This window comes from Hyaena hyaena, unplaced genomic scaffold (assembly GCF_003009895.1).
Source record: "Hyaena hyaena isolate Hyena2069 unplaced genomic scaffold, ASM300989v1 scaffold_396, whole genome shotgun sequence".
In the NCBI taxonomy this organism is placed as follows: Eukaryota; Metazoa; Chordata; class Mammalia; order Carnivora; family Hyaenidae; genus Hyaena; species Hyaena hyaena.
This window is the reverse complement of record NW_024081027.1, coordinates 1,547,285-1,608,232: the sequence shown is the minus strand read 5'-3', so window position 1 is coordinate 1,608,232 and position 60,948 is coordinate 1,547,285. Positions and strand designations below refer to the sequence as shown.

The window sequence follows — 60,948 nt, the reverse complement described above, 5'->3', positions numbered from 1 at the left end:
AAAAGCTTCTGCACGGCAAAGGAAACAATCCATAAAACTAATAGGCAACTGACGGAATGGGAAAAGATAGTTGCAAATGACATATCAGATAAATGGCTAGTATCCAAAATCAATAAGGAACTCACCAAACTCCACACCCAAAAAACAAACAATCCAGTGAAGAAATGGGCAGAAGATATGAACAGACACTTCTCCAAAGAGGACATGCAGATGGCCAACAGACACATGAAACGATGCTCAGCGTCCCTCCTCATCAGGGAAATACAAATCAAAACCACACTGAGATACCACCCCACGCCAGTCAGAGTGGCTAAAATGAGCAAATCAGAGGACTCTAGATGTGGCGAAGATGTGGAGAAACGGGCACCCTCCTACACTGTTGGTGGGAATGTAAACTGGTGCAGCCCCTCTGGAAAACAGTGTGGAGGTTCCTCAAAAAATTAACAATAGATCTCCCCTATGACCCAGCAATAGCACTGCTAGGAATTTACCCAAGGGATACAGGAGTGCTGATGCATAGGGGCACATGTACCCCAGTGTTCATAGCAGCACTCTCAACAATAGTCAAAACATGGGTGAATGGATCAAGAAGATGTGGTTTATCTATATGATGGAATATTACATGGCAATGAGAAAGAATGAAATCTGGCCATGTGTAGCAATATGGATGTAACTTGAAGGTGTTATGCTGAGCGAAATAAGTTAGGCAGAGAAGGATAAATACCATATGTTTGCACGTATAGGAGGATTAGGAGGAACTTAATGGAGGATCATGGGGGAGAAGAAGGGGTTAAATGGGGAGAGGGAGGGAGGCAAACCATGAGAGACTCTTGAATGTTGAGAACAAAATGAGGACTGATGGGTATGGGTGGGAGGGGAAGGGGGATGATGGGCATGGAGGAAGGCACTTGTGGGGATGAGCCCTGGGTGTTATATGGAAACCAACTTGACAAAATATTTAAAAAGGGGAAAAAATACTTTCCCTAGCGTACATACTTTCTGTAATATTGCTTCTGAGAGTGATCAAAAAAACAAACAAAAAAAAAGAACCCAATCCCCAAAAGCCATTATAACTAGAACCCTTGCCTCAGGTTCTGCTTCTGTATAGAACTTAAGCAAAGAAATTGAATTTAAAGAATTAAAGTCATGTGTCAAACAGCATAAGATTAGACAAAAAAAGCAAAGTATGTGTCAACCCCAAGTTAAAATGAACTTGGGCAATCTGTTGCCTGGTTAGTTTAGAGAATTCAGTGATGAAAAAATCAAGCATTATGGCTCATCCAGGATTCCTATCACTTTGCTTCCTTCTAGAAACCCAAGTCCAAAGCATATAGCATAATCACAGCAAAGAAGGCATCTCATTGATGAGTTTTCTCAAGGCTCCCTTCATGTCCCTGTTCCGCAGGCTATATATAAAGGGGTTCATCATTTGAGGAACCACAACATACATTACTGAAGCCACTGCAGTCTTCTTGGAAGAGTCAGTAACTACAGAACTAATGTACACTCCAACAACTGTTCCATAGAACAGAGAAACAACTGACAAATGAGACCCACAGGTGGAAAACGCTTTGAGCTTTCCCCCTGCTGATGGCATTCTCAAAACTGAGGAAAAAATTTGAGTATATGAGAAAATGATTCCAGAGAGAGGAATACCACCAAACAGGCTAGCTACAAAATATATCAGGATGTTATTGATGAGGGTGTCAGAACATGCAAGCTTGATGACCTGGGCAAGTTCACAGAAGAAGTGAGGGATTTCCAAGTCCTTGCAGAAGGATAACCGTAGCACCATCAGACTGTGGAGCAAGGCAACCACAACGCTAAAGAACAGTGAGAGTAGAATCAGCAGAACACAGAGTTGGGGGTTCATGATGACCGTGTACCTCAAGGGGTGACAAATGGCCACATAGCGGTCATAGGCCATTGCTGCAAGGAGAAAATTCTCAAAACCACCAAAAGCTAGGACAAATCCAACCTGGGTGAGGCAGCCTCTATAAGTGATTCTCTGATTCTGTGCCTGGATGTTCACCAGCATCTTTGGGATGGTGGTTGTGCTTAAACAGATGTCAGTAAAGGACAGGTTGGAGAGGAAGAAGTACATGGGGGTGTGGAGGTGGGAGTCCGAGCTGACGGCCAGGATGATGAGCAGGTTTCCCAGGATGGTAACCAGGTACATGGACAAAAACAGGCAGAATAGAAGGGACTGAAGTTCTGGATCCTCAGTCAATCCCAGGAGAAGAAATTCTGAAACATCTGTGTTATTTCTGGGATCCATGTTGAAGAACCTAATGGAAAAGATGGGCTAAAAGTAAAATAAAGTGAATGGTCCCCTGGGTGAGCAACAGTAGCATCACCTGGGAACTAGTAAGAAATGCAAATTCTTGGTATTACTCCAGATACACTGCTGATAAACTCTGAAGTAAGGACCAGCAGTCTAAGTTTTAACAAACCCTCCAGATAAATTTGATATATGAAGTTTGAGAGCCAGTGCTTAAACAAAAATAAATAAAACTTTATGTATATGGTGAACCAAGGGAATATTCAAATCTTTCCCTGTGCTAATTTCTCCTTTCATCATCATCTCTTACTTTCTTCCACTCAAAGTTTTGCTTAGATTTTTATTGATCACCAACTCTTTTTCACATATTGTGCCTAGTGCTGAGGCTGAGACAGAGAATAAACCATGGCATTTTCTTCAGAAATATTCCTCATCTCAAACAAACAGAAAGATGAGAATAAAGTTATCCAATCTCTATTATATAGTTTGGTGTTCAAACCTTGGTGTGCCTGAGAATCAACTGAAGGGCTTGTCAAATTACAGATGAGTTACATCGTACCACCATTTTATTTATCTATAGGGAAACTTAGGTGGGGAAGTACACAGTGCCTGGAAAAGATAATGTGTAAATTCAAATAGTTTGGCAGCTCAGTTGACTGTCTAGACCAATCATTGGTAATGCCTCTGGATAATTCAGAATTAGCATTCCTAAACCAACACTTAGATTTCAGAAAACTTTCTTTAAAATCTTAATGTATTCATCTTGAACAATGCCCCAAATCTTTTCCTTTGTTTACAGCATATGTCCACCCCTACCCATGAAGTATGGTATAGCAGGTGCATGACATCCATCCCAGTATATGCTCTGTACCTGAGTAAAGATTAGAAAATGTTGCCTACAGAGGTGCCTGGGTGGCTCAGTTGGTTAAGCGTCCGACTTCGGCTCAGGTCATGATCTTGCACTGGCATAGTACTTGAGTTCAGGCCCTCCCTTGGGCTCTGTGCTGACAGCTCAGAGCCTGGAGTCTGCTTCAGATTCTGTGTCCTTTTCTCCTTCTGCCCCTCCCCCTACTCACTCTCTCTCTCTCTCTCTCTCTCAGAAATAAACATTAAAAAAGTTTTTTAAAAAGAAAATGTTGCCTATAAACTTGAAGCTGATAGTCCCCATGAAAACACTTCTCACCTGCACTAGGAATTAATTCTAAGAGAAGCTGGGTAAATGTCAGTGACATTCTCTATCTTATTCTAAGGAAACTTTTTCCCTAGGTGATAGGTGGCAGGTATATCATTAAAAACAAACAACAACAACAAAAACTCCACCCAGCTAAATGAGAGAAAAAGCATAGGCTTCTAAAAAATAGGTGAAAATAGCAACAATTATTGGTCCTTGGTACTTATAAGATAATTAGGTATCCTTCACAAGATTGCTTCTGTAAAGCAGTGGTCCTCTCTCTTACATGAATGAGACAGAAATGGCCATGACAACCTTTATCATTTGATGTTTTCCTTAGACATAAACACTGAATTTAATCCAGAGCAGTACTTGATGGGGTGGGGAGGAAATTATTCACTTATATGAAAAGCCTAGTATCCTCATTTGTATAATGGGCACGATCATAAAACCTCATGGGGATGTTGCAGTGATGGAAATGAAGAGAGAAGAAGCATCTGGGACAGTACTCGGTGTATGGGACTCTCATGGTGACATTTTCCTATTGGGCACGTGTGTTTTTTCCTGCCACAAACAATGGCACTTTGTATATTTCACTCCTCACACGGAAGCGGTGGGGTGGGGCCCATTGAGGAAAGACAATAGAAAGAATACCCCTAGCATCATAACTCCAAATTTCAAGGAAAAGGTTATGAGCTGAGAATCTTTATCATGTAGAAAAAGAATGAATGAATCATCAATGATATCAATATTTATTTAAAATGAACATAGGATGAAATATATAGCAATTAAAATAACATGATGAAATGTATTAGATACACAAATCAGTATAAAATATGAAAACCTATAAGAGAAATATTTTCAAATGACAAAGTGTACATCATTAGAAAATTTTAAATTTATTTTATACTATCGGAAGGAATAATCCATCATAAAAATAAACTTAATGGGTTTTTATTTTTATGATGGATTATTCAAGTGAAAAAGAATCCCACAGAGATAAATAAAGGATGGTACCCACCAATCAGAATTCACACACAACACTATCTGCAGTCTAAGTGTTTTTATTGCAGTAAATATTACAGGTATATGTGAAGCCCCCACATCATGTATTTGAACAATCTTGATTCTTTTCTTTCCCCAGGGGAGTCACTACATGAACTTCATATATATTATTCCCTGGCATTTTTTACTATAATTTGTATTATTGTTAATAACATATAAACAACTACATTATTTTCAATTTTGAAAGCTTTATATAAACAAAACCATATAGTACATGTTATTTACATTTGTCATTCTTATATAATTTCTCTTCTTTATTACTAGTATATTTAATCTCATTGTATTTTAATTACCAGAGAGTAATCCACCGTATTATTATGTCATGTCATTATTATGTCACATAAAGCCATGTGCCACCACATTCAAGATGTTGTCGTCTCTGGGAAGGGGGAACAAAAACAATACAAAAGAATGCCTTCTCTGTGCATATTATTTCATTAAAAAGACCTCAACTTTGTATAGCAAAATGTCAACATTTGTTGATTCTGGAATGCATTGGAGGGTGTTTTTAAATGTATCATACCACCTCTGTTGTTCTGTAAAATATTTGGCAACTTTACAAAGATAAAGAAGTACACTAAGAAGGCAGCCAGCTAGATCTCTCTGTCTCCACTTCCTCCCCACTGTTCTCAAGCGAGCTAAAAAGATAATACACTCTTCTGTGCAATAGTATATCAAGAACCAGGAATGCAAATAAAATGAAAAGCTAACCAAAACCCTTCATTAGGACTATCACAAAAATTCAAGTAAATTCCAGAAAGTTTCATAACAGTTATCTTATGTGAGAAAGGGCAGATTTCTGCTCAGGAGAATAACGGATGCTGCCATTTTCTGGGGAGATTAGGAGACCAGCAGATTGAGAACAGCGTGACTATCGGTGCAAACTTACACGGGGACTTGTCAACGAGAAGGCTGGAGTGCCATCGGACACTAACACCCGGTTCCCATCACTTCATACATGCACACTCCTTATTGCTTCCCCTGGATGAATCTTTAGTAAAATACCTGCCCTCCTTACAGAAGCATTAACTAAGGGACTTTAAGTTACCTGGCTGGCTTCAGTCTTCAGTGTGGAATGATGTTTGACATGTCACCTGAATATGAAGACCAGAAGATCTGTCTTCTGGAAAGGCAGAGGGACCAAGTGAAGCAATGGGCTTGTGGTCAAGAAAGATCATTCCTGGATGGAGGCTCAGGTGTGTTGCTTCTTGACTAGGTACGGGCTGTTGAGTGAGGTTTGTCACAGGCTTGACTCTACAGTCTCCCTGGGGAATCAATATCCAAAGCTCCTCATTAGACAATATTTTTAGTATCGTTCTTATCCCCAAGCTGTGCAGATCCTTAAAGAACAACACAATAGAAGAGAGTAATTCATGATGTCTAATCCCTGACCATGTGGGACCAGGTATACACCCTGCAGTTCTCTCCACCTGCTCAATGTTCACCCCCATTTCACATATCTTGCACGTGTAGACACACATATTTCTCTAATTAGACTCCAACCTTCAGGTTTTACAAATAGTCAAAGGCATCTCTATCTAATTAGTGATATCAGAAAGCCAGATTCTAAGTGTGAAAACACAGTTTATATATGTAGGTGTAAAATATATATTTATAAATACAGCTAAGCTATGTAAATATGCAGTTGGTGATGATTTTATCTAAGAGTCATGGAGTGTTCCTGAACATTCATTTTCATTCTATGTATTTCATACTGCAGATTTTAATATGTAATCTCTAACAATTCTGACTGTGATCAATATAGACAGAACTTTAGAATTTCATAAACACCATTTCCAATTTCATCACAAAGGTTTCAGTGTACATTTTTCTTCACGTTAGTGGATTATGGGTTGAAACTTCTTTTTTTATCATTCTACTTCCCCCCCCCCATTCTACTCTTTTTAAAAAAAAGTTCTTTTTTTGGGGGGGTACCTGTGTGCTTCAGTTGGTTGCGTGTCCTACTCTTGACTTTGACTCAGGGGATGATCTCACAGTTTGTAAGACTGAGCCCTGCATGAGGCTCTGTGCTGACAGCGCAGATCCGGCTTGGGATTCTCTTTCTCCATCTCTCTTTGCCTCTACCCCACTCACATTCTCTCTCTCTCCCTCTTCCTCTCTTTCCTGCCCTCAAAATAAATAAACATTCTTTTAAGTTTTTATTTAGGAGAGGAGTTAAGATGACAGAGAAGTAGGGGGACCCTGGACTTTCCTAGTCCATCAAACGCAGCTGTATTGAGTCAGATCATTTGAGACACCCAGGAAGTTGATCTGCAGACTGGAAGAAGGGTCTCCACAGTTGGAGGGAGACAGTGTCACAGGTGCAAAGTGAATGGATGTGAATTGGGAGAGAGAAAATCAGCAGTGCCAGGGAGGGAAGTGAAACCTTTTCATGGAGAAACAAAGTGGAAAGAAAGAGAGAAGGGTTAAGAGAGTGCGGCGTTGGAGTCACACAAGAGGAAAACCTCTCTGGACCACTGGGGAGTGAGAAGTACTGAATGTTGAAGGTTGTTTTTTGTTTGTTTGTTTGCAAACAGTGTTTGGAGTTGCAACTCTGTTTTGGAAGTGCTTGATTTCTCCTGATGAGAGCTGTGGCACGCCCTTCTGGGGAAGAGAGAGCTGGTCCCAGAGTGCATAATGTAGGGCTCTCTGGGGCACTGTGAGAAAGAACATTCCCCTTCCTGGACTACTTTTGGAAGAGGGTATAATACCTCCCCAAGAACAAGAGCCACTGCAGGTGCCAGCAAAAGGGTTTTCATCAGCAGGGAACAGAGGCACACCTAGAGGAGATAACAACCTTTGTTGTTCTAGTGGTGCTACACACACAGTACAGGCGTGGGACTGTTTTTCAGCATGTTCTTCATATTTAAGAGTCTTTTATGTTTTGTCCCCCTCCCTGTTTTTATATTATTTTTGCTTCCCTTCCTGTATGTTCATCTGTTTTGTATCTTAAAAGTCCTCATATGAGTGAAGTCATACGATATTTGTGTTTCTCTAATTTAGCTTAGCATATTATACTCTAGTTCCATCTACACAGTTGCAAATGGCAAGATTTCATTCTTTTTGATTGCCAAGTAATACACCATTGTATATATACACCACATCTTCTTTATCCATTCATCCATCGATGGATATTTGGGCTCTTTCCATACTTTGTCTATTGTGGATAGTGCTGCTATAAACATTGGAGTGCATGTGTCCCTTTGAAATAGCATAGCTGTATCCCTTGAATAAATACCTAGTAGTGCAATTGCTGCGTCACATGGTAGTTCTATTTTTAAGTTTTTGAGGAACCTCCATACTGTTTTCCAGAGTAGCTGCAACAGTTTGCATTCCCTCCAGCATGCAGAAGAGATCCTCTTTCCCTGCATCCTCACCAACATCTGTTGTTGCCTGTGCTGTTGATGTTAGCCATTCTGACAGGTGTGAGGTGGTATCTTATTGTAGTTTTGATTTGTATTTCCCTGATGATGAATGATCATCATCATCATTGAGCATTTTTTCATGTGTCTGTTAGCCACCTGGATGTCGTCTTTGGAGAAGTGTCTATTCATGTCTTCTGCCCATTTCTTCACCGGATTATTTGCTTTTTGGGTGTTGAGTTTGATAAGTTCTTTATAAATTTTGGAAACTAACCCTTTATCTGACCTGTCATTTGCAAATATCTTTTCCCATTCCATCAGTTGCCTTTTAGTTTTGCTGATTATTTCCTTCGCTGTGCAGAAAATTTTTATTTTGAGGCGGTCCTAATAGTTCATTTTTGCTTTTGTTGCCTTTACCTCTGGAGACATGTTGAATAAGAAGTTGCTGCGGCCAAGGTCAAAGAGGCTTTTGCCTGCTTTCTCCTCAAGGATTTTGATGGCTTCCTGTATTTATTTATTTATTTATTTATTTATTTATTTATTTATTTATTTCAGAGACAGAGAGAGAGACAGCGAGCGCATGAGCAGAGGAAGGTCAGTGAGAGAGGGAGATACAGAATCTGAAACAGGCTCCAGGCTCTGAGCTAGCTGTCAGCGCAGAGCCCGATGGGGGGGTTGAACCCACGAACCGTGAGATCATGACTTGAACTGAAGTCGGATGCTTAACCAACTGAGCCACCCAGGCACCCCGATGACTTCCTGTCTTACATTTAGATCTTTCATCCATTTTGAGTTTATTTTTGAGTGTGGTGCAAGAAAGTGGTCCAGGTTCATTTTACTGCTTGTCGCTGTCCAGTTTTCCTGGCACAATTTGCTGAAGAGATTATCTTTTTTATTTATTTATTTTTTTATGTTTTATTTATTTCTAGGGGAGAGAGAGAGAGAGAGACAGCGTGAGCAGGGGAGGGTCAGAGAGAGAGGGAGTCACAGACTCTGAAACAGGCTCCAGGCTCTGAGCTGGCAGTCAGCACAGAGCCCGACCGGGGCTCGAACCCACGAACCGCGAGATCATGACCTATGCGAAAGTCGGACGCTTAACCGACTAAGCCACTCAGGCGCCCCTGAAGAGACTATCTTTATTCCATTGGATATTCTTTCCTGTTTTGTCAAAGATTAGTTGGCCATACATTTGTGAGTCCATTAGTGGGTTCTCTATTCTGTTCCATTGATTTGAGTGTATGTTTTTGTGCCAGTACCATTGTGTCTTGATGACTGCAGCTTTGTAATACGTCTTGAAGTCCAGGAGTGTAATGTCTCCTGCTTTGGTTTTCTTTTTCAAGATTGCCTTGGCTATTTGGGGTCTTTTATTGTTCCATACAAATTTTAGGATTGTTTGTTCTAGCTCTGTGAAGAATGTTGGTGTTATTTTGATAAGGATTGCATTGAATATGTAGATTGCTTTGGATAGTATCAACATTTTAACAATGTTTGTTCTTCCAATTCAGGAGCATGGAATATTTTTCTATTTTTGTGTGTCTTTTTCAATTTCTTTCATAAGCTTTCTATAGTTTTCAGTGCATAGATTTTTCACCACTTTGGTTATGTTTATTCCTAGGTATTTTATGGTTTTTCGTGCAGTTGTAAATGGGATCGATTCCTTGATTTCTCTTTCTGTTGCTTCATTGTTGGTGTATATAAATGCAACCTATTTCTGTGCACTGAGTTTATATCCTGCAACTTGGCTGAATTTTCTGGTGGATCTTTTGGGTTTTCCATATAGGGTATCATGTCATCTGCAAAGGGTGAAAGTTTGACTTCCTCCTGGACAGTTTGGATGCCTTTTATTCCTTTGTGTTGTCTGATTGCTGAGGCTAACTTCCAATACTGTGCTGAATAACAGTGGCAAGAGTGGACATCCCTGTCATGTTCCTGACCTTAGGGGAAAAGCTCTCAGTTTTTCCCCACTGAGGATGATATTAGTGGTGGATCTTTCATATGATCTTGAGGTATGATCTTTTTATCCCTACTTTCTTAGGGGTTTTTATCAAGAAATGATGCTGTATTTTGTGAAATGCTTTCTCTGCATCTATAGAGAGGATCATGTGATTCTTGTCCTTACTTTTATTGATGTGATGTATCACATTGATTGTTTTGCAGATATTGAAGCAGCCCTGCATCTCAGGTATAAATCCCACTTGGTCGTGGTGAATAATTTTCTTAATGTATTGTTGGATCGAGTTGGCTAGTATCTTGTTGAGGATTTTTGCATCCATGTTCATCAGGGAAATTGGTCTATAGTTCTCCTTTTTAGTGGGGCCTTTGGTTTTGGAATCAAGGTAATGCTGGCTTCATAGACAGAGTTTGGAAGTTTTCCTTCCATTTCTATTTTTTGGAACGGCTTCAAGCGAATAAGTGTTAACTCTCCTTTAAATATTTGATAGAATTCCCCTGGAAAGCCATCTGGCCCTAGACTCTTGTTTTTTGGGAGATTTTTAATTACTGATTCAATTTCTTTATTGATTAAGGGTCTGTTCAAAATTTCTATTTCTTCCTGTTTCAGTTTTGGTAGTTTATGTTTCTAGGAATTTTTCCATTTCCTCCAGATTGCCCATTTTATTGTCATATAATTGCTCATAATATTCTCTTATATTTGTTTGTATTTCTCCAGTGTTGGTTGTGATCTCTCCTTCTTCATTCTTGATTTTATTTATTTGGGTCCTTTCCTTTTTCTTTTTGATCAAACTCGCTAGGGGTTTATCAATTTTGTTAATTCTTTCAAAGAAACAGCCTGGTTTCATTGATCTGTTCTACTGTTCTACTGATACATAGATTTCCAATTCAGCACATTGAATATTTCTTGCCACTCATTTCTGGCCTGCCAAGTTTCTTTTTTTTTTTTTTTTTTTTAAATGTTTTATTTATTTCAACGAGAGAGAGAGAGAGACAGCGTGAGCAGGGGAGGGTCAGAGAGAGAGGGAGTCACAGACTGAAACAGGCTCCAGGCTCTGAGCTGGCAGGCAGCACAGAGCCCGACGCGGGGCCCGAACCCACGAACTGCGAGATCATGACCTAAGCGAAAGTCGGACGCTTAACCGACTAAGCCACCCAGGCGCCCCTGGCCTGCCAAGTTTCTATGGACAGGTCTGCTGCAAACCTGATCTGTCTTCTCTTGTAGGCTAAGGACTGTTTTTCTCTTGGTGCTTTCATGATTCTTTTCTTGTCTGTGTATTTTGTGACTTTGACTATGATATCCCTTGTTGATGGTTGGTTTTGGTCAAATCTAACGGGAGTTCTCTGTGCTTCCTGAATTTTGGAGTCTGTGTTAGGTTAGGAAAGTTTTCCGCTATGTTTTACTTACATAACCCTTCTACCCTTTTTTCTCTCTCCATTTTCTGGGACCCCTATGATTCTGATGTTATTCCTTTTTAATGAGTCACGGAGTTCCTAATTCTTATATCATGCTCTTTTACCTTAGTCTTCCTTTTTTTCCCTGCTTCATAAGTTTGTCCTCTATTTCGTGGATTCACTGTTCTGCCTCATCCATCCTTGCTGCCATGGCATCCATTCAAGATTGCAGCTCAGTTACAGCATTTTATTTCATCCCAATGAGCTTTTACTTCTTTTATTTCCATAGAAAGGGGTTCTAATCTATTTTCAACCCCAGCTAGTGTTCTTATTATCATGATTCTACATTTTGGTTCAGATATCTTGTTTGAAATCCCTAGCTGTTATTTCTTCTTGTTCTTTCTCTTGAGGTGAATTCCTTCATTTCATCATTTTGGAGGAAGAAAAGGAATGAATAATATTAAAAAAAATTAAATTAAAAAATTAAAAACACCACAAAGAAATTAAATAAAGGATGCTAGATCCTTGGTGTGTTTTGATCTGGTTGTTGAAAGAGGCTTGACAGAGTAGAGAAAAAATGAAAAGAAAAAAAAAGAAGGAAAAGAAGAAAAAAGGGGAAAAGTTTGAAAATTTGAAAAAATAAATATAGTAATATAGAATAAAGTGAAATGATGAACGTCAAACAGAATTTTTAAAACTTACAAAAATTAAAAAATATAGTAGAAAAAAATAAAGAAAATTTTTAAATAAAAATGGAAAAGAAAAACAGATTTTTTCTCTTTATTCAAGAATAAGAAAAGAAAAAGAAAAAGAATTGAATTGAATTGAATTGAAAAGGACCAGCGAACAGAATGCAGTATGATTGAAATTACATGTGGTTTCCCATAGAAATCAAGCTATGAAGCACTTTATAGACTGCAGGCAGGACCAGTGTCGAGTGCTGTTGGCCCAGTTGGGTGGGGTTTAGTGTAATGGCTCCATTCTCCACTAGATGGTGCTGCTTAGTTTACTGGGGTAGATTGCTATGGCTCGTGTAGGCATGTATGCGCATGCGCGGGAGGAGTGAAAATGGCTCGCCCAGCTACCCAGTCTCCAGTATTGGGACTCTGTGCTCTCCACGACTGGCAGCCAAGCACCCCTCCTTTGTCTCCAGCTTCTGTCCACTTCCTGCTTTTACTCTGTCTGTGACCAAGCCATCAGGCTTCCAGGCGGCACCTCCCTCCTGAGTTTTATCTCAAATGGGGCTGTGTTTCCCAACCCCTCACTTCTGAGGGACTGTGGCTTTGACCCGCTCAGACCTTCTATAGGAGGGTCTCACTGAGCAAGACCAGGTGCCGGTGGCGCTCAGGAACGTTTGTGGGATCCTGATGCTGCTGATGCTCAGAGGCTGCTGCTGGGTGCCAGCCCACCCCAGGAAAATTTCACGTGATCATGTAGCAGCAGAGTTTCAGGGATTATGGAAAATCACAACACACATCTGGCACCAGGCTTCCCCTTAACAACCTGTCCCAGTACCGTGAGTGTGGCTGTTCTCCAGGGTCCACTGGGATCTTTGCCTGTGGGGTGTCCACACAGCATCCACCAAATGTCCTCCCATCCCGGGAACTGCCACTCTCTGTGTGGCCTGCAAAACCCTCAGACCTCGCTCTCTGCTCCTGGGGATTTGCCCTTCCCCCAGAGCACTGCCAGGTATCAAGCTGCAGAGTTTCAGACTCTGCGATCCCCCTGTTTATAGAGTCCTAATGGAATTTAAACCCTCTCTTTTCTCCTTTCTCCCTTTTTTGTTCAGTCTCTGTGGCTGTTTCCACTTTTCCACTTTTTCTACAGCTGCTTTTGGGTGGGAGGAGATGCTTTCCCATACTCTCCCCCCGCCCCCGTCTCCATCCTCTCTCTGCAAACAAAAACAGCTCCCTGCCCTCTGCGGCTTCTCTCTCCCCCAGTTCACCTCTCTGCACCTCATACCTGCCAAGTTTTGTGGTTCAGGTAGTGCACATTGATGTGTTAATCCTCAAATCAGTTTTCTAGGTGTGCAGGATGGTTTACTGTTGATCTGGCTGCATTTCAGGGGTGAGAGATGTAAAAAAACTTCCATCCTGCTCCCCCATCTAGGCCCCTCCTTCTGTATTTTCTAAAATTGAAGTAGAATGTACCTAATATAAAATTAAGCATTAACTATTTTTAACTTCAAGTGTAATTAACACACAATGTTACATGGTTTTCAGGTGCATAACAGAGTGATTTGACAGGTCTGTAGATTATGCTGTGCTCACCTCAAGTGTAGCCATCATTGGTCACATGCAATGCTATTTTCATATCATTCTCTATGCTGTACCTCCCATCCCCATGACTTATCCTCTCCATAACTGGAAGCCTGTACCCCCACCCCTCCCTTCACTCATTTTGCCCCTCCCCACTTCCCCTCTGGCAACCATCAGTTTGTTCTCTATTTATGGATCTGTTTCTGCTTTTTATTTGTTTATTATTATTTTTTTTTTAGATTCCACATATAAGTGAAACCACAAACCATTAACCATTTTTAAGCGTTCGGTTCCATGGCATTAATTATAGTCACAGTGTTTTGAAACTGTCATCACTATTTGTTTTCAAATCTTTTCCAATACCCCAAAGAGGAACTCTGTAACCATCAAGCAAACACTCCCAATCTTAACTCCCTCCAACCTCTGGTAGTCTCTAACCTACTCCCTGTCTCTGTGAATCATACAATACATGTCCTTTTGCATCTGGCTTATTTCACTTGGCATAATGTTTTCCAGGTTCATCCATATGGTAGCATGTGCCAGAACTCCATTCCTTTTTTTATGACCTAGTAATATTCCATTATATGTACATACACCACTGGGCTGGCCTTGTGCATTGACACATGCTAAGTAGCATCACTGGCTTCTACTTGCCAGATTCCAGGAGCATTCTCCTCAATTGGGACAATGAAAACTGTTCCAAAAACATTGCCAGATATCTGATGGGGGGGATAAAATCATCCTGATTGAAAATCACTTTGCTGCTTTCTGTCTTTTTTTTTTTTATGTTTTATTTATTTCTAGGAGAGAGAGAGACAGTGTGAGCAGGGGAGGGTCAGAGAGAGAGGGAGTCACAGACTGAAACAGGCTCCAGGCTCTGAGCTGGCAGTCAGCCCAGAGCCCGACGCGGGGCTCGAACCCACAAACCGCGAGATCATGACCTAAGCGAAAGTCGAATGCTTAACCGACTAAGCCACCCAGGCGCCCCTGCTGCTTTCTGTCTTAATTCACTAGGGAGATATATATTCAGGAATGACCTTCATATTTAAACAACAGAAACATCATTTCTGAGGCCTAGCTGAGAATCTCACACCACTGAGGTCATGATGTCTACCCAAGGCTGACACTCAGGTAAACTCCTATTCCAGGTATAGAATTCTTATCAACTGGGGCTCTAAGGGACAGAAGTTCCCCCTTGTAAACGGGCAACAGTCATCCATGTACTGATCATGTCCCAGAGTTACTGTCAGAGGGTGCCCACCATTACTCATCCCCTTCCACATACCTTAGTGTACCACTAGTCACATAGTACATTTCCTCCCAGACAGAGCAGACAAACTCCTTCTGTGTATTTATACACAATTCTCCACAGTATAGTCTGACTCATAATTGTGTGTCTAATGGAATACCATTTTCTTCTATGGAAAAGAAAATTATACCTATATCTATCTCCTATCTATCTATCTATCTATCTATCTATCTATCTATACCTAGAAGGAGATCAGGTTAGAGAGATCAAAGCCCTAGCCAAGAAGGATCACCAATGCCTTTCTGAATGCCAATAAGAAACACCAAGTGAGTCAACCATAGTAAATTCCCATAAAACCAAAAATTTTATTTGACTTTTTAATCTCATGAGAGGTAGAGTTCCCATCCAGCTCATGCTTTTGTCTCACTTTTTATTTTTAGCTATTTTTCAGTTCACATAAAAGTTGCAAAAAAAAAAAAAAAAAGCATCAAGACCATTTCTGTGTACACTTCCCAGAGCTCCCCTTGATGATGACATAATCTTTCATAATCTTAGTAAATTACCCAAACAAGGAAGCAGACCTTAAAGGAATACCATTAACTAAAACTATATGCCTTACTGGGATTTAACCAGAGCTCCCTTTTGGAAACACAAAAGAGACAAGACTTATTGCATTCACACTAAATCAGACTGGAAGCCTTTGTCTGATCAAAGTCTTAGTCCATGAAAAGAGGACATAGCCATAGTTGAAAGCATGAATAATTTATCTATTTCCAGTCTCCATGTGTGCCAGCCTGCATTCATAAAAAAAGAAGTCACTCCAGGACACCCCTTTTTACATAAATCTACATGCATACACACATGCATATCTTTTCTGTCTTAATTCCACAAGGCTGCAGCTCTCAGGCCTGGCTGTGCCTTCCAACCTCCCATAGTGCTTTCGAAAAATTCCAGTGCATGAGAATCCTACCAGACCAATTAAGTTAAAATCTCTGGAGGTCAGGTTTTAAAAATTCTCCAATGATTTCAAACTGCAGCCAAAGTTGAGAATCAGTGCTCTCACAGACTCTGCAATAAAGGCAACTCAAATTGACAAGATTACAAGCTAACAATAAGCTGCAGTGGGAGACAGACTCCCCACTGAGTTTCACATCTAGGCTAATTTTAATTTGTGTGGCTCAGAGCTGAAGGGGCCTGTCCTCTTCTGCCCTCCAAGATTGTTGTGAGCAGCTGGCCAAAAAAGAAAGAGGACAGCGAGAGACCACAACCAAAGGCCACTTGTGAGCTAATGTCAAGGAGAGAAACTGGATATCACATCATTTAAAAAATAGCAGAAGGCATTTAAAAAATAATTTTCTACCTGTCTAGTCTTAGGAGTGGTCATATTACAGTCAGACCCAAAAGAAGAAAGTCAAACATAAATGCTCAGCAAGGGAGTTGAACCTCCTTGTTTACAAATGTGATTACCAGGGGCACCTGGGTGGCTTAATTGGTTAAACACCAGACTTCAGCTCAGGTCATGGTCTCACAGTTTGTAAGTTCAAGCCCTGCATCTATCTCTGTGCTGACAGCCTAGAGCCTGGAACCTGCTTCAGATTCTGTGTCTCCTTCTCCCTCTCTGCCCCTCCCCCACTCATGCTCTGTCTTTCTCTGTTTCTTGAAAGTGAATAAACGTTAAAAATAAAATAAAACAAATGTGATTACAAGACAGCAAATCTGAGAGCAGATTTCTATAACATCCAGATAGAATACATAGTGAGGACTGAATACAGCACACTCCGGACAAGCAAAAAAAGGACTTAGCCCCTTGAAGTTAAGACTATGAACCAAATAAAATAACTTATTTATCAACACTAACAGCTGTTTCATCAAAATTCACTTCGACTCTGTTGTGACCATCATGCAAAACTACTGTGTCACAAACTACCTTTTCCTAACCAGTCCCTTGCCTAACAAGACTCTAACTTGAAATCACTCACCCAGCCTAAGTCCCTACAAAGATCTTTCCTTGATTTACCCCTCTGAGCACTATTGAGATCCTCTCAAGGTGGTGTTCTCCTTTGCTGTGGTAGATCTAATAAGCACAGCAACGTGTTTTACAGCATTTTTGGGTGGCTTCTTGAAGAGTCAACCATCGACAGCAGCTTCAAGATTCATGGTTACATCACACTCTAAAAGTCCACATGGGGGAAGAGTGATGTCAGTAAGATGCAGCATGAAGGTCACTGGTGATCTTCTGCTCCCAGAAACGTCCTTCAAAATGATGAAGCACACAGGAAAATACCTGCAGGAGGTCTAAGATTCAGGTGAGGGATTACAGCACAGAAATAAGAGAAGATGCATTGATGAAGGTAGGGAAATCAGTTTCACATTGCCTTGACGACCCTCTCCCAAGACCAGGCAGCACAGGTGGATAGAGATGCCCTCCTGGGGTGCAGAGAGAGAGAAGTGAGCACCCTCTTTCACCATGTACACCAGCACTGGGGTAACTCTCATGGGGCCAGGCTCCTGACCCACGAAGGCACTGGACTGGCCCCTGTGGCCCCAGTCTCCAGATGGGCACCCACAAGCTTGTCCCAGCACCAGGTCAGCCACAGACTCCCAGCTTGCCCCAGCACCTGGCTGACCCTCATGGCCTTAGGCTCCAGATGAGCTCCCATGGACCCAAACTCTGGTCTTCCCTGTGCCAGGCTGGCCCCTGGACTCCCAGACCAGGTACCACAAACCCAAACAGCAAAACCACTTCAGTGGCCTCTGGTGCCTGTTTGGTGCCCATGAACCCAGGATCCATGCCCACTCATACAGATGCAGGTCCTAGGCCCATGCCAGTGAATCCAGGTTGGTCCCTATGTATCCAAGCACTGGACCTGTCCATCTGGCAACCCAGGTATTAGACTGCCTGCTCGAGAACTCCAGTAGCAGGCATGTGAAAAAGCCAGTTTTGTTGGTCAAACAAAAATGGTGGAATGTTGTCAATGTCATATGACTCAGCCTAGCATTACATTTTCTACTTTCGTCTATGTTTGGGTGACTTCCATAACTAAAGATTTTTAAAAACTGGCACTTAATGTATCAATCGGTTCCATAGGTGTTTATTGAGTAGACACATGACCTGATAATCTGGCAGTGACCTCCTAAAACTGAACTCAAAAAAATGGAAAGGTAGAGATTCCCACAGATGCCACCCTGGGACCAACACTCAGAGCAAGGGTCTGGCTGCAGATCCATGCAGCCAGCCCTGTCTTTGCATGTGTCCATCAGGTGAGATTCCACTTGCTCCATTAGCAGTACTGGAAGGCAGCCATGGTGTCTTTACAGAAAGCTGCCTTCTTGGGAGTAAGTGGGGCTGGAGGCAGCCTTGGTTTCTCAGTGTGATGTCACTGGGTGAATGTATGGAGATGTTTCTTGGTTCTTGAGCTGGTGAGGAACACTGGCTTCAAAGAAGAGTGGATAATTCCTCTAGGAGAAGCCCTTGACCTTGGAGAGACAGAGTTTAGGAGGCTAAGAGAGTTTGTTCCCCAAGGAGAGAGTGCAGAGCACAGTGGTAAACCTACAATTTGCACTTAGCTGTCTTTTGAAGACCTGACATAGTCAATACAGGCTTCCTACTTCCATGTCCCAGCCCCCCATAGGAAACTGAAGTATTCAGGGAATAGAGGTGAAATTGGACAATTTGTCTAACAAGGAGCCTTGGGAATTGACTTCTCATTGGCCCAGAAATTGTAAATATTCCCTCTGTTCTTACAATTCATTCCCACCCTAGCTTTCCTTCTTTGGGCCAGGTGGTTACCTACCTGTGTCTCTGGGAGGCATCCTCTTTGTCTCCAAGATCTTGTCTTCTTTGGGCAACAGAACAAGGATCTCTATTGACCATCAAGAGGGAGAAAACTGAGCCAAGTTTGACTCATGCCTCAGTGATTATGTCAAGAAGAGAAAAGATAGTCCAGTAAGTGGTCTTGGAGGGTAAGAGGAAAGAGTGACAGAGAGAGAGAGAGAGAGAGAGCGCGCGTGAGAGAGCGTGAGAGAGCGCACAGGAACAAGCAAGAGATTGAGAGCTCTTGGAGAGAATGCACGCAGCAGAAAGAGAGGATAGACACTGTGTCTTCAGAGAATGAGTGATTCTACCAGGCTCTAGTTAGCACCTAGGTCAGAGGCCTGAATCCAGTGGCCTCACCCATGCATCTGCTCAGTCCAGCTGTGAGGCTATGCTAGCAAGCCCTTTCCAAAGCCCATGGTTTGTAGCATTATCTTTTTTTAAATGAATCTATAAATTGTATTAAAAAATTACTCAGAGACATGTATACACTCCAGTGAGATATTAGTACTGTATTAAATTTTTACAGTTTGGTCATCAGTTAGAGAAATTACCTTCATGAATAGATGAATTTTATAAAGCTGATATTTTTATAATTCTAGAGGCAGGTGTAATTTACTCATCAAGCATCCAAGTATTTCAAATATTAAGGGTCTTTAAAGCTCAGATTTGGTGCTAATTTTATAATGAAAAATAAATCACCAACGAAGAGAAGCAGCTCTAACAAATACTTAGTTTTTGTTGTTAAACTAATATTTAATTTTGATTCACTTACAGATTTTAAGTTTATTAGTTTGAGATCAGTTTTATTTAAAAATGTCATTTTGAACTTTTAAAAACACCTTTTTGTCAATTAAAAATTTCACTTTTCTGGTTAAGCATCCTTCATATATAAAAGTTGTCAAACTGCCCCAAAATACTTTGGAACTGTTGCTACATAGGTGGACAGTGTGACCTTTAAAGGATCATCTGCATTTGACATAACTTATGTGATCAAATATTAATTTTGAAAGATTATCAAAAGTTAGGTACTGCATTAAGAAAAGAATCTATCCCAAAATGTGAATCACGAACTTGACAGTGATTCAAAGTAATCATTTCACTTATTTTAATATCCAGGTTTGAATATAAAAATGTTTGCTAAATGTGATTAATGTTCTCCCTATATTTAAGAAATATGATATTTCAAACTTTTGATTACAGTATGTATATAATACATCACACTTTTTTTTTTCAAAATTTAGGTTAAGCCAGTAATTCAAAGAGGCATTTAACCACTATTAAAAATTAAATTGAAACTTTACTATTATATGAACATTTATCATGTTGTTTGGGTTAATTAAAAAAAATAGCCATTGAAACTCTTGAGGTTTTCAAATTCCACTTGATCTTAGCCAAAAGGCCGAGAAGTGATAGAGGTTTTCAAATTCAATAGCTCAATGATAACTGTTTCTTTAGGCAAACAATTCTTTGAGGTGGAGACCTTATGTGTAAGGAGTCTCCCTTCTTCTACAACAAGCATAAAGCATAATGTTAGTATGTGGACCTGCTTTCCCAAGCCCACTTGAGTATCTCAAAGAAGAAAGTGTTTCTACCAGGCTCTGTTGGCATAAGTTTGAGTTATTTCCCTGACAGAGTTTCTGAAGTCATTGGAAATTCCTAATCTTTCCCAACTGAGAAACCGTGGACACCAAGCTCAGGAGTTCCATGTGGGATACAAGTTGTGCTTCCTTGAGTGGAACTTCGTCAAGATGATTAGGAAGCACCTGAGTCTTCTGATTCTGGAGACTTAAACTTTTCCCAGGGGTTGTGGAAAAACAGCAAGTGGCAGCAGTGAGTGAGAATTTGGTGGAGGATGGTAAGGGGGTCAAGGAATTCCAAGAAGAGAGAATGCAGAAGGGCAGCATGGCTCAGTAGAAGGGCTGTGAGTTTTGGACTCAGGCAGATATGCACTGCAACCAAGCTCACTTAATAACTGTGGGAGTTACACCCAATTCTCTATTTGGGGCCTCAATCATCTCATCTGTAAAAGGGGGATCATAATCCCTTCCTCACAGTGTGTTGTTAGGACGACATGTCATATATGTAGTATGTCTAGCATAGTGCTTGGCACATACTAGGGATTCATTAAGTAGTATGAAATCTGAGGAAGCATGGAGACAGGAAATGACAAGGAAGGAGGAGTAGTGAGGGGGATTTGCATTGGTCACCCCACCCCAAACTGGTAGAAAACATAATTTTAGGAGGGCAGTAGTAAATACAGCAAGACATATAGATTTGCAAGAGAATCTTGGAAAATCTGCCATTATACAAAAGACTTTATGAACCACTGTTATCCACTGAACAAAAGCCAAATGTTTACCTTCACATGAAAAGAATCTGGATCACTGCCTGATTCAGCTGCATTTCTTGAGTACTCTTGCAATTAATTCTCACGGTAATTTTCTATAATGTCCATTTCCCATAATTTGCTAAATGCCTCTTGAGTCTGTTTCCTTTATTAAACTGAATTTATCCATTCATTTCAGATTCTTGAAATACAGAGATCAAGAGTATAGTCTCTGGATTCAGAGTGCTTGGCTTAGCTCTATGACCTTCTGTCTGTGAAACACTATTTGATTTTATTAATCTCATTGTATCTCCATTTCCTTATATGTGAAACAGAACCAGCCTCAGTGGGTTGGTGCGAGTAGCAAATTGGTAAACAACTTAGAGCAGTGTCTGGTGTTATTGGAGACACTCAATATAAAAGAAAATCATTATTTATTCATGCACATATTAAGCAAGTGTTTATGCCTCCTATATCTCAGATAAGATGCTGGCTGCAAAAGTGAACAGACATACAGTCTCTGCTCTTAAGCCTTTGAAGGCAAGGTCTGTGTCTTTTTTTTTTTTTAATAGTTTATTGTCAAGTTGGTTTCCATATAACACCCAGTGCTCATCCCCACAAGTGCTCTCCTCCATGCCCATCTCCCCCCTTCCCCCCCACACCCATCAGCCCTCAGTTTGTTCTCAGCATTCAAGAGTCTCTCATGGTTTGCCTCCCTCCCTCTTCCCCCGTGTTTCCCTCCTTCTTTTCCCCCACGGTCCTCCGTTAAGTTCCTCCTAATGCTCCTATACGTGCAAACATATGGTAGCCGTCCTTATCTGCCTGACTTATTTTGCTCAGCATGACACCCTCAAGGTCCATCCATGTTGCTACACAAGGCCAGATTTCATTCTTTCTCATTGCCATGTAGTATTCCATTGTATAGATGAACCGCATCTTCTTGATCCATTCGTCCATTGATGGACACTTAGGCTCTTTCCATGTTTTGGCTATTGTTGAGAGTGCTGCTATGAACATTGGGGTCCCTGTGCCCCTAGGCATCAGCACTCCTGTATCCTTTGGGTAAATTCCTAGCAGTGCTATTGCTAGGTCATAGGGGAGATCTATTGTTAATTTTTGGGGGAACCTCCACACTGTTTTCCAGAGGGGCTGTACCAGTTTACATTCCCACCAACAGTGTAGGAGGGTGCCCGTTTCTCCACATCCTCGCCAGCATCTAGAGTCCTCTGATTTGCTCATTTTAGCCACTCTGAAGGTCTGTGTCTTTTCATGTCTTTTCCCTACCACTCAGCCCAATCAATAACTGTTGATGGAATTGGTGGAATAAACGAGTGAGTGAAGGAGAAAGTGAATAAAAGTGATATGGTCATAAGTATACTCCATGAGGATTAATCTAGCAGTGATTTCAGGGTGGTTTGGAGGAAGGAGAATGGATGCATAAAGACTAAGTAAAAACCAGATCTTGGCAACCCAGAAGTGATGGGAGCCTTGATTTACTCTCAAGTAATGGCGGGAGGAGGAGTTAGATGGAAAATGACTAGAAGAATGGAATGTTCAACTTCTGGAAGATGTGGTAGCTCGTTGATGAATTGGCTTTGTCAGTGGAAGAAATGAGGGAGGAAGAGTCAAAGTTTCAATCATAGTGGTCTAGAGGGACAGTGACTTCATTCACAGAAAGAGAGGCTCTAGAAGAAAATAGACTTTATTTTTTATCTAATGAACTTCCCATGCAGGACGAAAAAGAAAGGGATATCACTGCTCATTATAACCATTTTATCCTGTGTCAGACATTGTAGATAATTTTATGTGCATGACTCATTTAATCCTCGACCATTATCATCATTCCCTTCTGACAAAGAAAGTGAGGTTTTAGGGGTTAGGCAATTCACTCAAGTTCACTTAACTAGTATGTGGTAAGCCCAGGAACCAATCAGGTGTTTCTCTTTTCAAAGTCCTTCCTTTATGTCTCAGGTGACGCTGCCTAATGTTGGCTGAGCCCATACTGTGATGCTGAGGGCTGCTTTGGTCACTTTCCATGGGCTACCTCACTTCAGCTTCTAAGAAAACTCAGAGGTGGGTATTATTTCTCCCAAGTATATAAAGATATAGAAAAAGAAGTTTAGAGAAGTTAACAGTTACTTGGTTTAGAAGCTAGGGTTTTAATTCTGGTCCATCTGGATCCAATTATCTACATGCTTCCCATCATTCCACACTATATTTGTGCAAATTTTCCGGATGGAAATACTGAGTTTGGAGGCAGCAATTCAGGTTTGGGTGTTGGAAGCCTGGAGTCGTAAGTCTGAGAATCACCGTGGAAACTAGCAGACCTCTACAAAGAAAGTTTTTAAAAGTGGATCCTAACTTGGAGTTGAGGACATTTCATGAATACCCTGAAATGATATGCAAAGTAATATCAAGGTATGTTGTCAGGGGTGGGGGTAGAAGAAGGCCTATAGTTTAACAGAATCTCCAAAGGATTATGGGACCAAAATTGTTAAGGAAAAGAGAACCAAAGTGAGAACACTTAAGATCGGCAAATTTCAAGTATACAATATGGTATTAGTAACTATAGCCCCCATTTGCACATTAGATCCCTAAATCTTACTTATCTTCTCCCTGTAAGCTTATGCCATTTGACCAGTAACTCCCCACTTCCCTAAGCCCCTGGTAACTAACCACCATTCTACTGGCTGTTTCTATAAGTTTGACTTTTTAAAAAAATTCCCCGTGTAAGTGAGATCATAGAATATTTGTCTTTCTCTGCCTAGAGTATTTCCACCTAGCATAAAGTCCTCTGGGTTCATCCACATTGTCACAAATGACAAGATTTCCTTTGTTCTCGTGGCTGAATATTTTATATATATTCTACAGCTTCTCTATCCATTCCCCACTGATGGACACTTAGGTTGTTTCCACATCTTGGCTATTTTGAATATCACTGCAATGAACCTGGGAGAGGAGATATCCATTTGAGATACTGAGTTGGTTTCCTTCAGACACATACCCAGAAGAGGGATTGCTTGATCCCATGATAGTCCTATCTTAATTTTTTAAATGTTTTATTTATTTTTGAGAGAGAGAGAGAGCACGCGCGCGCGCACACAAGTGGGGGAGGGGCAAAGAGAGAGGGGGACAGAGAATCCCAAGTGGGATCTGCACTGACAGCAGCCAGCCCAAAGCAGGGCTCAAACTCGTGAGCCGTGAGATCATGACCTGAGCTGAAGTCAACCGCTGAGTCACCCTGGTGCCCCTGTATCTTACTGTATCTTAATGTTTTGAGGAACCTCTACTCTCCTCTCCATAGTGGCCACACCAATGTACCCCTCCACAAAGAGGGTGCAAGGATTCCCTTTTCTCCACATCATCACCAACAGTTGTTATATATTGTCTTTTTGGTAAAAGCCATCTAAAAGGTGCAAGGTGATATCTCGTGATTTTATTTGCATTTCCCTGATGTTGAACACCTTTTCATGTACCTGTTGATGTGTGTATCTCTTCTTTAGGGGTAGGTCTATTCAGTTTCTTTGCCCATTTTAATCGGATTATTTGTAGTTTTGCTATTGAGTGATGTAAGTTCCTTGTATACTTTGGATATATCCTCCATCAGATATGTGGTTTGCAAATATTTTCCCCCAGTCCGTAGGGTGGCTTTTCTTTTTGTAGTTTCCTTTTGCTGTAGTCCCACCTGTTGATTCTTGATTCTGTGTTTTGTGCTTTCAGTGTCATATAAAAAAAAATTGCCAAAGCCAATATCAAGGAGCTTTCCCCCTATGTTCTCTTCTAGGATTTTTATGGATTCAGATCTTATATTTATGTCTTTAATAAATGTTGAGTTATTTTTTGTGAGTGGTGTAAGATAGGAGTCTTTCATTCTTTTGCATGTGAATATTCAGTTCCCGCAACACCATTTATCGAAGACACCATCCTTTCTCCATTGTGTGTTCTAGGCACCCTTGTAAAAGATTGGTTCACTGTGCATGGATTCATTTCTGGGCTCTCTATTCTATTCCACTGATCTCTGTGTCTGTTTTTATGCCAGTACCATACTGTTTTGATTACTAGAGATTTGTAATATAGTTGAAGTCAGGAAATTTGATCCTTCCAGCTTTGTTCTTTCTCAAAGTTGCTTTTTGGGGGGGGGTCTTTTGTGGTTCCATACAAATTTTAGGATTGTGTCCTTTATTTCTGTGAAAAATACCACTGGAATTTTGATAATGATTGCATTGAATCTGTAGCCCACTTTGAGTAAAATGCACAATTTCACAATATTAATTATTCCAATTGGTGAACACAGGATATCTTTCCATGTATTTGTGTCTTCTTCAATTTCTTTCATCAATACTTTATAGTTTTTGGTATACAGATCTTTCACCTTTTTGGTTAAATTTATTCCTAAGCATTTTATTTGTTTTGGATGCTATTGTAAATGAGATTGTTTTAATTATTTCTTTTTCAGATAGTTAATTGTTAGTGTATAGAAATGCAGCTAATTTTTGTGTATTGATTTCATATCCTACAACTTTACTCATTTATTAGTTCCAGTGTGTGTGTGTATGTGTGTGTGTGTGTGTGTGTACTTTTTAAGGAATTTCTATATATAAGATCATGTGCATGTATTTTTTTTCTGATTTCATTGAATTATCTTTCTGTGTTTTCTTGTATCTCACTAAGCTTCCTTAAAACATCTATTTTGAATTCTTCATCAGGTAGATCATAGATCTGCATTTCTTTGGGGTCACTTACCAGAAAATTATTGTGTACCTTTGGTTGTGTCATGTTTTGTTGACTTTTAATGTTCCCTGAAATCATGCATTGACGTTTTCACATTTGAAGATGCAGTTACCTTCTCCAATCTTTAAAGACCAGCTTTGGGAGAAAAAAAATCCCTCTGTTAACCCTTCCAGGGACTCTTAGGCTCTTCAGTGGATTCTTAGACCTTTTCAATGAATACACCTGCTTCATTTTGTTTCCTACAGTGAGGGGAGGGGGCATTCTTAAGATTGTTTGCTTCCTCTTGATCCTCCAAAGCCAGGCCAGGGGCTGACAGACTTCATTTTATCTTCCCTAGAGCGGTGCCCTGAAATGCCCCAGTGTGTGTGCTTTCTCTCAGTTCCTCAGAGTTGGACTGGTTTTCCACACTTGCTCACTAACCATCTGTAAATGCCCACACTTGTCGCCCTTGGAGGCACGCACAGGGAGCCAGCCATGGCTAGGTGGTGTTCCTGCGTGAGGCACACACAGCACTGGGGGTACCTGCTGGAGAGTTGGGAGAGGTGAGAGGCATTCCCAGCAGTGTGTGGGCTAGCTTCCTGATGGACTCTGTGGAATAGGTAGCAGGATCTGTGTCTCTTTGATGCATTCTGAGCCTTCCCTGCTCTGCTCCCAGCCTCTCCTTGCCCTCGGTCATGAAGCTCACCTCAGTGTTCTGCATGGGGTGAGAAAAATGTGGGTCTCTGTGGCAGCATCTTGCACAGCTGGGGGGGGTGTCAGATACTCATTCACACACTCTCACTTTCCCCCATGGGTAAAATCAAGGGCTGAGGGTATCTCCTTGGCACTGAGCTGTGCTGCCTTGAGAGACGTGTGATATGGCTGAAGTAAAGCTGTTCCTCTTACCCCCCCTTCCAAGTGCCAGATCTCAGGTTGGTTTTGCTCCAGTTGTATGCCAGAACTTCTCTGCTGGGCCCCAGATTCATACACACATACTCTCGTTGATGGGTAATTGTCAAACTTGGTGTTCTTTGTGGGGAAGATATAAAGCCGTTCTGCCATCACCCAGTAAATGGTCATTAAAGGGATGCAGGATCATGAACGGAGCAAGCACAATCATGTAATCTGCCCAAGTGTGCAAGTCTTCTTTCATGACTTTCAATAGTTTTAAAATTTCAAGCTTTCTTTTCTACATTATGCATTTTAAGAATATGAATTTACCTCTACATACTGGTTTAGCTACATCTCCTTTGATTAGGTAGGGTTTTTTTAGTATAGTTGACACACAATGTTACATTAGTTTCAGGTACACAGCATAGGGATTCAACTTCTCTAGACATTATGTTATTTTCACCACAAGTGTAGCTACCATCTGTTACCATACAATGCTATTACATCATCGACTGTCTTCCCTATGCTGTGTGCCTTTTATTCTTGTGATTTAATTCATTCTGCAACTGGAAGCCTGTATCTCCCACTCCCTTTCACCCATTTTATTGATCCCCACACCTCTCCCTCTGGCAACCATCAGTTTGTTTTCTGTATTTAGAGTTCTGATTTTGCTTTTTGTTTGTTCATTTGTTTTTTAGGATTTCACACATGAGTGAAATCATATGGCATTTGTCTTTGACTTATTTCACTTAGCATGATACACTCTAGGTCCAACTATATTGTTGTGAATGGCAAAATCTCCTCCTCTTAAAAGGCTGTGTGATATTCCATTGTGTGTATCTATGTTTATATAGATATAGATAGGTAGGTTTTAAAAAAACTATAAATATTACTGGTTTCAATGATGATGTCTTCTTTGATGTATACATTATTTTTAAATGTGCTTTTAATATTTCCAAATATGTAGGAAGAGGCTGGTTATCTTTTATTATTGATTTCTAACTTGATTACATTATTATAATTGAACAGGCTCTGTATGATATGTCTTCTCTGCTATTAAGATTTACTTTATGGCCTAATTTTTAACAGATATACATCCTTGAAAAACTGTGGATTCTCTAATAACTTAGTGTAATTCTCAGGTCAAGCTGGTTAATTGTGTTGTTTAAATTTTCTATACCCTTAACAAAAGTTTACCCCCCTACTCTATCAATTACTAAAAAAGATATGACAGAATCTTTTAATTTGAGATGGTTTATCATTTTTTCCTTATATTTCCGTTAGGTTTTTTTCTTTATATATTGTAAGCCTGTGCTATTAAATGTATATTAGGAGCTATTTGGCTTTTTTCCCCTTCTCTGGTGAATTGTTCCTTTTATTATTATATAATGACTTTCCTTATTCCTTTTAATGCATTTGCTTCAAGTGTATCTTATCAGTAAGCTATCCATCTTCATTTTGGTTAGTATTTCTTCATATACTAGTATTATTCCTTTATGGCGAGCCTTTCTGTGTCGTTACAGTTTAGGTATATCTCTTGTACCCGTGAGATAATACAATTTTATTCCTTTGTCCAATCTGAGATTCTCTGTTTTTAAAGATTAGTTAATGCCATTTAAACATTTGTCCATTGGCTGATAAATGGATAAAGAAGATGTGGTATATATATATACAATGGAATATTACTCGGTGATCAAAAAGAATGAAATCTTGCCATTTGCAACGTGACTGGAAATTGAATGTATTATGCTAAGTGAAATAAGTCAGTCAGAGGAAGACAAATATCATATGATTTCACTCATATGTAGAGTTTAAAAAAATAAAACAAATGAACATAGGGGAAGAGAAGGAAAAATAAAATAAGATAAAAAGAGAGAGGGAGGCAAACTATAAGAGATTCCTGAATATAGAAAACAAACTGAGAGTTGCTGGAGGGGAGACAGGTTGGGGGATGGGCTAAATGGGGGATGGGCATTAAGGAGGGCACTTGTTGGGATGTGCACTGGGTATTATACATAAGTGATGAATCCCTAAATTCTACTCCTGAAACCAATACTACACTACATGTTAACTAACTTGGATTTAAAAAAAAAAAGCACTTAGGATTTTATACACACACACACACACACACACACACACACAACCATTTACACACTTGTAATTACTCATATATTTTGTGATTTTTTTTACTTCTTTATATTTCCTTTCCTGACTTAAAGTAGTCTGATCAAAATCTCTTTAGTTCTGTTGTGTTCCTACTGAAACTTACAAATTATAAATTCTATATCCATTATTTTAGTGGTTATACCTAAACTTAAATCATGTATAAAGTCCAAAATACTCAATATTTCTCTTCTCCTGCAACTCAATACAAGAATCTTTCAACTCTTATTTTAATTCCTCCTCTTTTAATATGTATAATTGTTACCTAATATATTAATTCATCTTTTTTGTGCACTTTCTTCTTCTTTCTTTCTTCTCCTCCTCCTCTGTCTTCCTCTTATTATTATTTTAAATATTTTTAAAGTTTATTTTTGAGAGAGAGAGAGAGGAAGAGAGCACAAGCAAGAGAGGGGCGCGTGCGCGCGCGCGCACACACACACGCACACACAGAATCTGAAGCAGGTTCCGGGTTCTGAGCTGTCAGCCCTACGCGGGGCTCGAACTCATGAACTGTGAGATCATGACCTGAGCCGAAGTCAAATGCTTAACCGACTGAGCCACCCAGGCACCCTCCTTATTATTATTTTAAAATTAACATTTTGCTTATTTTTTCTGCATATAAGCAAATCTGCTTGGCTGTTCATTGGTTCCTGGATATTCCTTATTTTAAATTCAGTTTGTTTTATCCAGAAGTAAATCCCTTAGTAGCTTTTCCAGCAAGTTTTCATACATGGTATACTCTTAATCTTTCTCTGAAATGGGAATATTCATGGGAGGGTCCTACTACCAAACCTTGACATATGAGTTGCCATAAACTCTGCATCAATAGTTCAAGATGTAATCCATATACAAACATGTTATACTCAGTCTGGATGGAAAATTGGTTGTAATCTCAGCTGATATTCCAGAATCATTTCTGTAGCATTCATGTAACTTCCCCCTTCCAACATTTCAAGGGGAATCTCACCCATGGATCCAAGGAACCAAACCAGCGCATCCGAATTCATCCTCCTGGGGCTTTCAGAAACTCCAGAGCAGGAGACCCTCCTCTTTGCTCTGTTCCTCTGCATGTATGTGGTCACAGTCCTGGGGAACCTGCTCATCATCCTGGCCATCAGCTCAGATTCAAGCCTCCACACCCCCATGTACTTCTTCCTGGCCAATCTCTCCTTGGTTGATTTCTGCCTGGCCACCAACACAGTCCCCAAGATGCTGGTGAACATCCAAATCAGGAGCAAGTCAATCTCCTATGCCTGCTGCCTGACCCAGATGTACTTTTTCCATTTCTTTGGCATCATGGACAGTGTCTTGATTGCTGTGATGGCTTATGACAGGTTTGTGGCTATATGCCACCCCTTACACTATACCACCATCATGAGCCCACGCCTCTGTGGCCTGCTGGCTGGTGGCCCATGGATGTTTTCCTGCTTCATCTCCCTCACTCATATCCTCCTGATGGCTCGTCTGGTTTTCTGTGGGAACAATGAGTTACCTCACTACTTCTGTGATCTCACTCCCCTTCTCAGGCTTTCTTGCACTGACACGTCCGTGAACAACTTCTTTGTGCTCATCGTGGCTGGGATGGTGATAGCCACGCCTTTCATCTGCATCCTGGCGTCCTATGCTCGCATCATTGTGGCCATCATGAAGGTCCCTTCCGCAGGTGGCAGGAAGAAAGCCTTTTCCACCTGCAGCTCCCACCTCTCTGTGGTTGCTCTCTTTTATGGGACCACCATTGGGGTCTATCTGTGTCCCTCCTCTGTCCGCACAGCTGTGAAGGAGAAAGCCTCTGCTGTGATGTACACTGCAGTCACCCCCATGCTGAACCCCTTTATCTATAGCTTGAGAAACAGAGATCTGAAGGGGGCCCTGAGGAAGCTTGTCAACAGAAAAATAGCTTCGTCTTCCTGATCACAAGGACACCTGGAAACTTCTAGGAAGTAGGATCTCAACATCTAGGGTCTTGGGCAAAAGTATGGAATTGCAGTTTGGGAGTGTGGCCACTTTGGATTTTGAATCACAGAACTTTAAGCGGAAATTTCAGGCTGGCCCTGTTACTATTTTCTCAACTGCTGCAACAAGTGAGGGTCCTTTTGGATATGTCTGATGTTGCCTTCCCGGGAAGGTCAGTCTGACCCTACCAGACTGGATCTGTCCTACGTCTAAGTCCAGTTAGCTCTTCACAGATATTTAAGTGTGTATTCTGGGCTGGATGTAGGTGCTGGCCTTGGAGTGGTGGTGTTTATAGCTGAATGTGGGAGAAGACACCGGACATTAATTATAATAGAATGAAATATGCACACGAGGGCAAGGATGGGACAGAGTATGAAAGCCCCACAGAGTCTGGAAGGGGGAGTCAGGGTTTTGTAGGAGAGACGATCCTGCACCTCAAAGGATAAGATGATGTTTCTCAGGTAAATATGAGGAGAGAGTATCAGAAAAAGAAAAAAATCCCCAGTATGTGAAAAGATCAGTGAGCAAGAGAAAGAGAGAGAAAGATACATTTTTGAGGTGAAAAATCCAGTTATGGTGAATGACTTGGGTCATGCCATATCAAGAAGGACTTTGGGACCAACTCAAGAGTTTTGCTTTTTTCCAGAGAACCAGGCAGTTAATTGACTTCCAGGGACCTAAGTCAGGGAGCATGTGGGTGAGTCATGGCCCCTCCACCATCACTCCTATTCTGTCTTCTGGGGGAGCAGGATGCCATGTGCCAGATAAAAGTTGTACAAGGCACAAGGGAGAAAAAGATGGAGACTATGCACTAAGGAAATGAGGAACCACCTGATGGTATAAGTCTTCATAAGCAAAGAGGAAAACACCAATCAATTGAATCATGAATGTCTAAGCCAGAAGGAAGCTGAGGCACGCCTCAATCACTGCACATGCCTGTGGAATGCCTATGAGTCGTAACACTGCTTACAACAGAAGTGAGAGCTATTTGTTTCAAGTTTTCCTTGTATCTCCTTATCAAGTCCCTTTGCACTCTCTCATTTCCCTATTCTATACCCCCTATGAAAGCAATATGTCTCATTTATGTCTATTGTGAAGTCATTCTGGTCTTTATATGGAGATTACAACAAAAATGGAATAAGCAGTGACTTTGGGCTCCATTTCTGGGCTGAATGAGCAGTGATTGGCGCCAGAATTTTTCAAATGGTGCTAAGGAGCTGACATTATCTTAAGCGGGATAGCTTTGAGTAATCATACATCTAGTTTGCTTATGTTACTTCCCTTCCAAGAGATTTGAATTAGACTTCCTCAGTTGAACAAACTGACCTCCAAACCTGGCCCTGAAAGATGATGCTTCCTGGGGATATTCTCGTGAATAAAACCCAGAACTTAAGAATATCGGAACTTGCCATGGGGAACCCATCATTCTGGTCAGGGATTTTCTGGAATAAGCAAAAACCAGGTGATGGCTGAGCCACAGCTCTCTCTCCTTGTAGATTCTCTCCCTCTTCCTGCCATATGCATGCAAGTGGTTACAGTGATGGTTGGGAGATGGCATGCAATGGGGGATGCCTGGTGCCAATAAAAATGTCTTAAGATTCTGTCAGCCAAACTACCTTTGTCTTGTTTTATGTTAAAATGTAAGGCCTCACCTCCAGGAGAGATTTGTCCTGGTAGCCCTGACAATATCAACTTCCAACATTTGCTGGCATTGACGTGTTTAATGAATTCATTCAACAAATATTTACCAAGTGGCCTTTATGCCAGCTATTATTCTAAGCACTGGCAATAGAGCAGAAAGCAAGAGAGAAAAAAAAAAAGCCATTTCTTATAACTGTAAGGTTTGGTACAAAGGAATTTTTTAGGGAGTGGAACTATTCTGTATCCTGATATCAGGGCAATGACTTTGAAGGTATGAAAAACTTTAAATGGTGTTCTATTTCCCCAGACCCCACAAATCTATACATAGGATGAGATTACAAGAACTGTGCACCAAAAAAGCTAATTTTACTGATAATAATTTTTTAAATAAAATTAAACACTAGAAAACAAAGCAACCATTCCCGTTTCAGCAGGGAAAACAATAAACAAAGAAACAATCAATGTGCCAGATAATTACCAATGGCGAGAAGGACCTCAAAGGTATAATGGAGAGTAGGTGACAGAGACAGATGGAGGGTATTTTAATATGGACATTTCTGAGGGCATTTGGTTTCTTAAAATAACTTCTGAGCTGAGAACTGAATCAGGCCAAGAAGAAAGTATCCCTATGAAGAAGGTGGGAATAGTGTGTCAGAAGAAGGGAATCGGACATGCGAAGTCAGGAACAAGTCAGTATTTAAGTTTTAAGGAGTTGTTTATGTTTTGAAAGTATACTTAGATTTGTATAAACCAAATTAGATTTGCAGGAACAAAATCCTGCAAGCATTATAAACCCAACATATAACTGGGCTTAAAACAACCAGCTCTTACTATCTTGTGGTTTCTGTGGGTCTCAGGGTCTCTGAAAGGAGCCCAGTCACAATGTCCGCAGGGACTGTGGTCCTGTCCTGTCTTGACCAGATCAGGGGATCTGGTTCCACCCTCACTTTGAGCAGATCTCAGTTCTTCACTGATCAAAGAAAGCAATTCCTGGACATTTCGGTCTCTGCATAGTGGGGCGGAAGAGAGAGAGAGACAGAGAGGGAGACAGAGACAGAGAGGGAAAGAGAGACAGAGGGAGCGGGCAGCAGCAATAGGGAAGGAGAGGGGGAGGAGTGGGGGGGGGCAAGAGATGAGGGAAGATGAGGAAGAAGGAGGACAGTATGAACAGGATGGAAGTCACAGTCTTTATAACCTAGTATCAGAAGGGCTTCTTATCATCTTAGCTGTATTGCGTTTGTTGGAAGCAAGTCCCTTGTGCAGCCCACATTTGAGGAGAGGACATTACGCAGGTGTGAACACCAGGGGGCAGGAGCCTTTGGGACTTTAACCATCTTAGACGCTGCCTGACACACCAACGTCCTCCCAGCTGCTGCCTTTTCAGGCGGCCGGCCCACAGTCCAGTTCATGGGATGTTGATGGACTTCCCAAAGCGGGGGGCTGCCCGGGTCCGGACACTGAAATCATGCAGTTCCAATTCCAGACACACGGGGGCAGCAGAGACACCCAGCTGGGATGCCTCATCGTCTCACCTGGGCAAGAGCAGAATTTCACAGGGAGCCTCTGCGAATCCTGATTCCTGACCCCACCTCAGCCTTGTCACCACAGGGGAGCCACAAACCCGCGGCTTCCTGAGGGCATCCCAAGTCGGGGCACATTAGGAGAGTGGCCTTAATTGTTTCAAATTCCCCATCCCTCCCTCCCCCAGGACTCACTGAATCTTTGCTTTCTTTTTCCCACCCCACCCAGGAGTGGGGCTGTCTGGGGTCCAAATGGGGGTGTGTGTGTCCATGGGCCCTTGTTCTTTCGAGGTAGGGAGAGAGAGACAGAGGTGGTGGGGGAGAGAGAGAGAGAGGAAGGCACCCGAACCGTGATTAAAAACCAAACAACAAAAACAGTATATGTGTATGGATGTTCCTAAGAAGTCTCAGGCCTGGGGATGCAATGGATTAATTGGCGGCCTGCCAATCTCTGCCCTTCAGGAGCTAACGTTCTAGTATCAGAGTCCATGAATAGAGTAATAAGTACATCGAGGAAGATGTAAGATCACATTTATGTAAAGAACAGAATATGGGGGCGCCTTGGTGGCTCAGTCGGTTGAGCATCCAACTTCAGCTCAGGTCATGATCTCATGGTCCATCGGTTCAAGCCCCATGTCGGGCTGTGTGCTGACAACTCAGAGCCTGGAGCCTGCTTCAGGTTCTGTGTGTCTCCCTCTCTCTCTGATCCTCCCCTGCTTGTGCTCTGTCTCTCTCTGCTTCTCAAAAATAAATAAACATTAAAAAAATAAAAAATAAAGAACAGAATATGGATAAGGGTGAAGGGGTATTCTTTTTAACAGCTTTATTGATATAATTCATATATCATATATTCACCCATTTCAAGTGAAAAAAGTACACAATTTACTGGTTTTCAGTATGTTTGTGATCGATTTTAAAACATTAAAAAAAATTTTTAAAGGTGTGGGGCGCCTGGGTGGCTCAGTCTGTTAAGCGTCTGACTTCGGCTCAGGTTATGATCTCACGGTTTGTGGGTTCGAGCCCTGCGTCAGGCTCTGTGCTGACAGCTCAGAGCCTGGAGCCTGCTTCGGATTCTGTGTCTCCCTCTCTCTCTGCCCCTCCCCCACTTGTGCTCAGTCTCTCTCTGTCTCTCAAAAATAACTAAATGTAGGGGCGCCTGGGTGGCTTAGTCGGTTAAGCGTCCGACTTTCGCTTAGGTCATGATCTTGCGGTTCGTGGGTTCGAGCCCCACATCGGGCTCTGTGCTGACTGCCAGCTCAGAGCCTGGAGCCTGTTTCAGTCTGTGACTCCCTCTCTCTCTGACCCTCCCCTGCTCACGCTGTCTTTCTCTCTGTCTCCTAGAAATAAATAAAACATTAAAAAAAAAAAAGAAAAAAAATAACTAAATGTAAACAGTATTTATAAAATTTTTTTTTAACGTTTATTTATTTTTGAGAGAGAGAGTAGGGGAGGGACAGAGAGAGAGGGAGACGCAGAATCAGAAGCAGGCTCTCTGTCCGCCATGGACTCAAACTCATGAACCAAACCGTGAGATCAAGATCTGAGCTGCAGTCTGAGGGATGCTTAACCGACTGGGCCACTGGGCGCCCCTATAGGACTGTAGTTTAAACTAAGCCGTTAAGGAAGGCCTCACGGAGAAGGTGGCGTTCGATTACTCACTGCAGAGGTGAAGGGCAGGCCCATTTGGATGGGCAGAGGGGCAGCCAGCTCAAAGGCCCTGAGGCGAGAGCTGGCTGGCCTGTTCCAGGAATCACTGCCAGTAGAGACGGGACCATGTTAACACAGTTCAATAATGGGCAGTTTTCTTATCATTGTAAGGCTGTTGGAGCCGTTCCCAGAGAAGACAAAGACCTTGCAAGAGGTGTGAAGAGCTGGTGGGGGGGGAGGAGTGAGGGGTGCAGAACAATGGGAGCAGGGGAGGTGAGTCTTGGCAGTACCAGTGACTGGAGGTGTTACCCTGGGGTCAGAGCCAGCTGGGTGGGGGCAGAGTCACCAGTGAAAGCTGGCAGACCTGGGCTTTAGTGGGTGAATCTGGTACTGCGGGCGGCCGACCCAGGGCTCCCCGTGGGGAGACGGAGCCAGCCCCCCATCCCACTCCTTCCTCAAAGCCTGAGCTGTAAACGCCTGCTTCCCTGCGGAAACCCCCTCCCCAGCTGAATGCAGGTCTCCCGTGTCCTTAGCACCTGATTTGTCGAACGAGTTGAATGAGATCAGATTTCCCCAGTAGGCCTGACGTCATTGAGGGAACCCACAGTCTGTCCGGCTTATTTCTGTCCCTGGTGCCCCACAGACCTAAAGAACAGTCTGTATTCTCTGCTGACAGGTTTTTGTTGCTACCTTGGCATCGGGGAAGGGGCTGAGGCTTCCGCAAAGTCCGAGAATAGGTTTGAACTGTCAGGAGAGAGTCAGAGAACAAAATGAAGGTTGCTGGAGGGGAGGTGGGGGGTGGGCTAAATGGGTGATGGGCACTCAGGAGGGCACTTTTTGGGATGAGCACTGGGGATCACATGGAAGGGATGAATCACTGGGTTCTACTCTGGAAACCAACACTACACTGTGTGTTAACTAACTTCAATTTAAGTAAATAAATGTTAAAAAATTTAACGTTTATTTATTTTTGAGAGACAGAGCATGAGCAGGGGAGGGTCAGAGAGAGGGAGACACAGAATCCGAAGCTCTGAGCTGTCAGCACAGAGGCCACGCGGGGCTTGAACTCACAAACCATGAGATCATGACCTGGGCCAAAGTCGGACGCTAAATAAATTAATTAAAAAGAAAAAAAAAAAAGAGAGAGAGAAAGAGTCAGGTTTCAGCAAACCTAAGGAATGTCTTCCAGGAACAAAAGATGCAGGAAAGGGCGGAGGCTCTTCCTTTAGAACAGAGTGGGTCGGTTCCCTAGGACACAAAGTACAAAGTGCTTGGTGCCGCTGGGCTCGTTAGCAATAAGATGTGCAGCCCCCTCCCCAGGCTTTGAGAGGAAGGACCCTGGGAGGTTGTCTTGAGAAGGAATGCATCTTCAAGCAGCAGCCCATAGCCTGGGGCGGGGAAGGGGCTGGTCCCAGACCCTACGGAGAATCAGACAGCAGCCGGGAGCCTCCTCCCTGCAGAAATGTCCAAGTCCTAGACACTTGTGACAGTTCAGCAGCTCAGGACAGACTCTGGGCTTCGGCTGCCTGCACTAAAATCCCAGAACTGCTCCTTGCTAGCTGGGTCACCTTGGGCAAAGTCCTTACCTCTTTATGCTTTGATTTTCCCTCGATAAAATGGGGAAATAGTAGTGATAATCTTTTCTGCCTGATTGGAGTATTAGATGATTAAACACCAGTAGGCATGTGGCAACCAAAAGTACTCAGTTATCATTATTATTACTGATGAACCCATCTGCCAGTTTTCTAGGGGAGCTGCTTGTGTCCTTAAGGGTCTAGAGGAAGATAGACAAGTTTGAGGAGGGGGGATTCAGAGAATCTGTGCTTTTCCTCTAATTCGGCCTCAAGGCTGATTTCCATGGAGGCCTGTAGCAAATGTAACAGGTACGTGGAAGCAGGAAGTTAGGGGGCACCTTAAGGGCAGCAGGGAGGGTGTGGTTTGCAGGCTTTGGGGATGAGGGTGGGGGAGATTCTGGAGGGGACCCCCTTCCTCAAAAGCCTGGGGAAGCCTAACGCCTCCAGCAAACATCATGTGGTTGATGAATTTTCTCCTCTTGTGGGAAGAAAATCAGCAAGACTACACTGGTAATGTCTGCCTGGGCCTGAGCAAATGAAGAGTGTGGTGTGGGAGGCAGGGCTCATTTGTTCCTTTGCGAGCACCCATGAGGTCCCGGAGAACATGCCAGAGAGGACCGAGGCCCCGCTTGGAGGGGTGCCCATGGCGCGTGCAGTAGGGGCCTTCAGCCCAGCCTGAATGAGGTGGGGGGTCGGGGGGAGAGGCGGCAGAGAAGGCTTTCTGGAAAGATTGTCCCTGAGCTGAGTCACCCAGGTGAAATGGGGAGGGGTGGGCACTGCAGGCGACCGTGCCCTCGGAGGCCACAAATGGCAACTGCTTTGCCTGGGAAGTTGGTAATAATGCAAATAGGGCAAATAAGGTGGCTTAGAGATTTCTAACTACGTTACTGTAGCTTAAAACCCACAAAGAACATAGGTGTGTGTTGGTTTTGCTCCTGCGAAGCACGAACTTCAGGGGGACAGGAATGCTCTCCGCCCTGCCTCCCACTGTAACACCCACAGGGAGAGCCCGACGCAGGCCGGGTGCTGGGAAAGGTTTAGCAGCTAGTTCTCGGGGCGTCGGGGATGGATCCCGGTTTCTCGCGTTTGCTGGTGCCTGTGGTTTAAAGATTTCCGTCCCTGGCTGATTTCACCCGGCCAACGTGATGCCACTGAACGTGGGGGTGGGCTCGGATAGCCAGGGAATTCACACCCTAAAGGCACAACACAAACTTAGGGTCAGGGTCATGTGATGGTAACATGTGGTAACAACACTTTGTGGCAAAATGTAGGAGGTGATGAGTTTTGAGTATTTATTACTTTTGTTTTTAACAGATTATATTTTGTCATAAGTGTATATAATTTATCTCTTATTGGTGACTATATTTAAAAACTTCACACGGACACCTGTGTGGCTTCGTGGGTGAAACATCTGACTCTTGCTTTCAGCTCAGGTCATGATCTCACCGTTGCAGGATCGAGCCCCGCGTGGGATCGAGCCCATGCAGTAGGCATGGAGCCTGCTTAAGGTTCTCTCCCTCCCTCTCATTCTGCCCCTCCCCACTCCCTCTCAAAAAACAAAAATATGAGACGTCTGGGTGGCTCAGTTGGTTAAGCATCTGACTTTGGCTCAGGTCATGATCTCCTGGTTCATGAGTTCAAGCCCTGCTTCCGGTGAGCTGAAGTCCTGCTTGGGGTGAGCCCAGCTTCTCTCTCTGCCCCACATAGGACTCTCTCTCTCTCTCTCTTTCTCTCTCTGCAGCTTGCTCACTTGTTCCCCCTCTCTCCCAAAAATAAAATAAATAAAATAAAATAAATAAAAAAGTAAAGTAAAATAAAATAAAATAATAATGAAAAAATTAGTCACTCAAGAAACTGACAATTTGATCATTGCTCTTGTGAGCTGGGGTGAGCTATCTCCAGGACACCAACTCATAGCAGATGTTTGATAAACATTTGTCAAATGGATGAATTAATTTACCAAAGTGGCTCATGCTTGCTGAAAACCATGCAGACGATCCTGGAGCATGTTTGGGAAGAACTGAAGGCCTTCCCTTTATCATGGACTGGGGTGACCACAACACTTGTTTGTAGATCTTCCTGGATACTTTCTATTCACACACAGATACATAAAGGTCAGCAGATGATGTTTGCTTTATTTTGTTTCAGTGGATTCTTATCAAACATGTGGGTCCCCTCTTCCCCTTTTAATTTTATTATTATTTTTTTTTTATTTTTATTTTTATTCTTAAGCTTTTGTTGTTTCTTCAACAATGCACCCTGAAAATTATTCTGGTTGGCCCACCACAACCTACCTGTCTTCCAGAGCCTTGTGCTGGGTGGATCAGAGCTCTGCTGACTGGCTGCGTGGGGCCCCTGTGTCCTTGAAATGCAGCTACTAGACTGCAGAACTGAACTTATAATTTTGTTCAATTTTAACCTAAACTTGAAAACTGAGACTCTCAATTCAGTGATGGGAAAACCTCTAAGTACATTTGGAAACAACTTGGGTATCAGCATCTGCTGTTTTAGCTGTAAATTTCATGAAGCTTAAATACAGATCGAGTAATTCTGATGAAAACGTCGCATAGGAATTGAGATGTCCTGTACGTCTAAAATACCCCTGGAGTTTGAAGAACTGAGTGTGAAAAAAAAAGTAAAATATCTCAATAATTTATGTTGATTTTAGGTTGAAACAATAATATTTCTCACTATGTTGAGTTCAATAAAATAAAAATTATTAACATTTAATAATTAACACTATTAAAATGAATTTTATCTGTTTCTTCTTATTGTTCAAGGTATGGCTACGTACCCATGAGATGCCAGCAACTTCCTTCCTCCAGCTGTGACAACCAGAAATACCTCTAGACATTGCCAGGTATGCCCTCCAGACGTTACCCAAAATTGTACACACATGTGCACACACACACACATACTCACACATTGAGATCTATTGCTCTAGGCTAAATAGGGAACCTTATCTCATTGAACTCTTGACTTCTGTGGTAGGAATTATCTTTACCTTGCAGATAGGAAATTGAGGCTCAGAGGGGTTAAGTGACTTGCCCAAGGTCACACAGCAGGATTGGAACCCAGGCCTTGCTGCCCCCGTCCCAGGGCATGGCCCTGGGTGCTGCCCCTCACTGGGCTTTCACTAGAGCAGCTCTCCAGAGTGAGTGTCATACACCAAGTTCTCTGGGCACCCGGCCTGGCCCTCTGAGGCACCAACATTCACTGGCCATGTGCCTATGAGCTCTGATCATCAGTTTCCTTATGTGCAAGGTGAGCTTGCACTAAACCCTGCCTTCCCTTCGTGTGATAAGTATCAAATTACATTCCCAGGAATAAGGGCAAGAAGGTTTCTCATTTACTCCTGCTTGTATTTACTAAAACGCCCTCGCAGAACAGGCCTACTACGCACAGGGCAGTCCCAGCTATTTTACATAGCTTCCCTACGAGGCACTGTCTTTCTTACTCTCATTGGCAGGCTCAGAGAAGTTGAGTAGCTCACCCAAGGTCACATAGGTAGCAAGGGGCCCAGTCAGGATTTGAACTCCGGCATTACCCCAGAACCTTCACTCTTAACCACCGGGCTTACCTGGGGCCCATTGTGTGTGGCAAACATCCCAGCATCTGGAGACATAGACGCAGACCTGGAGAATCCATCCTCTCTTAGCCTGACCCTGGGGTCCCGCTTCTGTCGGACCCAGACCCCGACCCGTTTCTTCCTCGAGGAGCTGAGCAGTGTCCCCTCCCCTCTCCTCTTTGGCATTTCCCTTGTCACATGGGAGGAGACACTGGAGCTTAAGGACAATGGGGCAGCTCAGTTACTAATGCCACTTCTGGGCAGGGTTCCGCATTCCCCAGGTGGGGAGAGGGAGCTATAGCTTCCTGGTGGGCTCGAGGGAGCTGGAGGACCCGGAAGCCAAAACCTCTGCTCGGATCTCCTGGGCTCTAAAAAATGTATCCATGTTGAGGGACAGGGGGGTGTATTAAAAAGAGGAACCCGGTGCACAATTTGTAAACCAAAGGAATCAAGTGCTTCCTCTGGGTGGCCCTCCTTGATCCCTCTACTCATGTCAATTCATTTTCACCGAATATTTCCACCCATCGTCCATATACTTATTCACTCAGCAAGCACGCTGTATATTGCTAGGTGCTGAGATGAGCAATAAGGCAGAGTCCCATCTCCCTTAGATCTTGCTCCCAAGCCATCATTTCTGTGTGTATCTCCCTCTGACTCCGTGTTCTGCAGCCACACTAGCCTCAGGCACATTCCTACCACAGGGCCTTTGCACTTCCTGCTCTCAGCAATGCTCTCACCCAGACATTTTGTGCGCTTTGCATCTTTGTCCTCTGTACATATCACATCCTCAGCTGCGTCCCTGGTCACCCTGTCTCAAGTTCCCCTCTGCAGCCCTCCAGCTTTGATGAATCACTGTCTCCTCTCCCCTTTTATTCCCTTCTTAATAGTTATCGATATCGGAATGATCTTCTTATATTTATTTGCTTGCTTGGGATCTGCGTCCCTGTGAGGCAGGGATGTCTGTCTGTTTTGTCCATCGGTTGCTACGTCCTTGTACGTAGAACAATACCTTCCACATGGTTGGCACTTGATAAGCACGTGTTGCGTGGAAGGATGGATGGACGGAGCTCCTAGGCTCGAAGCAGAGCAGCTGTGAGAACGCATCAGTGCAGAAAGTGAGCTCAGCTGGTCACTGAGGGAAGTGACAGGGGGTGGGGGTAGTGACACAGGGGCAATATGAGCAGCTTCCTGCGTGCGTCAAGGGGTTATCATAGGGTCTTATAGGAGGAGCGGCCATTTGCTAAATGGGCGCAGGGAACAGCATGCCAGGCAGAAGGAATAGAAAAATCAGCATGTTGGGCTTGGGGGAAGGCAAGGGGTTCAGAAGTGCAGGACCATAAAGTGTACGTGGGGAAGGATGGAGAGACACAGGGGTGACCCGATAGGGTGGAGGCCTGCGGTGTGTGCGGTGAAATAATTCATCCAAGGCAGAACAATGGAGATAGAAGTTTGCCGAATACACCTCAGGGAGCAGTGAGCAGGACAGCCAAGGAGAGACTGTCTGCCAGGAGGCAGTGATGGGGGGAGTGCTGTAGTTAAAGGGGGGCGTGAGGAGGTGTGGAAATGCATGCAATTTTCCTTTTGTGGTACCTGTGCCCGGTTATAAGTAGCCAATGGTCAGCTAGGGCTTGTGGGTGCCTCATGGGCCCATCCGCACTCAGCCTGGTGGTCGCTGTGGGCCCCTCTACCTTTCTCAGATCTCCATTGCTCAAGCCTGTGCCTTAAAACTGGCCTTTATAAGATAGAGAGGTGGGCGCTGGGCCGGCAGAGACCACCTCTTGCAGACGGGACCACGTGCGTAGTAGGCAGGGCCCAGGGGAAAAGGGCTTCTGGTCAAAAATGAAGAATTTACAGACGAGGTCAGCAGAGCACGAAGCCATCCCCCCCAGCCCCCACCTGCAGGGTCTGTCTGCCAGACACAGAACTGGACTCCTTCCCGGGGTCATGAGAGAAGGTCTTTAAGCTGGGACACAAGCTTGTGCAGGGACGGGGGCGGGAGAACAGAGCCACCGCCCAGCAGAGCCTCATCCTGGGCTCCTCCTCCTGCCCTCCGCCCCCCTCATCCGCGAGGCCCCTCTGTCTCACCCGCCCAGCTCTGTTCCCTGCACTCTGTCCCCACCACTGTGACTCGGATGACACTTCCCGGGCTTCACGCCAGCAGCTCCTCACTGGATTTCTTTTTCCAAACCTTCCTTCATAACAGCATCGGGGGCTTTTTCTAGAATCCCAGCCGCACCCTGCTTGGCTCTGGTCAGAGGTCCTCAGCACCTGCCCGGAGCCTCTGGAAGGAAGCACACGTCTTCTGCCCAGGGTACTGGCCCTTCCCGATCAGGCCCCGGGTGCGACCCCTGCAGAGCCCAGCTGTCAGGAGACACTGCAGTCCAGTCCCGGTGCCCATTGCAGCCTGACCCTCGCTGGCTGGCTTAGCACCATGAGTTCGCGTACAGTTCCCAATGGAACCTCACGCAGCCCGAGGACGTGGGTACTGCTAGCATGCCCGTTTTATTGGTGGGGAGGCTGAGGCTTACAAAAGCTTGAGCCGCCTGAGGTCACACATGCTCTCTACACCTTCTGTTCTGTTCCGGCAGGAATGGATGGCCGGGGCCGCGATGAAGTGCAGGTTCTCTGACGCCCACCAGCCCGCGTTCAAAGCAGCTGTGTGACTTTGGCAAGTAACTCAACCTCTCTGTTCTTAAAAGGGGTTCTTCGGTTGGTTACACAGGTTTGGACAATGCTGGGTTGAATGGGATTGCTGGCGAGAGCGGACTCATTCCCCAGGGCTGGAAGGCACTGTGCCTGGGACCCATGATACCTTCGATGGCTCACAAAAATGTTTTCCTGAGGGGGAAAAAGATACCTCACTGTGAATTATATTTACCTTTATACCAAAGCAGTTGAAAAATTGAATTTAAAAATATATTTTGTTATTCGAGGAGGGGGCTCAAAAGGCAGAAGTTCCCGTGGCCCCCGCAAGTCATGATGTTGGGTACGGGGGATGCGCCAGGGAACCACTGCCTGATGGAGCCTTTCCCTGAGCCCCGAGCTGAGCCTGTCACCTCCCCCTGCCTCCCTCGCCCGTGGGTCCCTGTCTTCCTGGGAACCACACGGGCTAAACCAAGGGCCCAGGGAGCCAATCGGGGCCTGGGAACAGACGAAGGGGCCCTTCCCAGCCCCACCCAGCCTCAGAGGGATTAGGCCATCTGGGCACATGACACCCGCCAGATCTCAGCCACCTGGCCGCAGGGCCCTGGAGTGGGGGTACTGGTCATGTCAGTGGGCTCGGCTCGAAGGTTGCACCAAGGGCAAGGAGCGGCCCCCACGCTTTCCTGATGCCTTGAATGGCTGGCCCATGGCAGGGCCCCCCTGGAGGCCAGCGTTGGCTCCTGGTGCTGCTGGCGCTCAGATACCTGCTGCCCACAGGTAAGGGCCTCTCCTGATCCTGAGCCTCTGGGAAGGCGGGGACGTGGGTGCACAGGGCCCAGCGCTCATTCTCAGACGACGCTGGGTGTCAGCGGCACTGGTCTCCCTTTCCTGCCTGGTCCCCACCCAACCGCCTCCTCTTTCGTGTTTCTGAACACCTCACCGAGAGACCACTCTCCCTCCCCTTCTCCCCTAACTCTCCTGCTCTGCACCTGTCATTACATTCCACCATTGTTTATTTACTTGTTTGTCTATTTCCCCCTTTAGCCTTGTGAGCCCCACGAGGGGAGTGACACTGTTGCGTTCACTGATTTGTCCCCAGTGCCTGGAGTGTTGCCCGCACGTAGTAGGCCCTTCATAAATATCCATCCCGTAACTTAGTTCAGTCTGGCTGGAGGTGGGAAGCATAGTGGCTGAAGGCTTGGGTTGGGCTTTGAACCCACCTTCACCATTCACTGGCTGTGATTCCTGAAGCCACTTGACTTAGCCTGTCTGGGACTCAGTTTTCCCATCTGTAAAATAGACACGATGGTGGGTGAGAACAGCACAGTGTGCAGGGCATATTGGGAGGACTCGATGGGGTCATGGAGATAATGTCTGGCCTGGTGAAAGGTCAGTGAGCCCGGGCAGTACCATCGTGAAGGGGGAAGGGCATGAGGGGTGGGGAGGGGGCATGCGTGGACCCTCTCAGTGTGGCACCCAGAGGAGACCGCATTTTCTACGCAGGCCTGAGGAGAAACAGCGTGTAGGATTGATGATCACACAGGCAGCCTAGAGATGTGGTTTAGCTGATGAGCCCATGCTACTGAGGAGAAGGCTGAGGGTTAGGGAGGTCAGAATTTGCTCAGGACCACACAGCAGGAGAGGCAGGGCTGGGTCACTCAGTCGCTCAGCATTTGCCTGCTGAGTCCCTGCCCTGCACCGTCTCAGGTTCCGGGGACACAGCCGGCCCTTGACCCTCACAACAAGGGCAGGTTAGAAGGATTAGGGTTTTGGAAGTTGTCGGAGTTTCCCGGGGCCATCAAAGCAAAGTGCCGCAGTTCAGGCAGCTTAAACCACAGAAGCGTTGTCTCATCGTTCTGGAGGCCGGAAGCCTGAGATCAAGGTGTCGGCAAAGTTTGTCGCAAATGGATGTACTTTGTCATATGCTTTTTCTGCAACTATTGAGATCATCATATGGTTTTTATCTTGTCTCTTGTTAATGTGATATATCATGTTGATCGATTTGCAAATATCCAACCACCCTTGCACCCCTGGAATAAATCCCACTTGATCATGGTGAATAAATTTTTTCACGTATTGTTGGATTCATGTTGCTAATATTTTGTTGAGGATTTTTGCACCTGCATTCATCAGAGATATTGGCCTCTAGTTGTCTTTTTTGTTTTTTTTTAAGTTTTTATTTATTTTATTTTATTTTTTTTAATTATTTATTTCTAGGAGAGAGAGAGAGACAGCATGAGCAGGGGAGGGTCAGAGAGAGAGGGAGTCACAGGCTCCGAAATAGGCTCCAGGCTCCGAGCTGGCAGTCAGCACAGAGCCCGATGCGGGGCTCGAACCCACGAACTGCGAGATCATGACCTAAGCGAAAGTCGGACGCTCAACCGACTAAGCCACCCAGGCACCCCATAAGTTTTTATTTATTTTTGAGAGAAAGATAGAGAGAGAGAAGGGGGACGGGCAGAGAGAGAGGGAGACACAGAATCTGAAGCAGGCTCCAGGCTCCACAGAGCCTGACCTGGGGCTCGAACCCATGAACTGTGAGATCATGACCTGAGCTGACGTTGCATGCTTAACCGACTGAGCCTCCCAGGCGTCCCTAGTTGCTTTTTTTCTAGTATCTTTATCTGGTTTGGGTATCGGGTTAATGCTGGCTTGTAGAATGAATTTGGAAGCTTACTTTCCTGTTTTACTTTTTTTGGAATAGTTTGAGAAAATAGGTATTAATTCTTCTTTAAATGTTTGGTATAATTCACCTGTGAAGGCATTGGGTCCTGGACTTTTGTTTTTTGTGAGTTTTTTGATTACTGATTTGATTTCATTGTTAGTAATTGGTCTGCTAAAATTTTCTATTTCTTCCTGATTCCGTTTTGGAAGGTTACTTGTTTCTAGGAATTTATCCATTTCTTCTAGGCTGTCCAGCTTGTTGGCATATAATATTTCATAATATTCTTGGGGTGCTTGGATGGCTCCATCAGTTAAGCATCTGACTTCTGCTCAGGTTGTGCTTAGCAGTTAGTGAGTTTGAGCCCCAAGTTGGGCTCTGTGCTGACAGATCCTGCCTCAGTTTCTGTCTGTGTCTCCCTCTGCCCCACCCCCTCTCACACTCTGTCTCTCTCTTTCTTAAAGAGTAAATAAACATTAAAAAAATATATATCCTCAGGGCACCTGGGTGGCTCAGTTGGTTAAGCGTCCGACTTCGGCTCATGTCATGACCTCACGGTTCATGGATTTGAGCCCCGCATCGGCTCTGTGCTGACAGCTCAAGGCCTGGAACCTGCTTTAGATTCTGTGTCTCCCTCTCTCTCTCTGACCCTCCCCCTACTCATGCTCTGTTTCTGTCTCTCTCAAAGAATAAACAAACATTTAAAAAATTCTCTTACAATCTTTTGTATTTCTGTGGTGTCAGTTATTTCTCCTCTTTCATTTCTGATTTTATTTATTTGCGTTCTCTTTCTTTTTCTTTCATTTACAAATTTTTTTTCTTAATGAGTCTGGCTGAAGATTTATCAACTTTGTTGATCTTTTCACAGAACCGGCTCCTGGTTTCATGGATCCGTCCTATTGTTTTTTTAGTCTCTATTTCATTTATTTATTTTTCTAATCTTTATTATTTCCTTTCTTCTATTGTTCTGGGTTTTGTTTGTTCTTCTTTTTATGGTTCCTTCAGGAGCTAAATACTACCATACTACAAAGCTATAATATTACAGAGCTGTAGTAATCGAGACAGTACGGTTTTGGCATAAAAATAGACACACAGATCAATGGAACAGAACAGAGAGTCCAGAAATAACCCTATGCTTTTATGGCCAATTAATCTATGAAAAAGGAGGCAAGAATGTACAATGGGGGAAAGACAATCTCTTCAACAAACGGTGCTGGGAAAACTGGATGACCACATGCACGTAAGAAAGCTTGCCCTGTGTCATGGCATGGATGGAACTGGAGTTTACAATGCTACGCGAAGCGAGTCAATCAGAGAAAGACAAATACCATAGGATTTCACTCATATGTAGAATTTAAGAAACAAAACAAATGAACAAAGAAAACAAGAGACAGACAAAAAAATAGACCCTTAAATACAGAGAAAAAACAGGTGGTTGCCAGAGGGGAGGTGGGGTGGGGGGATGAGTGGAAAAGGTGGTGGGGATTAAGAGTGCACTTATTGTGATGATGGCTGGGGAATGTAAAGAAGTGTTGAAACACTATAATGTACACCTGAAACTAATATAACACTGTATGTTAATTACACTTGGATTTAAAAAAAAAAAAAAAAGGAAGGAGGGGCACCTGTGTGGCTCAGTCAGTTAAGCTGCAGACTTCGGCTCAGGTCATGATCTCACGGTCCATGGGTTTGAGACCCACAATGGGCTCTGTGCTGACAGCTCAGAGCCTGGAGCCTGCTTCCAATTCCTTTGGATTCTGTGTCTCCCTCCTCTCTGCCCCTCCCCCGCTTATACTCTGTCTCTCTCTGTCTCTCAAAAATAAACAAATGTTAAAAAATCTTTTTTTAGGGGCGCCTGGGTGGCTTAGTCGGTTAAGTGTCTTTTTTTTGCTTTGGTCATGATCTTTCGGTTTGTGGGTTTGTGCCCCGCTTCGGGCTCTGTGCTGACTGCCAGCTCAGAGCCTGGAGCCTGTTTCAGAGTCTGTGACTCCCTCTCCCTCTGACCCTCCCCTGCTCACTCTTGTTTCTCTCTCTCTCCTAGAAATAAATGAAAATATTAAAAACAATTTTTTTTAAAGGAATGTAGTTGTATGAGGATCCTATGGGGGGGTAACATTCATAGACACAGAAAGTAGATGGTGGGAGCCAGAGGCTAGGGCAGGGGGATGGGGAGTCAGTACATAATGGGGACAAAATTTCAGTTTGGGATGACAAAAAGTTCTAGAGATGTGGATGGTGATGGTGTTTGTACAACTATATAAGTGTGTTTAATACCATTGAACTGGACACTTAAACGTGGTTAAGGTAGCAAATTTTATGTTATGTGTATTTTACCAGAATTGTTTTTAAAAAAGGAGTTAGTCCAATTTCTACCATATTGGTCAAAACTCAATGTTAGCTTTTGTTGAGAATGCTGACATCATTCCACTCTTATTAATATTGGAGTTTGAAATAGTGCTAACCCAGTAAGTGTGAGCAATCCTAAAAGCACCGTGGCATTATAAGTAACTAAAATTGTTTGCTTTGTGCTGGGATTTGTGCTATGCCTTTTGAGCCATTAGTCTTGCCAATGACCCTGGGAAAAAGGTGTTATCATACATAACTCTGATTTACCAAAGAGGAAACACAGACAGAGAAGTGGAATGCCTTCTCCAGACCCGCACAAGATTTGAATGCAGAATTGACAGAGCCCACTACATTGCTATGAAATTATAATAACAAACTGGGCCATCTTGGCCAGCTGTATACCCTAGAAAAAAACTAGAAAGTGACATGCAGATGTTGGGGAAATATAATTAAAAAAAACCAAACCCATTCAATCATAAGCATTAAGCCAGAATGTGAGGCACTTAATAGGCAGTCTGCTCAGTGATTGCATTGGTAGAAAGGAGCTCTACGTTTTTACAGAGCCATGCCATGCGACCATTACACACATGCTTTCAAGATAAACAAAGATTAATCCTCAAGCCAGAAGACTTGACAGCAGCATTTATTACACATAGGTCACCTGAAAGCCACCCTGGTGAATGGGGTGACCATCTGCACTAACTAGCTGGCTCTACCTGCAGTAAAACCAAACTTCTATCTTAATGACAGAAAGTGATTTTGCAATTTGGGGCAAGGTACCTACTGAAGTTAGTCTCCTACTCTCCCACAAAACTGGGAGACAGGGAGATTTAAGCCTCTTATTTATTTGTTAAAAAAAATTTCTTAATGTTTATTTATTTTTAATTTTTAAAATGTTTTTATTTATTTTTGAGAGAGAGACAGCACACAGCGAGGAAGGGGCAGAGAGAGAGGGAGACACAGAATCTGAAGCAGGCTCCAGGCTCTGAGCTGTCAGCACAGAGCCCGACGTGGGGCTCAAACTTAGGAACCGTGAGATCATGACCTGAACCGAAGTCAGACACTTAACCGACTGAGCCACCCAGGTGCCCCAAGCCTCTTACTTTTAATTTTTATTTGCCCTGACACAGATAAGTCCAGGATATAAAGTCAGAGGAACTTAACACAGACGCAGAGAGAGGGGCGCTTTGCCTTGTTTTTGTCATTCAGGGGACTGCAAAGAATTCACAGGAATTAGGTCTTATAGGAACAAGAGTGGTAAGGGCCTGGGGTGAGAGCAAGTGGAGCATGAAAGGGACCTGGGTGCTTATAAAACCACCTCCCACTGTCATGGTCATGCGTCCAGGCTCCTGGCCTCCAGATAAAATGCTAACTCCTCACCGTGCTGTATAATCGGCTCCATTCTGCTCTTCTGCCTCTCAGCTCCTTCCTGCAGCTACATCTGGGGAGGTTTGGGCCACAGGGCCTTTGCATTTGCTATTCATTCTGCCTGAGTGTTCTCTCTGTTGCTCTCCCTGAGCCTGGTGTGGCCTCTCAGAAAAATAATACAGGAAAATACCCTGTTTTAGAATCTTCAGAGCCTTTAAATGTCTGAAATCACCTTGTTTGCTTAATGATTCTGTTTCCTGCACTAGACCTATGTTCCATGCCTGTGGCGAGCTGCAGGGAAGTGAAGAGCACTTGAGGCCTCCCTGAGCCTCCACCTAATGGGGAACACCAAAGAATTTCAAGAAGGATTAAATAGGGGCGCCTGGGTGGCTCAGTCGGTTAAGCTTCCGACTTTGGCTCAGGTCATGATCTCGCGGTTCGTGGGTTCGAGCCCCGCGTCGGGCTCTGTGCTGACAGCTCAGAGCCTGGAGCCTGCTTCGGATTCTGTGTCTCCCTCTCTCTGACCCTCCCTTGCTCACGCTGCCTCTCTCCCTCTCTCTCAAAAATAAATAAAACATTAAAAAAAAAAGAAGGATTAAATAAACAAGGGCTAGAACATGCAGGTGACACAGAATAGGGACTATATAGGTGTTCGCTGTTTTTGTTGTTAGAATAGTAATAATTATCGTCTACAGGAGCTCCCCCTCATCCACGGTTTTGCTTCCTGAGTTCCCGGTGGACCCGTGGTGGGGAAGCAGACGACCCTCCTTCTGAGGAGTGGCCGGAGGCCAGTGTCTGTTGTGATCTGTCCCCACCCCCACCCCCACTTCACGGTGTCGCATCAGGTAGGCGTTTTATCATCTCCCATCATCACAGGAAGAAGGGTGAATATAGCACAGTAAGATATTTTGAGAAAGAGACCATATTCACCTAACTTTTATTGCAGTATATTAGAATTGCTCTATTTTATTAATGTTGCTGTTACTTGCTTTAATTGATAAACTTAATCATCGGCAGGTGTGTACGGGAGAACACGCAGCACGTATAGAGTTTGATGTCAGGCCTCCACTGGGGGTTTGGGGACATGTCTCCCTCCTACCCCCCACCCCCTCCACCCCCACTGCCGGATAACGGGAGACTCCTGCCGTCTTTCGCTTCTAGCATAGAGTCTAGCATATATCAGACCCTCGGGGCACGGTTACGGATGAGTGGACACATGGCCCGCAGGTTCCTGAGCTAAGGACAGTCCTAAGCCCTTCCCACACCCCTGATGTGGTTTTATCAGGGAGCCTGGGTGGCAGAGCGGATGGCGGTGGGGCGCCGGGCTGGCCTGGGCTTCTCATACCCCCAGCCCCCAGCCTCCCCACTCAGTTCTCAGGTCAGATCAAACAAATGGAGAGAAACACTGTCAGGAAGCGAAATCTCGCGTCTTGGAGGGCTTGGAATCTTGAAAACCGAGTTTGCTGTAAATGAGGCAGAGCCCTTGGCTCCCAGCCATAAAACTAGCCTCGTAAAGCTCCTATTTGCTCTAGCCTTTTTATTCCCCTTCCATTTCGGAAGGAAGAGAGGGCTCCCTGTGGTGCACAGGGTTGGGGACAGGGGAAGGGGGCCCCCACTTCGGACAGTTTTATTGTTTTTTTTTTTTTTTTTTTTCCTCCCACGGCTGCTTTTGTGGTATCCCAGCAGGAAATTAGGCGGGAGGTGGCCCGCAGCTCTGTGAGCCTCGTGACCCAGACTGTTTGGTTAGGATTAGGGTGTCAGCACTGCTCAGCTCAAGCCTTTGCAGGATGTGCCAAGGAGTCATTTATCTCCTTCAGGCCTCTGGGTGCTTCAGGGCTCACACGTCCGTGAGAAGGAAGAGAGAAGGGTAAACAGGGCTTGTGGTCTTTCCCTTTCAGGGTGACAGATGTGAGGCGTGACAACTATCAAAGGGGAGAGACAGAGGCAGAGGCACAGAGATACTGAGAGAGAAAGAAGGGAGCCCTTTCTGCATTTCTGTCCCATTCATCAAGGGCCTGCTTAGTCACAAAATGTGGTGCACAGACGGGCAAAGCATGGACCAAGGTATTTACATCAGTGGCTCTCAAGCCTGACTGCATATCCGAACGCTCTGGAAGCTTTAAAACACGATCCTCTGTCAGCACCCCGCCCCACATTGGTATTTTTCTTTAAAATTAAGAAAAAAAAAAAAGCGTCAGCAGGAGATTTTTAACTCACAGAGGGGTCAAGACCCATTGATAAAAATCAGAGGTTTCCAAATGATGACCTAGAGCTTGACTCCGGCCCAAGGATGTGTTTGTATTGTTACCCAGTGTCTTGAAAATATTTGTATTTACCATCAATATTTTATTTTATTTATTTTCATTTTTTAAATGTTTGTTTATTTTTAAGAGAGAGACAGAGAGACAGAACATGAACGGGGGAGGGGCAGAGAGAGAGGGAGACAGAATTCGAAACAGGCTCCAGGCTCTGAGCTGTCAGCACAGAGCCCGACACGGGGCTCGAGCCCACGAACTGTGAGATCATGACCTGGGCTGAAGTCGGACACTTAACTGACTGAGCCACCTGGGAGCCCCTTACTATCAATATTTTAAAATCATGTAGTTCATAAATTTCCCAGTTTCCAACTTCTTTTAAAAAGCTTGAAATTTCAGCCATCAGAGCAACAGGTGTCCCTTTAGATGGAGTAGGAGACATTTCCAGTTAGCTACAGTCCCCACCACTCCCTGTTGCCTCCTGAGTGCCTGGTGGGAGCACCCAATGCCCCTCCCCCTAGTGGCACTTCTGTTTCTTCTTGCCATGACGATTAAGGGAAGGAGAATAGTCACCTCTAGAGTTACAGGCGGTCAAGTGGGAAATGGGAACCTCAGATTCCCAGGAACGTGGGAAGGGCTGTTTCTTTGTGGAAGTCAAGATTATTCCTCTGTGCTTGTAACACAAAGAATGGTTTGCTTACAGCCGATCTGCTCGATCATGGACATTATACATCCAGAGGGTGGAGAGGGGTGTTTAAAGAAAGGGCCCCAGAGCTGTGCCTCTCAATAGAACCACCTCCAGCCACATGTAGCCATTTACATTTAAATTAATAAAAATGAGGGGCGCCTGGGTGGCTTAGTTGGTTAAGCGTCCGACTTTCGCTTAGGTCATGATCTCGCGGTTCGTGGGTTCGAGCCCCGCGTCGGGCTCTGTGCTGACTGCCAGCTCAGAGCCTGGAGCCTGTTTCAGTCTGTGACTCCCTCTCTCTCTGACCCTCCCCTGCTCACGCTGTCTCTCTCTCTCTCCTAGAAATAAATAAAACATTAAAAAAAAATTAAAAAAAATAAATAAATTAATAAAAATGAGATAAAAATAAAAGCTAAGTTCCTCTGCCGTGGTGGCTGCCTTTTGAAGGCTCGGTAGTGGTGCAGGTGACTTGTTACTACGTTGGATGGTTCAAAACCTGTGCATTGCTGCAGAAACATGCAGGGGTCCATCGGGCAGCGATGCTTTAGAGGGACAGTGCCAGGCTTCAAACCCGCTTGGACACACTTCCTGCTTGTGTGACCTTGGCTGGTCACTCTGCCTCTCCTTACCTCTCAGTTTGCTTATCTGTAAAATGGGTTTATTTAATAATGATACTGACATGCAAGTGTTGGTGTGAGAATTCTAAGATTTAATATCTGTAGAGCTTTTGGAAGAGTGCTGGGCACATGGTCAGTGTTTATTAACACTGTAACAGCATTTAATATTTATATTATTAGGGGTGCCTGGGTGGCTCAGTGGGTTGAGCGTCTGACCGGCTCAGGTCATCATCTCACAATTTGTGGGTTTGAGCCCCTCGTCGGGCTCTGTGCTGACAGCTGGCTCAGAGCCTGGAGCCTGTTTCAGATTCTGTGTCTCCCTCTCTTTCTGACCCTCCCCTGCTCACGCTGTCTCTCTCTCTCTCAGAAATAAATTTTAAAAATGGTTTTTAATTTTAAAAAATATGTCTATTATTAATACTAGCATATATTTATATAATAAAAGTTATTGTATATTAAAAAATTAGATTATATAATTATGTATAATAAATGTATATATTAATTATATATTATAAATATCATGCATCATGTGATATAAAGTAATAATATTATTACTAATGTTATACTTTAATAATAATGAATTTAATTAGTTAATAACAATTTAATTATTACTAATGTTATTACTAATCACTAACATAATTGACATCTATTATTAATATTAATATTTTATAGTTACATAATTATCATTAAGTAATTATTATGGTTATTATATATTACATATTATGTATACTAACCTATAATATAATACAATATAAATTAATATCTATTATCAACATTATTAGCATTTTACTGTAATAATGATTATGTTATATATTAACTATTACTATTTCTTATACAATTCTAGGATTGTTATATTTGTAATAATCCATCATATGGTTATATAATATAATAAATTAACATTAATTAACATCTAGTTTTAACATTGATACTATTATTTATTTTGCTCTAATAATAATTATTAGCATATCTCCCTGGTCCAAATGAGCCTCCCATCCCCTCTTAATCCTCAGACATTATCTATAAGGTGCACATTATCCACTCTATGCTACATATGGAGAAAAAGAAGCTCAGAGAATTTAATCACTTGCCAAAGGTTAGCAGCATTCAGGACGTGAAACAGGGATACGGTTTAAGGTTGTTAGATTCTGATGCTCATGCCTGTCCACTCTACCACAAGCTCTCTTGAAGTGGAAGCATAAACAAAGGTCCTGGGGTAGATGTCACTAGATAGATGACGCATAGGCCAGTTTTGATGGAATGCAGCCATGTGGAAGGGAGAAGCCCAGAGGGAAATAAAGCAAGAAAAGTGGGTGGTTGCCAACCTGATATTGAGCAACAAGTCTGAGAATTTGGGGTCCTCCTTTAGGGAGCAAGGAAGTGCACTAAAAAGCATCTGATCTGAGATTTTCTGCCCCTTAGCTTATGCCCGGGAAAATAACAGCCCACATGTACTGAGCACAGAATATTTGCTGGGACCATCGCCCATGGTCCTTACGAGAACCTTTTGAAGGAGTTTCTATTATTGTCACTCCCACTTTGCAGATGAGGAAACTGAGGCTCAGCGAAGCCCACACAGCTGGCCAGTGGTAGAATCGGGTGGCACCGCAATGCCTTCTTCCTGGCCTTGCTGTGGCAAGGCTGTGCCATGGATCTGCTTAATTTGTTTCCTCAGGAAGACACGCAGGGGGCAGGTCTTATAGTGGGTGGCAAATTCTACCACCAAAGTCAGACCGTGTCCCTCTCCCAGAGGGAGGGCTCCCCCTGCTCTGTCTCTACCTCCACCCCCCTCTTCCTCCTTCTCCTCCTGAACGTTCACTGAGAGAAGTCCTTGCAGGGCTGTTTGCGGATGAATAGTGTCGCTGTTTGTAGAAATAATTAGCACTGGGGCTATCACACGGTAAGTGCTCAATAAAAGCTGCTCTTGATAATAGTAATAGCATTGTGATGACCGATGTCACCCCTGTCCTCCCAGAGGTAACAAGACCAGCCCCCGTTTCGATGCCTTAGGTTGTAAAGAGGCTGTGACATAAAACGTTAGAGGGAGGGATGGGCCCTGGTGCCTAAGAAGTTCTTGTGACGCTTGAGGACATAAAATCAACTTCCCATGTGGCACGGGGTTTGGGGTAGAGACCTGTGAAGGGAACCTTAAATCTCCTGAATCGTGTATAGTATTATGTGTGTGTTTGCAGTTTCTCAGGGAGCGGCACTTGCGTTCTTATAGTTTTCACGGGGGTGCGTGACTCCCACCCCCTACCCATAGAAGTTCAACAATCATATATTTATTCAATATTCATTCATTCCCTATAAAAATCATTATAATTACTAACCGTGGTTAGAGAAGAAGTATTATTGCAACACCTCATCCCCCATCTGCTGGATGCCTACGCTGTGATGTCACCTTCCTGAGAGTTTTGCATTAATAAGTCCACTCAATCCACTCAACAACCATATGGGATCAGACTTTATATTTGTGTAGTTTTGTGGTTGAGAAAACCAAGGTTCAGAGGGGATTTGACAACCTGCCCATGGGAATGCAGCCAGTAGATGATACGGGGGGTTTGGGTTTGGGGGTTTAGGTCCGGGGGGTCCACACCCCTCTTCAGTAGCTGATGTGTTTTTGAGGAAGGAGAGAGGGGTAGGGAGAGCATTTGGGTGTGGCTAAGGGGAGGCTGCCCATCTGGGGTGAAGGGAGAGGCAGGACAGAAGACAAAGATTTGAACAGAAGCCCTTTCTCATTCTACAGACATTTATTGAGCACCTACTGTGTGCTAGGCGCCGCAGTGGGATACAGTGTTGAGCAAAATGTCCAAGGGTACTAAGTGCTATGGAAAGAACAGAAGAGAGAGAGTGGGTGATGGGGGTGGCGAAGAGGGTAGGGGTGGTCCTTGAAGAAATGACATCTGAGCAGATGAATAACTGAGGGGACAGTGGGACCATGTAGGTATTTGGTGAAAGGGTGTTCCAGGCAGTGGGCCAGCCTGTGCGAGGGCCCTGAGGCAGGCATGAGTTTGAGATCAGAGTGGCTGACTGAAGGGGAGAGCAGGGGTTAGCGGCGGGACATGAGGCGGGCGGCAGGACTTAGCAAGTCCTCATCAGGACTTTGGTTTCTTCTCTGACACAAATGCAGGGCCACAGTGCTCTGGCTGACTGTGCTCTGATCTTATTTTTAGCAACCTCCTTCTGGCCGCTCCTGCATGACAAACAGACCAGCCAGGGGAAAGGGAGGAAGGCATGGAGGCCGGTAGAAAGCTACTGCCTCATCCGTGAGAAAGGTGATTGCAGGAGACCAGGTGTGTGGTGAGAAGCAGTCCACTTGTGGGTAGATGTCAAAGACCTTGAAGGACGTGCTAACAGACTGGCTTTCGGGAAAGGGGGCAAATGCATCACGATGTGCGGTATTCAGGTGGTTGAGAATGGAAATTAACGGTGCCTCGAATTAGTATTAACAGAAGGGTCTGGGGTGAAAACCCATAGTACAGAAAAGGAGCTGCTCATGCATCTTTCTCGCTTTTGTGGAAGCAGGGAAAAGGCTTTGCTCTGGAGAGATGGGAAATGTCCGAAGTCTGGGTCACATGGTCCAGCAGCCTTTTGGACAGAGAGAGAGAAGCTCTGGGGCCAGGTCAGGGTGGAGGGTGAAGAGCTGGCTGTGTGGGGTCAGGGAGGGGTCAGGTTAAGAACCACAACCACAGCTGCCCTTTACTGAGCACTTTCAATGGTTGGGGTCATGTGTGGAAGGATTTCAGGAAGACATTAGCCCATTTAATGCTACCCCCACGCAGTGTGGGAGCCACACTCATCTCTATCTTCCAGATGAGTCAGGGCACCTACGAAGCGCACCCAACTTAACAGCCGCTTCCTGGCGCAACAAAACAGACACGGATCTAGAACAGCGGAGGTGGGGGGCGGGGAAACAGAAAGTAAACAGGGATGCAAATAGGTCATGTCAGATGCAAGTTAGGGATGTAGAGGGAAGAGAAGAGGGTAGGGAGTGATGGACCAGACCTGGGATGGACGCGGCTGGGAACTCACCGGACACAGGTGTGCTGGAAGAGGAGCCACAGAGTCGTTGGATTTCTGACACCTCCTGCTGGAAGGTCTGCTGTCCGTAGGTGCTAGATCCTGGCAGGAGGTAGGGATGGATCTGGTCTTTACAGTGAGTGCTGCTTCACACCTAGTAGAGAACAGAGGGGAAAGATCTGGTGCCCTCAGCCTGGTGGGGGCTGGCCTTTCTCTTGCTAGCTCGCCTGGTCCTCCTCACTCCCCTCTGATGGCCGTTGTGATTTTTCTAGGCTGCCCCTGAGGTTTGGGGCCACTGGCTGGTGTTGCCACCACCGCCCTGCTGGCTTCCAGGACCACTCCTCACTTGATGCGTGGCCTCACCAAACTGAGAGGTGCCAGAAGCGTAAAGCAAAGGCTTAGTTAAAAAAAGTAGAATGGAGGAATGTAAAATGTCTCATTGATATTTTTGTACATTGTTTATAAGCCAAAATGATAATGTTTTGGAAACATTGCATTTGATACGATACAGCATTAGAGTTAACATCTTTTAGGGGCACTGGGTGGCTCAGTTGGTAAGTGTCTGACTTCGGCTCAGGTCATGATCTCGTGGTTCGTGGGTTTAAGCCCCCCGTTGGACTCTGTGCTGACAGCTCAGAGTCTGGAGCCTGTTTCGGATTCTGTGTCTCCCTCTCTGTCTGACACCCCCCCACCCCTCAAAAATAAACGTTAAAAAATTTTAAAGAAAGAATTAACATCTTCTGTTTCTTTTTCTTTTTTAAAAACATGGCTAATAGTGACAATGACTCTCTCCTTAACCAGATTGTTGTCAGGCTCTTCAGATTGCTCTTCTCATCTAGGCATTGACCTTGGTCTTCTGTGTCCATTCTGTTCTTAATCAAGCCTGCCCACCCCAGTCTGAGCAAGAACATGGCTAAGTCAGTTTATGGAGAAACCCTCCCCCCCATCCTTGACATCTGATCAGCTTCCTCATCCTTTGATGTACAAATCCTTGACCTGCCTTCAGTGGCAGAGTGGGTCAGTTAGTGAGAATCCCCTACCCTGATGTCTGTTTTTGGTAATGTTCCATGCACAGACCCCTCCCCTTGCCCCTTGGCTGTAAATCCCGTTCTATTCTGAGTGACGCCAGTCTCTCTCCCTTACTGTGATTCCTCTATTGCAATAGTCTTGAGCTAAGTCTTCCTCACCATTTCAACAAATGTCAGAATATTTTTTCCTTTAACCATAGAGAATGAAACGATCATCCACACAGCTTGCATTTGTGGCTCGTGTTATATTCCTAGCGAGTAGCACTATTCTGGGATTAGACACAGTATCTTCCCCTCCTACCCTGGGCTGATTTTCCTGCACTTCCTGGACCTCCCTCCATTGCTGACTATGACCTTTCGTTTCTTCCTTCCATCCGTTAGTCTACCTCTCCCGTCTGCTCAGCATCCCTAGCTAAAGTTAACGGCTGGCACATTGAGTTTGAATCGTTGCTCATTTATTCATTCATTCTGCCAGTGTTAAAGAAAAAAAACCCATGTAATGATATTAGAGCATGAAAAGGAAGACGTTATTCACGGGGGGTGGGAGGGTGGATATTAAGGTAGGTATAGTGGGATTTTCTAGCTGGGGAGAGAGATTGGGCTCAACTCCGAAAACTTTACCTGTAGAGTTGGCATTTATGGGAAATCAGTCTCTCAGTCCTGAGGTTTGCGTGAAATTTTCTATTTTCTATCCTCAGGTTCCATTTCAGATTGAAATTCTTTCATGGATTCCCAATGGAGAAGTCAAGCATATAGTTTGGTACAGGAGAACAGAGCTCAGTGGAGACACGGTAGCGGAGTTTAGGGCTAAGGTCCCTCCCTGGCCCACCAGACCATATGCACCCTGCCCCAGAACTCCGTCTCCCTTCATCTGTCATCCTGACTCACTCCAGCCACACCGTCACCTTTCTGTTTATCACAGTGATATCCATAATAGCATTTTTTTTCCTGGTTCAGGATCCAGTGAAAGATCATGCGTTTCATTCAATTGTCATGGCAATATCTTCTCTTTTAATCTGGAACAGCGCTCAGCCTCTGACTTTCACAACATTGACAGTTTGGAGAGAGTAGGGTGCTTGCTTTGTAGAACACTCCTCCATGTGGGTTGGTCTCATGTTTCGCCATGATGAGATTCAGGGTATGCATTTCGGTGGCACCATAGAAGCAATGCTGTGTCCTCCTCAGTGCATCATATCAGGAGGCACGTGATATTGGTATTCCATTCCCGATGATATTAATTTGGACTTACTGGTTAAGGTGATATCAGCCTAGTTTCTCCTCTGTCAATTTACTATTTTCCTCTTCTTAATTAATAAGTAATTTATGGGGAGACTCTCTGAAACCATGTCCTGTACCTCATTAAACCTTTACCCACTGGTTTTAGCACCTGTATCAATCAAAGTTCTCCAGAAGAGCAGAATCAACATGTCCATATAAATTGAGACAGAGAGAGAAATTAATTTTAAGTAATTTGCTTATGTGACTATTGAAGCTGACAAGTCCCAAGATCTGCAGGGTGAGTTGGCAAGCTGGAGACCTAGAAGGATCAGCGGTGCAGATTGTAGTCTGAGTCTGAAGGCCTGAGAACTATGAGAACGAGAAGACTCTGTGGTATAATTCCAGTATGAAAGTCAGCAAGCTGGAGATCCAGGAAGAACCAGTGTTTCTGTTTGAGGCTGAAGGCAGGAGGTAGGCAGGCGGGAGGAATTCTGTCTTAGTGGGGGGAGGGTGAGCCTTTGTGTTCTATTCAGGCCTTCGACTGATTAGACACGGCCCATCCACATTAGGGAGAGCAACCTGCTTTACTCAGTCAACCGTTTCAGGTGTTAATCTCACCCAAAACACCCTCACAGGATAATGTCTGACCAAATGCCTGTGCTCCCTGCGGCCCAGTCCCATGCACTTAACCATCACAGCATCCATTGGTGATTCCTGCTGAATCAGTTATTCCCATGATGGTTACAGAATGTTGATTTTCTAGCTCTGTCATTGCTTCTACATTTATTTGCTGGCGTTCTGCTATAAGGGAAGCTTTCTCCTCCCTCATTTAGTTACTTGTTTATGTTGATGCCCTAATTATCCCAGCCTTGGCCACTGGGGGGAGCTCTTTCAGGCTAGCTCCTTTGTCCTATTGTAGTACCCTATTTATCTCTGAGCATCTTCCTTACTTTCTGGTACAAGATATTTCAGGCTTTTTAAGTATTTTCCAAGAGAGGAATCTGTTTTCCTCAGTGATGTTTATTTTTAAATTTAATTTGAAATTTTTTACAGAGAGGGTGCAAAAAAGTGAGGGTGGAAAGAGAATCCGATTAAGGGCAGAGAGAGAGAGAGAGAGAGAGAGAGAGAGAGAGAGAGAGAGAGGTGGGTCTCACCCAAAGCTGGGCTTGAGCTCACCCGATGTGGGACTCCAACTCATGAACCATGAGATCAAGACCTGAGCCGTAATCAGATGCTTCACAGACTGAGCCACGCAGATGCCCTTCAGTGATGTTTAAATGTTTAAAACAGGGCCTGGTACACAGTGTGTGGCTGTTCAATGTGTGTTGGTTGAATGATGATTGGATGGTCCCTGGCTACAGCTTAAGAAGTACCAAGACCCTCCTTGCCTGTCTGTCTATACCCTTGGTCTTATGTATATTTGTTTCTTTAAAAATTTTTTTTTAATGTTTATTTTTGAGAGAGAGACAGAGTGTGAGCTGGAGAGGGGCAGAGAGAGAGGGAGACTCAGAGTCTTAAGCAGGCTCCAGGCTCTGAGCTGTCAGCACAAAGCCCATTGCAGGGCT

General features: G+C 43.9%; 2 protein-coding genes across 3 annotated transcripts; one reads left to right on the top strand and one right to left on the bottom strand.

Annotated features, from left to right (window-relative positions):
• Nucleotides 1-1,339: 1,339 nt before the first annotated feature.
• On the bottom strand, nt 1,340-2,278 carry LOC120244865 (olfactory receptor 7G2-like). Its single transcript, XM_039251617.1, has one exon. It carries the CDS (start codon nt 2,276-2,278, stop codon nt 1,340-1,342), a length of 939 nt encoding a protein of 312 aa, XP_039107548.1.
• Nucleotides 2,279-20,400: 18,122 nt separating this feature from the next.
• On the top strand, nt 20,401-30,549 carry LOC120244881 (olfactory receptor 24). Of its 2 annotated transcripts, XM_039251643.1 has the most exons (2): nt 20,401-20,411; nt 29,619-30,549. In XM_039251643.1, exons 1-2 carry the CDS (start codon nt 20,401-20,403, stop codon nt 30,547-30,549), a joined length of 942 nt encoding a protein of 313 aa, XP_039107574.1. The 2 variants fall into 2 exon arrangements, with proteins under 2 accessions (XP_039107574.1, XP_039107573.1); XM_039251642.1 differs by lacking the exon at nt 20,401-20,411 and having other exon boundaries at nt 29,572-30,549.
• The last annotated feature ends 30,399 nt before the right edge of the window (nt 30,550-60,948 follow it).

Bases quoted from the DNA above. Each gene is read 5' to 3' on its own strand.
- LOC120244865 (XM_039251617.1), bottom strand. From the start codon at position 2,278: ATGGATCCCAGAAATAACACAGATGTTTCAGAATTTCTTCTCCTGGGA.